General features: G+C 45.8%; 1 protein-coding gene and 1 long non-coding RNA gene across 2 annotated transcripts; one reads left to right on the forward strand and one right to left on the reverse strand.

Annotated features, from left to right (window-relative positions):
- Nucleotides 1-2683: 2683 nt before the first annotated feature.
- Nucleotides 2684-51181, reverse strand: smad9 (SMAD family member 9). Its single transcript, XM_070891328.1, is given in 10 exon segments — nucleotides 2684-2820; nucleotides 2823-2963; nucleotides 2966-2991; nucleotides 35223-35427; nucleotides 38991-39002; nucleotides 44146-44244; nucleotides 46136-46365; nucleotides 50759-50801; nucleotides 50804-50851; nucleotides 50854-51181. Coding segments are annotated over 10 exon segments (1269 nt in total).
- On the forward strand, nucleotides 3134-5568 carry LOC139275214 (uncharacterized). The gene is made up of 2 exons (XR_011595697.1): nucleotides 3134-3321; nucleotides 4227-5568. It is a non-coding gene; the product is annotated as an uncharacterized lncRNA (long non-coding RNA).
- Nucleotides 51182-72089: the final 20908 nt, after the last annotated feature.

Consider the following 72089-nt stretch of genomic DNA (forward strand, 5'->3'; position numbering starts at 1 on the left):
CCTTGCACCAGGGAGGCAACATACCATCCTGGAGTCTCGGTCGCGGCCGCAGAAACGCCTATCTATTCCCCTCACCATTGAATCCCCTATCACTATTGCTGTCCCACTCTTTTTCTTGCCCTCCTGTGCAGCAGAGCCAGCCACGGTGCCATGAACTTGGCTGCTGCTGCCCTCCCCTGATGAGTCATCCCCCTCAACAGTACTCAAAACAGTGTATCTGTTTTGCAGGGGGATGACCGCAGGGGACCCCTGCACTACCTTCCTTGCACTACTCTTCCTGCTGGTCTTCCATTCCCTAGCTGGCTGTGGACCCTTTCCCTGCAGTAAGACCAACTCACTACACGTGATACTCACGTCATTCTCAGCATCGTGGATGCTCCAGAGCGAATCCACCCTCAGCTCCAACTCCGCAACGCGGACAGTCAGGAGCTGGAGGTGGATACACATCCTGCACACGTAGTCGTCAGGGACACCGGAAGTGTCCCTGAGTTCCCACATGGTACAGGAGGAGCATAACACCCGACCGAGCTCTCCTGCCATGACTTAACCCTTAGATACACTTAAATTGGCAACAACAATGTTAAAAGTTACTGACTAATATAAGAAGAAAAAGAAAAACTACTCACCAATCACCAGCCAATCACTTACCCCCTAGGCTGTGACGTCACCTTTGTTTCTTTCTTTGCCTTCTCCCTGTAGCTGCACCGGTACGCCTCTCGCCGACCCCGTACTCGCGCTGCTCCGAGCTCCCGCCTCCTCGACTGACTGCTTGAACTGCTCGACTCCCGCTGGCCTTTATAGGCCTCTCGCCGACCCCGGACTCGCGCTGCTCCGAGCTCCCGCCTCCTCGACTGACTGCTCGAACTGCTCGACTCCCGCTGGCCTTTATAGGCCTCTCGCCGACCCCGGACTCGCGCTACTCCGAGCTCCCGCCTCCTCGACTGACTGCTCGAACTGCTCGACTCCCGCTGGCCTTTATAGGCCTCTCGCCGACCCCGGACTCACGCTGCTCCGAGCTCCCGCCTCCTCGACTGACTGCTCTCCATAATAACAAGAATTAGGAGCAGGAGTAGACCATACAACCCCTCGAGCCTGCTCTACCATTGAATAAGATCATGGCTGATCTTTGACCTCAATTCCACTTTCCTGCCCAACCTCCATATCCTTTGATTTCCCTAGAGTCCAAAAATCTATCTATCTCAACATTGAATATACTCAACAAATCCACAATCCTCTGGGGCAGAGAATTGCAAAGATTCACAACCCTCTGAATGAAGAAATTCCTCCTCATTTCAGTCTTAAATGGCCGGCCCTTATCCTGAAACTCTGACCTCTAGTTCCAGACTCTCCAGCCATGGCAAACAACCTCTCACCAGATCTGGCTTGACCACATCAAGAACTATCAGGTCCATCTCTCCTCTGACGAAACTGTTCAATACTCCAGGAGCATTCTGAATTGCAAAGATGATTCCTGCTGCTTTTCTCCACTATCAACCATCCCCTTAAATCCCTCTTCCCCTGCCTGTTTCACTCTCACCTCCAACAACAAGTGAAGAGTTCACTGATTTCTTTGTCACTGAGATTGAGACCATCTATTCAGCTGGTTCTGCCGCATCCTTCCCTTCCCCTTGCTCAGAAAGCCAAGGTTCCCTCCATACCCTAGCCCAGAACTTGCATCTTTCTCTCATTTCTCTCCTATCTCTCCTCATGCCCTCTCCGAGCTCATCTTGTCCACGAGATCTACCGCCTGCTCTCTCGACCCCATTCCCACTAAACTGCTGACCACCCAACTTCCTTTCCTGGCCCCCATGCTAGCTGATGTTGCAAACGGATCCCACGCCTTTTGCATCCACAAAAATGCTGCACCTTGCTGTGGGCCCCATCCTCAAAATCGGGATCTTGTGTGGGTGCCAGCCGATTCCTGCTCTCTCACAACCGACACGGCTGCAGCAGGCTGCCCACAGCTCACTAGCAGCGGTCAAATGAGGCCTGAACCCAAAATAGGTTTGGCCCTCCCAATGCCAACTTTAGGTGCTACTCCGACGATTGTATGGCCATTTTGGAGGGGATGGGAGGGAAATCCAAAAATTCACCCCCAAAAATTTGATTTATTAACATAAGTTTTCATTAAAATGTGTGGATCTAAACTCCTAAAGTGCAGAACGTTCCCATGATTGATACATTAAGTTTAAAAAGATCAATATAAGTTTACATTTTACATAACCACTAGCCAACTGGAAAGATTTGAAGTTCTGAGTTCCAAAGCACTATTCAGCTTCTACTCCCCAAGCATGTTAAACAATTTCTAAAATAGTCATCATTTTAAATAGTTGAGCAGGCAACAAGGAGCAAAAAATTATCTGGAAAATAAAAACATGGCATGAATGGAACAATTTTTATGTGGCAAGAATTCCATAGTGCATTAACATAGTAAGATTTTTTTCTTAGGCAGTCCCTCGAATCGAAGATGACTTGTTTCCACACAAAAAAGGGATGGGTTCAATGAGTTCACAAGTGTTTTAATGAAGGGCCTAATATTCCAGGTTCCGAACTACATGTTGAAGGGTGGACAATGCCTGTGCGTGGATTTTTTTAGTGCCTGGTGGCCGTTGCACACCAGCCACCACTCGGACTTGACAGAGCTTGATCTTGGTCCAGTGGCAAGTAGTAAGATATGCCTTTGTTAACACAACAAATGTCTTGGATAATGGATTTCATCAAATATGCATAGTATGAAGCCATATCTCCGTAGCCGAATTGTGCACATTTTTGTCAACTCATAGACCACTTCAAATCCATGATTTACAGATTGAGCAAGAGCTGCGTAAAGAGCTGATTATTGAATATCTTGAGGCTACAGCCACTGGGAATCTTGCAAACAGTGGTTGGGTGAAAGCCATGTTGATAGTTGCAGTTGCGACTCTGAACAAAGTTGCTGCTGTCACTCAAGCATTCAGCATAACCTTACCTCCAATATAGTATAGATGGACACTTGGAAGATTTTTCATGAAGAGTTTATTGTGCCTGCTTACCCAAAGAAGCTTTGTTTTAAAATAATGACATCAACATTATGAGACCTAAAGGATTTTTGTAACCATACATGATTAATTTTTTTTCAATTTATTCAGCTCTGTGAACTTTCAGCTAATCAAGATCTGGTGGAAGAAAAAACTTAATAATGAGCCCATCATGTCTGTCCACACATCACCTGCTGTTTTGAATACAGCTTGTCAGAAAACAGAACTAGCAACTCCAACTCCTTGAATGAAGTCTGGTGTAATGTGTGGGAGCACTATCACCACCAGGTCTGCGGCAGTTCAGGTAGAATACCCTCCACCATCTTCTCAGGGCAACTAGGCATGGGCAATAAATGTGGCTTTGCCAGCACTGCCCATATTCATCAGATGCAATTCTCAATTTTTGATGTAAACTAAAGTTGGAGCTGGAAAAACATACCTTTAATTTTATATGCTGGTTGTACATAGTTGTTTTTAGTCTTCCCTTAAGATTTCTCACTCTATACCATATCGTGACTGATCCCCAGTTCATCAACACATTGTACCACCTGACTGTCCCACTATATTTGCAGTTCTATCACGGTTATCTCGGAGAACGAGGGGCTAGACTTTCGACACATTATCGCACATTTAGCGCCCATTTAGCACCCATATAAGTGCTAAGATTCACTCTATTGCCCATTTTTGATGAAAAATGGAAACTCGTGCCCAATTATAGCCCATTTATCACCGGCGCAACTTTCGGCATCCAGGAATGAGCTGCATTGCCCGGCCTATTTAAAAAAAAAATATGACATCATCCTCGTGCAAGACCCAGAATACTGCTTATAATGGAAACTAGCGCCTGATTGTCGCCCAGATATCACCGAGCACTACTTTCGGCATTTCGCCTATAATTTGCCCAAATGATCACTGACCCAAAAAGATACTCAAGAAAAGTTGCACTCACCTGACCTTAACTTGGCACTATGGACGCTATTATGTAACTCGGAGGATCTTTAATCTTTAATCTTTAAAAGGCTGCTTGAAGTGGTTGGGAGGAGAAGCAATTTGTGAGTGACTTCAAGGGCATTTTTGAATCTTGCTAATCATCTAATCACATCGTGGGTAATTTCCAATTTATATTGTATTTGTTGAGGACAATTTAAGAAGACAGATTAGGGCATTTATAGTGATTTATAGTGATGGGGCCTGTAATTTCTCAACCAGAATTGATGACTACTCACATGCTGCAGAATAGAGATGGGAGAAAGTTCATTGAAGTGCATTATGTGCCCAAAGAGGTGGTAGACTGCTGAGGAGGAGGAGATGTTACACCCAAAGCATTTACAGGGATAAGCGATCATATCTGGACTTGTCCGATAACATGTGCATTAGAAGGCTGCGATTCCGAAAGGAGATCATCAGAGAGATATGCCAACTATTTAAGGAAGATCTGCAGCCTACCAGTACCATCAGGACCGCACTGCCCGTTGAGGTTAAGATTACTGCGGCACTTTCCTTCTATGCATCATGCTCTTTTCAGGCCTCAGCTGGCGACATTTGCGGTATCTCTCAGCACGCCACACATTGCTGCATTCAACAGGTGACTGAAGCCCTTTTCGCACGCAGGATGGACTTTATAAACTTTGCTATGACCAGGGAGGCACAGAGTGAGAGGGCTTTAGGGTTCTCAAGAATTGCAAACTTCCCTAAGGTGTAGGGAGCAATAGATTCTACGCACATCGCCCAGCGAGCACTTTTACAGGTTGCAGAGGTGTTACAGAATTGAAAGCGATTCCATTCCCTGAATGTGCAGCTCGTTGTTGATCACAAGCAAATAATCGGGCAGGAAATGCAAATTTTCCAGGGAGCATCCATGATGCGCATATCTTACATGAGAGCACTACCTCTGACCTGTTTAAGAGTCAGCCACAAGGTCACGGTTGGATGCTGGGGGATAAAGGATATGGCCTTGCCAGCTGGAGCATGACCCACCTGCGTAAGCCCCAGACAGAAGCCGAGAAGTGCTACAACGAAAGCCATATAGCCACACGCAATATCGTCAAAAAGACAATTGGAGTTAGGTGCCTGGACCACTCAGGAGACAACCTACAGTACCACCCTGAGCAGGTCGCTGAGTTCATTGTGGTGTGCTGCATGTTGCATAAACTAGCTATCAGGAGCAGACAACAATTGCCAAATGGGGCTGCCGGTCCACCTCAGGAGAGAGGGGAGGCGGAAGAGGAGGACAAGGAGGACGACGAGGACCTCAAGGAGGACAATCAGCCTGGTGATGAACCCATGTCCCCACGCCCCCCCACTCCACACACCACTGGAAAAGCCCCGTAGTAGTTACGCAGCTGCAAAACTCTTGTGTCAGCAGCTCATAAATAAACACTTTGCGTGAAAATACGTTGATGACAGTTACAGTTGTGTTACGTTTCATCCTTGCCTGGCCTGGCCTGGCCATAGCCATTGTTTGCAACACTTGTATTGATGTTTTACCGTACGTTATTAGAAGACACTTCACAACAATTGTAAAGTTAAATAAAATTTTTTAATAATTTAACAGCTGTTTTAAAATTTTTTCAACAAACATATATAACACCGCCCCCCCCACCAACGCCCAAAAGTGAACCATTTTTTTCCACAGCAATATTACAAGAATACCCTCCCACCATCCCCAACAGTCAACAATCAACAATTTTTTTTTAATAACAAAACAATAAAATACAGCCCCCTCCCTACCTGTGGCCATGCTTCCCTCCTCTAACTTGACCCCCCCCCCCTTGTTGTAACCCCCAGTTTCCCACGTAATCCCTTAGTAACAGGACCAAGATATCTTGCAGCAGAGTACTTCAAGGGCTCTGGGGAGGAAGGGGGGGGTGACGTTGGCAGAATGACCTCAGTGGATCGAGGAGAAGACGTTTGCGAAGAAACATCTTCTGAGTCAGAAGGAAGTTCTTCCTCCTGTCTCGCATCTGTCGTGCTGGTTGGTGGTACGGCACCTTGAGGGGCAATGCTGCATCCTGAGACTATCGCGTGCCGCAAGGCATCGACAGAGTCGGTCGTTCGCCCTATTGCCGCAACTATCTGCCCCATGCCCTCCGATATTCTGACAGTCAGTGTGGCAATGTTGCCGGTTAACCCAACAAGTGCCTGATGGAGCTCTCGACCTATGTCGATGCGCGCCCTCGACAGTGAAACCATGTCCTCATTAACATCTGTCCGTCTCAGCGCTTGCCTACTTTGCCGACTCAACCTCCGCGGGGTCAGCGTGGGCACTGGATGACTCAGAGTGGCCTGCTGCAAGCCGCTTGGCTCCGTTACTTCATCTGTTGAGGATGACGTGGCCGCAGGTACCACAGATGACAGATCGGGCTCATAATCCTCCTCCTCCTCCTCCTCCTCGGTTTGCTCTTCATCACCCGTGGTGAGCTTGAGCTGCAGCACCATGGGTGTTGCGCCAGGGGCCTCCCGTTGTGCCTGGGGAGCTGGAAAACATAATTGAGGTTAGTAGAAGAGAAGGGGAGACATGAGAATGCTTGCGCTGCGCAGGCATATGTACGAGCATATCTACTGCAATAAATGTGAATGAGAAACGTTACATATGATTAACATTGTAAGATTACTAATCTTCAGAAAACACAGACCATGAGCTAAAAATTGATTAATCCAAGCTTTTGGAATTTAACACAAGCTTTTGGAATTAAGTTGGGCAATTAAGGACATCCTGTGGTCAGGAACTAAAACTGACTTCATGCATAACAACAATGGAGTTATTACGTGAGGCCCTGAACTTGATTGACCAGGGTGGGGAAAACAGTCCACTGGAGACATCAAGTCTGTAAAAAGACTGGACAATAAAGGACCCTATGAAATGCAAATTTTTGGATAACAGCATTTAGCATAAGGAAATATCTTTTGCAATATCGACTCCGTGTGCAAATTAGTAACCATTCAAACAATTCTATCAAAAGAATTACAGGGACGGGAGTCAGGGTAAGTGAACAAACCAAGATGGAAAAGGGGGCTAATGAGTGATGTAGCTACAGCATTTAATACTGGGACATCACTGATAAATAGTGTGGACAACGCGCAGTTGCAAGACCAAGTGAATACCTTAAGGGACCAGTTAAAGAAAATACTGGAGGAGGTTCACGACATAGAGGGTAACAAATTACAGGAGGACCAGACAATGACAATTCATTTGAAAGAGATGGTAGCTGAGGTGGAAAAACACACTCAGAACATCAATGCTTTAATCAAGGAGGGTAGAAACGCATCAGATCAAGCTGCTCAGAATGACGTGTGTGTCATGTGAAGCTTGGTTGTTAAATGAAGATCGCAGTAATTTAGAGGATTTAAATCAAGGCCACGTACCATCGTGGGTCAGTAACAAGCATCTAAAAGCACTGAGTGTCTATAACAATCTCCGGAATTCGTGCCAGCTACGGTCAGCCTCCGAAACGTATCCAGTCCCGGTCAAAGTAAACAATCCATAATGGGGATAGTGCTTAGAATAGCAGTGTTGGATCAGTCACAATGACCCGTACCGGTATACAGGGTGGAAAACATTGGGGTAATTCGGAACGGGGTACATGTGAAACATCATAAAACCCCGCAGTATGTGGTAAAATTGGGAGACTCAATAACCGGTGCTAGTCTGGAGGGATGCCAGAGAGGGGGTACACATGTGATATTGTGCCCCTATCTAAACCCTTTTGACCAGCTGGTATGTGGGTTCAAGCATAGGGCAACCTATAAGCTGTATTATGAAAGTGACAGCTCACGACCATGTTCCCCACAGGTTGCGTATAAGGGAAACGGGTCATACTGTGTCACCACCAGCGAAAGTTGGTATAGAATACACCAGGACACTTGGTGCCCAGAGAGGGATTCTACCTCTCTAGAGACACAAGTAGCACAAGAAAGGATAATTCTTATTTCAGACCACAAACGCATAAATATCACAGTCAACGGTACTTTACCGAACCTCCAGGAATACATATTGCGTTTTGGATACAGTATCCCGCCGTTACCCGAACACTTTACTGAACTATTAAAGAACATCGAGCTGTCCCACAAACATTATTACACATTACACCAGGAGAATGATAAAGTAAGGGTATAAATCGAGGCAATGATGGCCCCTCCACGATGGGATCTGAGACTCAATATTGAAATCCCCCTCTGGGTTCGAATCGTATCACACTCATTAATAATTGTACAGTTGATAATAGTGTTATATCTACTTGTCCTGAACTGTAAACTAAAGAAAATGACGAGGGAAGGGAATCTGGATGGTTTATTAAAGTAAACCCAGGCCAAAGTGGTTGTAAAAAAGGTATAAACCAAAGTCAGATTAAGGAAAACATGGTTTTGTTGTAAGAAACACTGTTGTATTGGCTAGAATAGACTGGCGAACGATACTTAAAAGGCTGGCGGTGGATAGGCAATGACAAACATTTAAAGATCACATGGATGAACTTCAACAATTGTACATCCCTGTCTGGAATAAAAATAAAACGGGGAAGGTGGCTTAACCGTGGCTAACAAGGGAAATTAGGGATAGTGTTAAATCCAAGGAAGAGGCATATAAATTGGCCAGAAAAAGCAGCAAACCTGAGGACTGGGAGAAATTTAGAATTCAGCAGAGGAGGACAAAGGGTTTAATTAGGAGGGGGAAAATAGAGTTTGAGAGTAAGCTTGCTGGGAACATAAAAACTGACTGCAAAAGCTTCTATAGATATGTGAAGAGAAAAAGATTAGTGAAGACAAACGTAGGTCCCTTGCAGTCAGAATCAAGTGAATTTATAATGGGGAACAAGGAAATGGCAGACCAATTGAACAAATACTTTGGTTCTGTCTTCAAGTAGGAAGACACATATAACCTTCCGGAAATATTAAGGGACCGAGGGTCTAGCGAGAAGGAGGAACTGAAGGATATCCTTATTAATCAGGAAATTGTGTTAAGGAAATTGATGGGATTGAAGGCTGATAAATCCCCAGGGCTTGATAGTCTGTATCCCAGAGTACTTAAGGAAGTGGCCCTAGAAATAGTGGATGCATTGGTGATCAGTTTCCAACAGTCTATCAATTCCTATGGATTGGAGGGTAGCTAATGTAACACCTCTTTTTTAAAAAGGAGGGAGAGAGAAAACGGGGAATTATAGACCAGTTAGTCTGACATTAGTAGTGGGGAAAATGTTGGAACCAATTATTAAAGATGAAATAGCGTATTTGGAAAGCAGTGACAGGATCGGTCCAAGTCAGCATGGATTTATGAAAGGGAAATCAAGCTTGACAAATCTTTTAGAATTTTTTGAGGATGTAACTAGTAGAGTGGACAAGGTGTATTTGGACTTTCAAAAGGCTTTTGACAAGGTCCCATACAAAAGATTAGTGTGCAAAATTAAAGCACATGGTATTGAGGGTAATGTATTGATGTGGATAGAGAACTGGTTGGCATACAGGAAGCAGAGAGTAGGGATAAATGAGTCCTTCTCAGAATGGCAGGCAGTGGCTAGTGGGGTGCTGCAGGGCTCAGTGCTGGGACCCCAGTATTTACAATATACATCAATGATTTAGAGGAAGGAATTGAGTGTAATATCTCCAAGTTTGCAGATGACGCTAAGCTGGGTAGCGCTGTGAGCTGTGAGGAGGATACTAAGAGGCTGAAGGGCGACTTGGGCAGGTTAGGTGAGTGGGCAAATGCATGGCAGATGCAGTATAATGTGGATAAATGTGAGGTTATCCACTTTGGTGGCAAAAACACGAAGGCAGAATATTATCTGGCCGGCAGATTAGGAAAAGGGGAGGTGCAACGAGACCTGGGTGTCATGGTACATTAGTCATTGAAAGTTGGCATGCAGGTACAGCAGGCGGTGAAGAAGGCAAATGACATGTTGGCCTTCATAGCTAGGGGATTTATGAGCAGGGAGGTCTTACTGCAGTTGTACAGGGCCTTGGTGAGGCCTCACCTGGAATATTGTGTTCAGTTTTGGTCTCCTAATCTGAGGAAGGATGTTCTTGCTATTGAGGGAGTTCAGCAGACTGATTCCCGGGATGACAGGTCTGACATATGAGGAGAGATTGGATCGGCTGGGCTTGTACTCACTGGAATTTAGAAGAATGAGAGGGGATCTCATCGAAACATATAACATTCTGACGGGACTGGACAGGTTAGATGCAGGAAGAATGTTCCCGATGTTGGGGTAGTCCAGAACCAGGGGTCACAGTCTAAGCCTAAAGGGTAAGCCATTTAGGACCGAGATGAGGAAAAACCTCTTCACTCAGAGAGTTGTTAACCTGTGGAATTTTCTACCGTAGAGAGTTGTTGATGCCAGTTCATTAGATATATTCAAGAGGGAGTTAGATATAGCCCTGATGGCTAAAGGGATCAAGGGGTATGGAGAGAAAGCAGGAAAGGGGTACTGAGATGAATGATCAGCCATGATCTTATTGAATGGTGGTGCAGACTCGAAGGGCCGAATGGCCTACTCCTGCACCTATTTTCTATGTTTCTATGTATGGTAAAACCATTGGGTTTTGTGTGTAAAAAGAAACATAATGGGGAGATTTGACTGAAGGCTGCAATCCACCAAAACGCTCGTGGAAAAGAAGACACCACCCCGAATAATGTCTCTGAGTTTATTACAAGAGACATTAAAAGGAGAGAGTGTAAGGTAACTAATCTTCAGAAAAACACAGACCATGAACTAAAAATTGATTAATCCAAGCTTTTGGAATTTAATACAAACCTTTGGAATTAAGTCAGGCAATTAAGGATATCCTGTGGTCAGGAACTAAAACTGACTTCATGCAAAACAGCAATGGAGTTGTTATGTGAGGTCTTGAACTTGATTGACCAGGGTGGGGAAAACAGCCCACTGGAGACATCAAGTCTGTAAAAAGACCGGACAATAAAGGACCCTACGAAATGCAAATTTTTGGATAACAGCATTCAACATAAGGAAATATCTTTTGCAATATCGACTACATGTGCAAATTAGTTGCCATTCAAATTCATCACCACAGCCAGTTAAACAAATCACCACATCGATAATTGGACTTCGGCCCAGTGAGAAACTTATTCAAAACCTGGATATAAATATGTGAGCAAAAAGCAGCTCAGCAGAAGGTCAGGAAGGGAGGAGAAGGACAGGAAGACAGAAGAAGCAGGTCACGGAATCAACGATCACAAATCTCTGGTGATTGTATGTCTAAAGTCAAATTTCTCTCAGAAATCTAGTCCTGTAGTTTTAGACGGTTTCCGATGCGTAATAAAACTGACACTGGGTTAAGCCTAAATTGTGTGTCACGTGTTGTCCTTTTCCCACTATAAGTTGCGAGGTCTAAGAATCAGAGTAGAGTGTAAAACAACACCCTACAACATAAGAGTACAGAAGGTGCATGCATTTCATTACATCATTCATTTATTATAATCAAATGGCATTAAATTACTTTAAATTACCACTGGTTTACCACTGCTTTACACATTAGTCACGTGGTGAAACAACAGGATCTGCAGCACCACGGGTGGCAGAACGATTATGGCTGCCCACTAAGGCTGCAGCACGCTCCTCCAGATCAGTGAGAGAGTACAGCTCAGCAGGCCCTCCTCCATAGAAACATAGAAAATAGGAGCAGTAGTAGGCCATTCGGCCCTTCGAGTCTGCACCGCCATTCAATATGATCATGGCTGATCCTCTATCTCAACATTATATTCTCGCTTTTTCCCCATACCCCTTGATGCCTTTTGTTTCTAGAAATCTATCTATCTCCCTCTTAAATATATTCAGTGACTTGGCCTCCACAGCCTTCTGTGGTAGAGAATTCCACAGGTTCACCACCCTCTGAGTGAAAACATTTCTCCTCATCTCGATCCTAAATTTCCTACCCCGTATCCTGAGACTGTGACCCCTTGTTCTAGACTTCCCAGCCAGGGGAAACATCCTCCCCACATCCAGACTATCCAACTCAGTCAGAATTTTATACGTTTCAATGAGATCCCCTCCCATTCTTCTAAACTCGAGTGATACAGGTCTAGTCGACCCAATCTCTCCTCATACAACAGTCCTGCCATCCCAGGAATCAGTCTGGAGATCCTTCGCTGCACTCCCTCTATGGCAAATATATCCTTTTTTACGTAAGGAGACCAAAACTGCACCCAATAGTCCAGGTGAGGTCTCACCAAGGCCCTGTATAACTTTAGTAAGACATCCTTGCTCCTGTACTCAAATCCTCTTACAATGAAGGGCAATATACCATTTGCCTTCCTAACTGCTTGCTGCACCTGCATGTTTGTTTTCAGTGACTGGTGTACAAGGACACCCAAGTCCCTTTGTACATTGACACTTGCCAAGCCATCACCATTTTAATAATACTTTGTCCTTATGTTTTTCCTACCAAAGTGGATAACTTCACATTTATGCACGTTATACTGCATCTGCCATGTGTTTGCCCACTCACTCAATTTATCTAAATCACCTTGCAGCGTCTTTGCATCCTCCTCACAACTCACAATCCCAATTTTGTGTCGTCAGCAAACTTGGAAATATTACATTTGGTTCTCTCATCTAAATCATTTATATATTTGTGAATAGCTGGGGCCCAAGCACTGATCCTTGTGGTACCCCACTAGTCACTGCCGGCCACCCCGAAAAAGACCTGTTTATTCCTACTCTCTGTTTCCTGTCAGTTAACCAATTTTTAATCCATGTCAATACATTACCCCCAATTCTATGTGCTTTAATTTTGCACACTAACCTTTTATGTGGGATTTTATCAAAGACCTTCTGAAAATCCAAATACACTACATCCACTGGTTCTCCCTTATCTATTCTATCAGTTGCATCCTCAAAAAACTCCAGTAGGTTTGTCAAACATGATTTTCCTTTCATAAATCCATGTTGACTTTGTTTCATCCTGTTAATATTATCTAAATGTGCCTTTATAATAGACTCCAGCATTTTCCCTATTACTGATGTTAGGCCAACCAGTCTGTAGTTCCCTGTTTTCTCTCTCCCTCCTTTTTTTTAAATAGTGGGGTTACATTTGCCACCCTCCAATCTGCAGGAACTGTTCCATAATCTATAGAATTTTGGAAGATGACAACCAATGCATTAACATGGCTACCTCTTTTAGTACTCTGGGATGCAGATCATCAGATCTTGGGAATTTATCGGCCTTCAGTTCCATTAGTTTCTCCAGCACTATTTTCTTACTAATAATCATTTCCTTTAATTCCTCTTGCTCACTAGACCCTTGGTTCCCGAGCATTTCTGGGACGTTATTTGTGTCCTCTTCCTTGAAGACAGAACCGAAGTATTTATTTAATTGTTCTGCCATTTACTTGTTCCCCATTACAAATTCTCCCGTTTCTGTCTGTAAAGGTCCTACATTTGTCTTCATTAATCTTTTTCTTTTTACGTACTTTTAGAAACTTTTGCAGTCGGCTTTTATGTCCCTTGCAAGTTTACTCTCATACTCTATTTTTCCCCTCTTAATCAATCTCTTGGGGCTAGATTTTCCACTTTTGTGCTTATCGCCCAAAAACGGATGTTATTTCCGGCGTGGACCGTAAAAAAGGGTTTTCGGATCACCGGCTTCTCGCCCATTCCCAAAGAACCTAGTCTCCATTTTTGAAGATGGACGTTACCGCGAGCGATATGAAATGGGCGGTAGCGTTAAATTTTTTTGACCTTCTGCTGTAAAGTGTTGCCGTCATTAGCAATGGCATGGCAACGCTTGATTCCCACGATTCAGAAGGTCAAGGGTCATCATGACATGCGCAGAAGAGGAGACAGAGAGAGAGGGAGCTCAGAGGGACTGAAGGTGTGTGTGGCTGTGGTGTGTGCTTGTTTGGCTGTTGTGGGAGGCATGAGGGAGATTCACCAGCAGCAAAAAGCCTACTAATCACCAAGAACATAGCACCGAGTTTTTATCCAACAAATAAGATGTAACATGGAATGGATGGAGGAGGCCCTGGAGCTGGTAGCCAGGAACACTGGTGGCAGAGGGCTCCCAGTGGTCCCAGAGCATGGTACTGCTCCGCAAGGTGCCGCTCCCCTATTGCCAACCACATGAGAGCCAGCAGCAACATCTTGCTTCTGGCTCGGTGTACGTTCCCACCTCAGGACCATCCTTTCCCGTATCCGTCCAAGCAGCGGTTCAGCTGTCATGTCCCCCCCCCCCCCCCCCCCCGCAATGAAGCATCACCTGAGGAGCTCCTTGGCCATGTGGCTTGGAGTCAGTAGGAGAAGGGGAAGGGGTAGAGGTGGGGAGGAGAAATGGGGGGGGGAGGTGGGGGAAGGGTTGGTTTTTACAGAAATACTGATGATTTCAAACAAATGTTCAGTTTAAATGTTTTTTATTTAACAAAACCTTGTTGCGCATTGGCTCAGATAGCTGCACCGTTACACACTGGTGATTCCTTAACATCAAAGGGTATAATGATACTTAACTTCAATCAACTTAAACTTTAACTGTCACCAAGATGATGTCTACCATTGATGTATCATTGCCGCACCCAGCAATGTGTCTGCCTTGTAAATCACACCAACGTTCTTTCAGGCAAAGCTGTTATGTATGTAAACCTGTAAATACCATGTCTAACCACCAGAGGGCTTATCCCCTGTAGTCCCAAGGGATCCCACAATCCCTTGGGAGCACCTGTATATAAGGAGGCCTCACAGGCCGCAGAGTCATTCTGAGATCTGTAATAAAGGATTACAATCACACCTTACTTTGAGCTTGCTGTATCTAATCTGACTCTTTATTCAAGACATAACAACTGTCAACGAAATACAGATGACGAACCCCACTGCAACAATGCAGAGAACCGTGGGCATCCTGGAGAAATTTTCGGAGGGAGATGATTGGGAAACCTTCGTGGAGCGACTTGACCAATACTTCGTGGCCAACGAGTTGGAAGGAGAAGGGAACGCTGCCAAACAAAGGGTGATCCTCCTCACCGTTTGCAGGGCACCAACGTATGGCCTCATGAAAAACCTGCTCGCTCCAGCGAAACCCACAGACAAGTCATACAATAAGTTGTGCACACTGGCCCGGGAGCATCTAAACCCGAAGGAAAGCGTTCTGATGGCGAGGTATGGGTTCTACTAGAGGTCTGAAGACCAGGAAGTGGCTACGTCGCCGAGTTAAGGTGCCTTGCAGGACATTGCGACTTTGAAGGACACTTGGAGCGTATGCTCAGGGACTTCTTTGTATTAGGCATTGACCATAAAGTAATACTTCGCAAACTTTTGAGTGTAGAGACCCCAACCTTGAGTAAAGTCATAGCGATAGCCCAGGCGTTTATCGCCACCAATGACAATTCCAAACAAATTTCTCAGCACACAAAGGCTGCTGCAAGTACTGTGAATAAAGTAATGTTGTTTTTGAATCGAAATGTACAGGGCAGGACTTACACGCCTGCAGCTGCACGTCCGCAGATGACTCAGTCCACCATCGAGGCTTGTTGGCGTTGCCGGGGTGATCATCATTTTCATTCATGCCGCTTCAAAGGATACGTTTGCAAGGGCTGTGGAACAATGGGACACCTCCAATGTATGTGCAGGTGAGCTGCAAACCCTGCTAATCCAGCAAATCACCATGTTACAGAGGAGGACCGATCCACAGTGGATCACAACGAACCAGAGCCTCAGACCCAGGAGGCAGAGGTATATGAGGTGCACACATTTACCACAAAGTGTCCCCGATAATGCTGAAGGTTGAATTAAATGGACTCCCGGTGTCCATGGAGCTGGACACAGGTGCAAGCCAATCCATAATGAGCAAAAAGACTTTCTATAAATTGTGGTGCAGCAAGGCTTCAAGGCCAGTCCTGACTCCCATTCGTACTAAACTGAGATTGTATACAAAGGAACTGATTCCCGTAATCCGCAGTGCTACCGTAAAGGTCTCCTATAATGGAGCGGTGCATAAGTTACCACTCTGGGTGGTACCGGTCGATGGTCCCACGCTGTTCAACAGGAGCTGGCTGAGAAAGATATGCTGGAACTGGGACGACGTCCGAGCGCTTTCGTCCGTCGACGACACCTCATGCGCCCAGGTCCTAAGCAAGTTCCCCTCGGTGTTCGAACCAGGCATCGGGAAGTTCCAAGGAGCAAAAGTGCAGATCCATTTGATTCCAGGGGTGTAACCTATCCATCACAAGGCGAGAGCGGTACCTTACATGATGAGAGAGAGGGTGGAGATCTAGCTGGACAGGCTGCAATGAGAGGGCATCATTTCGCCAATCGAATTCAATGAGTGGGCCAGTCCAATTGTTCCAGTCCTCAAGGGAGATGGCACCATCAGAATCTGTGATGATTACAAAGTAACTATCAATTGTTTCTCACTGCAGGATCAATACCCACTACCAAAGGCAGACGACCTATTTGCAATGCTGGCGGGAGGGAAAACGTTCACGAAGCTGGACTTGACCTCGGCCCACATGATGCAGGAGCTGAAGGAATCATCAAAAGGCCTCACCTGCATCAAAACGCACAAAGGTCTCTTCATTTACAACAGATGCCAGTTTGGGATTCGATCGGCCGCAGCGATATTTCAGAGCAACATGGAAAGCTTTCTGAAGTCGGTCCCACGTACCATGGTCTTCTAGGACGACATCTTGGTTCCAGGTCGGAACACTGTCGAGCACCTGCAGAATCTGAAGGAGGTTCTTAGTCAGCTTAATCATGTGGGGCTCAGGCTAAAACGCTCGAAGTGCGTTTTCCTGGCACCTGAAGTGGAGTTCCTGGGGAGAAGAATCGCGGCGGACGGTATCAGGCCCACCGATTCAAAGACAGAGGCAATTAAGAACGCACCGAGACCACAGAACGTGACAGAGCTGCGGTTGTTTCTAGGACTCCTGAACTTCTTACCAGGTCTTAGCACATTGTTAGAACCCCTGCACTCTTTACTGCGTAAAGGAGATGAATGGGTATGGGGTAAAAGCCAAGAAAATGCCTTTGAGAAAGCAAGGAAGCTGTTATGTTCAAACAAATTACTTGTGTTATACGATCCATGTAAGCGTTTGGTACTAGCATTTGATGCATTGTCGTACGGGATTGGGTGTGTATTGCAACAAGCTAATGAATTTGGGAAATTGCAACCGGTTGCTTATGCATCCAGAAATCTCTCTAAGGCTGAGAGGGCCTATAGTATGATCGAAAAAGAAGCGTTAGCTGGTGTTTACGGGGTAAAGAAAATGCATCAATATCTGTTTGGGCTCAAATTTGAATTGGAAACCGACCATAAGCCGCTTATATCCCTCTTTTCTGAAAGTAAGGGGATAAATACGAATGCATCAGCCTGCATCCAGAGATGGGCACTCACTTTGTCCGCATACAACTACATCATCCGCCACAGGCCAGGCACAAAAAACTGTGCTGATGCTCTCAGTAGGCTGCCATTGCCCACCGCAGGGGTGGAGATGACACAGCCCGCAGATTTAGTTATGGTAATGGAAGCATTCGAGAGTGAGCAATCACCTGTTACCGTCCGACAGATTAGAACCTGGACGAGCCAGGACCCCTTACTGTCCTTAGTAAAAAAAACTGTGTGCTCCATGGGAGTTGGTCTAGTGTCCCGTTAGAGATGCAGGAAGAAATAAAGCCGTACCAGTGGTGCAAAGATGAAATGTCCATACAGGCAGACTGCCTCCTGTGGGGTAATCGGGTAGTGGTGCCAAAAAAGGGCAGGGACACCTTCATTCGTGGTCTCCACATTGTAATAATGAAAGCGTGAGCCAGATCCCACGTATGGTGGCCCAGTATCGATGCAGACTTAGAGTCCTGCGTGCACAAATGTAACACATGTTCCCAGTTAAGCAATGCACCCAGGAAAGTGCCACTAAGTTTATGGTCCTGGCCCTCCAAACCATGGTCTAGAGTCCATGTCGATTATGCAGGCCCGTTCTTGGGAAAAATGTTCTTAGTGGTTGTAGATGCGTACACCAAATGGATTGAATGTGCGATAATGTCAGCAAGCACGTCAGCTGCCACCATTGAAAGCCTACGGGCCATGTTTGCCACGCATGGCCTGCCTGATGTCCTTGTAAGTGACAATGGGCCGTGCTTTACCAGTGCCGAGTTCAAGGAGTTCATGACCCGCAATGGGATCAAACGCGTCACATCTGCCCCATTTAAACCAGCGTCCAATGGTCAGGCAGAACGAGCAGTTCAAACAATCAAGCAGAGCTTGAAAAGGGTAACTGAAGGCTCACTGCAGACTCGCTTATCTCGAATCTTGCTTAGTTACCGCACAAGACCCCACTCGCTCATTGGGGTTCCTCCCGCTGAACTGCTCCTGAAAAGGGCATTTAAGACAAGGCTCTCGTTAGTCCATCCTGATCTACACGAACAAGTAGAGAGCAGACGGCTTCAACAGAATACATATCATTATCGCGCAAATGTGTCACGTGAAATTGAGATAAATGATCCTGTATTTGTGTTGAACTATGGACAAGGTCCCAAGTGGCTTCCTGGCACTGTCGTGGCCAAAGAGGGGAGTAGGGTGTTTGTGGTCAAACTCTCAAATGGACTCACCTGCAGGAAACACTCGGACCAAACTAAACTCAGATTTACGGACTATCCAGAACAACCCACAAAAGACTCTACCTTTTTCGACTCTCCAACACACACACAAGTGGCAACCGACCCAGTGGTTGACCACGAAGCAGAACCCATCACCCGCAGCAGCCCAGCAAGGCGAGCTCCGCAGCAGCCCAGAGAGGGCCCAACAAACGATTTACCAAAACTATAATTTGCACTGAGACGATCAACCAGGAAAAGGAAGACACCAGATCGACCTGGGGGGGGGGGGGGGGGGGGGGGAGTGTTGTTATGTATGTAAACCTGTAAATACCATGTCTAACCACCAGAGGGCTTATCCCCTGGAGTCCTAAAGGATCCCACAATCCTTTGGGAGCACCTGTATATAAGGAGGCCTCACAGGCTGGAGAGGCAGTCTGAGATCTGTAATAAAGGACTACGGTGACACCTTACTTTGAGCTTGTAGTATCTAGTCTGACTCTTTATTCAAGACATAACAAAAGTGATCATTGATGAGCTCCTGACATAAGGCTCTTGCAGCTATCATGCCACCATGCGCCCTTTGATGAGGTCTACAGGGGGGCGGGGCATGGCTTCAGCGTCAGCCTAATTGTCTGTGCCGAGGCTGACGCTGAAGCCATGCCCCCTCATCCTCCTCTTCCTCTCTCTGGTGAGGTGGACTCTCAGTCTCATCAGGCAATTCTTGTCCCCTCCTGATAGCCAAGTTGTGCATCATGGAGCACACCACCACGAATTGAGCTACCTGCTCAGGGTGGTATTGGAGCTCGCCTCCTGACTGGTCTTGACATCTAAAGAGCTGCTTCAGCAAGCCAATGGTTTTCTCCACGATATTGCGAGTTGCGCAGTGGCTCTTGTTGTATTGCCTCTTGGCCGTGGTGTGGGTGTCACGCAGGGGGGTCATCAGCGAGGCCATATTCTTTATCACCAAGCATCCAGCATTGACCTTGTGGCTGATTGTTAAACAAGTCAGATACAGTGCTCTCACACAGGATGTGAGTATCATGGATGCCGCCTGGAAATTGAGCATTCACTACCAGTATAATTTGCTGGTGGTCGACAATGAGTTGGACAATCCGGGAGTGGAATTCCTTGTGGTTCCTGAAAATCTCAACATCCTGAAAAGGTGCCCGCATCGCAATGTGCATACAGCCTATTGCTCCCTGCACCTTGGGGAAGTTTGCAATTCTGGAGAATCCTAGAGCCCTCTCACTCTGTGCCTCCCTGGTCATAGGGAAGCTGATCATGTCCCTCCTGCATGCATACAGGGCTTCAGTGACCTGTCTAATGCAGCAATATGTGGCATGCTTAAAAAGTCCGCAAATGTCTCCAACTGTGGCCTGAAAAGAACCCAAGGCATAGAACGACAGTGCCGCGGTGACTTTGACCTCGACGGACAGTGCAGTACTGATGGGGCTGGCAGGCTGCAGATCTCCCCTTATCAGCTGGCATACCTCAGTGATAACCTCTTTGTGGAAGCGCAGCCTCCGAAGGCAGGTGGTATCGGGCAAGTTGAGGTAAGAATGCTTTTCCTTGTACTTGCGGGGGGTTGTAACATCTGGTCCTCCTCATCAGTCTGGCACGTCTTACATTGGGCAAATAATGCTGTGGAGCGTACCTTCGGCAATCTCGAGTCTGCTGCATGTAATTGGTCACCAAGAGAGGGTGAGAAAGGACAGGCCCCATTCCAATAGCTATCTGTTTTCCACCGATTGGTCAAAAAGAATGAATGTCCCAACGAAGACACCTATTCAATTTCAATTGGTCACAGTATGGTCAAGATGTTTGTAGAGATGTTCATATCAACTCCAACGACCTCCAGAGTATATCCGAACTCCCCCAAGGTTGAAGCACAGCAGCCTTTTAAAGGATGCGACATGTGATGTAGAACATGGCGTCCATAACGCTGTGATTAGTTCCGGTTAGTTCCACTTTTTCTGGGTGGTTTTTTGGGCGAGCGATATTAGAAACATAGAAACATAGAAAATAGGTGTAGGAGTAGGCCATTCGGCCCTTCTAGCCTGCACCGCCATTCAATGAGTTCATGGCTGAACATTCAACTTCAGTACCCCATTCCTGCTTTCTCGCCATACCCCTTGATCCCCCAAGTAGTAACGACTTCATCTAACTCCTTTTTGAATATATTTAATGAATTGGCCTCAACAACTTTCTGTGGTAGAGAATTCCACAGGTTCACCACTCTCTGGGTGAAGAAGTTCCTCCGCATCTCGGTCCTAAATGGCTTACCCCTTATCCTTAGACTGTGACCTCTGGTTCTGGACTTCCCCAACATTGGGAACATTCTTCCTGCATCTAACCTGTCTAAACCCGTCAGAATTTTAAACGTTTCTATGAGGTCCCCTCTCATTCTTCTGAACTCCAGTGAATACAAGCCCAGTTGATCCAGTCTTTCTTGATAGGTCAGTCCCGCCATCCCGGGAATCAGTCTGGTGAACCTTCGCTACACTCCCTCAATAGCAAGAATGTCCTTCCTCAGGTTAGGAGACCAAAACTGTACACAATACTCCAGGTGTGGCCTCACCAATGGCCTGTACAACTGTAGCAACACCTCCCTGCCCCTGTACTCAAATCCCCTTGCTATGAAGGCCAACATGCCATTTGCTTTCTTAACCGCCTGCTGTACCTGCATGCCAACCTTCAATGACTGATGTACCACGACACCCAGGTCTCTTTGCACCTCCCCTTTTCCTAATCTGTCACCATTCAGATAATAGTCTGTCTCTCTGTTTTTACCACCAAAGTGGATAACCTCACATTTATCCACATTATACTTCATCTGCCATGCATTTGCCCACTCACCTAACCAAGTCGCTCTGCAGCCTCACAGCATCCTCCTCGCAGCTCACACTGCCACCCAACTTAGTGTCATCCGCAAATTTGGAGATACTACATTTAATCCCCTCATCTAAATCATTAATGTACAGTGTAAACAGCTGGGGCCCCAGCACAGAACCTTGCGGTACCCCACTAGTCACTGCCTGCCATTCTGAAAAGTACCCATTTACTCCTACTCTTTGCTTCCTGTCTGACAACCAGTTCTCAATCCATGTCAGTACACTACCCCCAATCCCATGTGCTCTAACTTTGCACATCAATCTCTTGTGTGGGACCTTGTCGAACGCCTTCTGAAAGTCCAAATATACCACATCAACTGGTTCTCCCTTGTCCACTCTACTGGAAACATCCTCAAAAAATTCCAGAAGATTTGTCAAGCATGATTTCCCTTTCATAAATCCATGCTGACTTGGACCTATCATGTCACCTCTTTCCAAATGCACTGCTATGACATCCTTAATAATTGATTCCATCATTTTACCCACTACCGATGTCAGGCCGATATTGTGGCCGATATGTGTGCGACGTGGTAAAAGTGACGCTGGGCGATCTCATGACTGTTAGTTTTGGTAAATATGCTCTTTTCGACAAAAAAAATCTCAGCGTTAAATCAGTGCGGAAATTATCGCTGGGCGATATTATGGGCGTTGATTTCGCCCATTCTGATGAATCCGCCCAAAAACTGTGGGCGGGCAGTATTATTTTTTCCCGGCGTTAAGCACATGGGGAAAGTAACGCTCGGCGATCAGTGTCTGAGAAATGCCTGTCAGTTTCCATTTTGTGGCTAAATGGGTGATATATGGGCGCTATACGTCATTTCAGCGGTAAAATGGGCGTTAAGTGGGCGTTAAGCATGCAAAAAAAGTGGAGGTTCTAGCCCTTGGTCTTTTTTTGCTGAATTCTAAACTGCTCCCAATCCTCAGGCTTGCTACTTTTTCTGGCAACTTTGTATAACTCCTCTTTGGATCTAATACTATCCTTAATTTCTTTTGTTAGCCATGGTTGGACCACTTTTCCTTTTGTGTTTTTACGCCAGAAAGGAATGTATAACTGTTGCATTTCTTGCAGTCGTTCTTTAAATATTAGCCATTAACTATCCACTGTCATGCCTTTTAATGAATCTTCCCAATCTATCATAGTTAATTCATTCCTCATACCTTCGTAGTTTCCTTTGTTTAGATTTAGGACCCTAAACAATTCAATGATGTAATGGTCACTTTTTCCTAAAGGATCCCACACAACAAGACTGTGAATTAACCCCTTCTCATTACACAATGCCCAATCTAGGATAGCCTGTTCCCTAGTAGTCTCCTCAACATACTGGTCTAAAAATCCTTCTCGTACACACTCCAGGAATTCATCTGCCACAGTATTATTACTAATTTGGTTTGACCAGTCTATATGTAGATTAAAATCACCTACGATTACTGTAGAACCCTTGATACATGCATCTCTAATTTCCTGCTTGATGCCATCTCCTACACTACCACTACTGTTTGAAGGCCTATAGACAACTCCCACCAATGTTTAAAAAAGGATGGAGAGAGAAAACAAGGAATTATAGACCGGTTAGCCTGACATCGGTGGTCGAAAAATGCTGGAATCAATTATTAAAGATGTAATAGCAGCTCATTTGGAAAGCAGTGACAGCATCGGTCCAAGTCAGCATGGATTTATGAAAGGGAAATAATGCTTGACAAATCTTCCAGAGTTTTTTGAGGATATAACTAGTAGAGTGGATAAGGGAGAACCAGTGGATGTGGTGTATTTGGACTTTCAAAAGGCTTTTGACAAGGTCCCACACAAGAGATTAGTGTGCAAAATTAAGGCACATGGGATTGGGGGTAATGTATTGACATGGATAGAAAACTGGTTGGCAGACAGGAAGTAAAGAGTGGAAATAAACGGGTCCTTTTCAGAATGGCAGGCAGTGACGAGTGGAGTACAACAAGGTTCAGTGCTGGGACCCCAGCTATTTACAATATACATTAATGATTTAGACAAAGGAATTGAATGTAATATCTCCAAGTTTGCAGATGACACTAAGCTGGGTGGCAGTGCGAGCTGCGAGGAGGATGCTAAGAGGCGCAGGGGGACTTGGACAAGTTAAATGAATGGGCAAATGCATGGCAGATGCAATATAATGTGGATAAATGTGAGGTTATCCACCTTGGTGGCAAAAACAGGAAGGCAGATTATTATCTGAATGGTGACAGATTAGTAAAAGGGGAGGTGCAACGAGACCTGGGTGTCATAGTACATCAGTAATTGAAGGTAGGCATACAGGTACAGCAGACAGTAAAAAAAACGAATGGTATGCTGGCCTTCATAGCGAGGGAATTTGTGTATAGGAGCAGGGAGGTCTTACTGCAGTTGTACAGGGCCTTGGTGAGACCACACCTTGAGTATTGTGTTCAGTTTTGGTTTCCTAATCTGAGGAAGGACGTGCTTGCTATTGAGGGAGTGCAGCGAAGGTTCACCAGACTGATTGCCGGGATGGCAGGACTGACAAATGAGGAGGGATTGAATTGGCTGGGCTTATATTCACTGGAATTTAGAAGAATGAGAGGGGATCTCACAGAAACATAAAATTCTGACGGGACTGGACAGGTTAGATGCAGGAAGGATGTTTCCGATATTGGGGAAGTCCAGAACCGGGGTCACAGTCTAAGGATAAGGGGTAAGCCATATAGGACCGAGATGAAGAGAAACTTTTTCACCCAGAGAGTTGTGAACCTGTGGAATTCTCTGCCACAGAAAGTTGTTGAGTCCAGTTCGTTGGACATATTCAAAAGGGAGTTATATGTGGCCCTTACGGCTAAAGGAATCAGGGGGTAAGGAGAGAAGGCTGGGGTGGGATACTGAGGTTGTATGATCAGCCATGATCATATTGAATGGTGGTGCAGGCTCGAAGGGCCGAATGGCCAGATCCTGCACCTATTTTATATGTTTGTATGCTTTCTGCCCGTTGGTGGTCCTTAGCTCCACCCAGACTGATACTACATCTTGATTTTCTGAGCCAATATCCTTTCTCACTATTGCTCTGATGTCATCCTTTACTAACAACCCCACACCACCCCCTCTTCCTTTTTGCCTGTCCTTCCTAAATATCGAATATCCTTGGATATTCAGTTCCAAACCCTGGTCACCCTGCAACCATGTTTCCGTAATTGCAACTATATCATATCTGTTTACATCTATTTCCACTGTTAATTCATCTACCTTATTACAGATGCTTCATGCAATCAGATACAATGCTTTTAAATGTCTTTTTAACATTTTAGACATCTGAACATTATTTTGTACTGTAGCCCTATTTGTCTTGTCGCTATTTTTTCTTACCTGGACCCTATTTGTTAATGTACTGTTTTGTTTGAATGCTCTGTCCCTTTCTGACATAATCTGGTTATCCTTACCACAATCACTTTCCTGCATTGCTTCCTTTTCTTTTCTCTTTAGCATTCTTGATTGCTCTCTACTGTGACCGTCCTCCACCCCCCTACCCCCCACCCCCACACCCTTATTTAGTTTAAAGCCCGACCTCCCTAGTTATTCGGTTCGCTAGAACTCTGGTCCCAGCATAGTTCAGGTGTAGTCCGTCCCCACAGAACAGCTCTCTCTTTCCCGAGTATTGGTGCCAGTGCCCCACGAATCGAAACCCACTTTCCTGCACCAACCTCTGAGCCACGCATTCATCTCCCTGATTCTATTGACCCTATGCCATTTTGCTCGGGGCTCAGGTAATAATGCAGAGATTTTTACCTTTGTGGTTCTGCTTTTCAATTTAGTCCATAGCTGTTCAAACTCTCAGCAGGACCTCTTTCTTAGTCCTACTCTTTCATTGGTACCGATGTGTACCACGTCAACTGGATCCTCCCCCTCCCACTCCAAGTTCTTCTCCAGCCCGGAGGAGATGTCGTTCACCCTGGCACCAGGTAGGCAACACAGCCTTCGGGACCCACATTCTCGGCTGCATTGAACCCTATCTATCCCCCTAACTATACTGTCCCCTACTACAAACACCTGCCTCTTTACTCCCCCCACTTGAATGGCTTTCCGCACCACAGTGCCTTGGTCAGTCTGCTCATCCACCCCGCAGTCTGCACACTTGTTCTCAAGGGTTGCAAGTACCTCGAATCTATTGAACAAGTGCAGGGACTGAGGCTCCTGCAATAATACCTCCTGGATCCCCTTACCTGCTTCTCTCACAGTCACACCCTCCTGTCCCTTACCACATGTCAATTCTAAAGTATTTAATCTAGAGGGTGTGGCTGCCTCCGAGAGCAAAAGGTCCAAGTAACTTTCTCCCTCCCTGATGTCTTGCAATGTCTGTAACTCGGACTCCAGCTCCTCAACTCGGAGCCGAAGTTCGTCGAGCCGCAGACACTTACCGCAGTAGTTGTTGCCCTGGACCAAAACATCCAGAAGCTCCAACATATTGCAGCAGCAACACATCATCTGTTTTCCCATTATTTTATTTAATTAATTAGTTCAGCATTAATTAAGTATTTACCCAATATAGTTCATTAAATTAGTTAAACAAATAAAGGTTAGTTTTTAGTATTTAGTTATTTGCTATATGTTAAGGTAAAAGAAAAACTTAACCCACAATCACTACCGATCATTATCTCCCTTACCTGTGATGTCACACAGCAGAGTTCTCCTTACCCGGAGCCGTGCGATCTCCTGGGAGAGGCAAAACAACAAATAAAAACCCAGGCCAATTGGGGAAAAAATCTGGGAAAATTCCTCTCTGACCCAACCAGGCGATCGAAACTAGTCCAGGAGATCACACTGGCCGTATGCTGTGGCTTTTATCCCCACTCTCAGGTCTCTGTCTGCTCCCACTCGCGTTCGCCATCATTCAAACTCTTGTTTCCTCACTCTGAGCTGATGCACTCCTGCAGTCTGCCTCCGCTCCGCCTGATTCTTAGATATCCTCCTCTGCAAACTTGACAAAAGCATGGCATAAGCTAATTTCCTAGGTACTATTACGGAAACATAACAGATATTGTAATCCACAATTAGTCACCCCACATGCTATTCATCGTTAATGTTAACGTTATATGCTAATACGGTTTGTATCCAATGGATGCATGATTGCAACATCTATGTTCAGAGAAAATATTTAATAAGATCGTGTTTATGAACTAATGCTTGACAACAAATATCTCGCGCACAATCTCCAGGAAAGGCCCCATCTACGGGCCGTGCCATTCGGCGCCTGAGGGGAGGGAGGCGGTTTATTGGAATCGATGGAGGTCCCCGGGGGGGGGGGGGGGGAGGGGGGAAATCAGCAGCACTGGTGAGCTCGGCAATGACAGGACCATAATGGGAGGGGCACCGTGTCCCTGGGTTGTGCTCGGAGACCTCTGTGTGGCCGGAGCTAATGTCCCAAAATGTCCCAGGGCAGACAGTGAGCCAGAGCAGCTCTCCCCCAGTCCAGGCTGGGTCACTGTGTGACTAACAGCAACTGGAGAGACTCACACAGTCTGGGTAAAGCTGACCGGACCCCTCGGTGCTCAGTCGTGCCCCCATCCACCAACCTAACCAAAAAGGGGGCGGTGCCCAAGTTAAAGAGTTGCTCACAGCACACAAGCAATGATATAATTTAATAATTCTCCTTCTAAACTAAAGTGGTAGAAATGCCGAGTGTTTGCGGTCTATCTGTTTCCGGTCATTCCTTTGGCCCCAATTTTCGATCAAAGCGTTTACATAATAATTAATACTGTCGATTAAATTTAAGGCATCTCAGCAACATTAGAGTTAAAGGGCACAGGTTCCGACCCCAGTCCAAATCTTAACAGGGAAGCTACCCAAGATTACACAACTTAATTACAATCCAGCAGATTTTCATTCTAATTAATGAGCCAGTGCATCATTACAATTTTAAATTTAATAATTTAATACTTATTCTTGCCGATGCGACAAGACTGTTCCAGCGCTTGCAGCACTGGTCTGCCTTACGCATATCATGGGCCACCGATGAAACAAGAGCAACGATATCTGACCATATTTTTTGATAAATCCAGGGTGGAGGTTAATTGGCCCCACCGAGTCTACCTTGTTGACTAAGGCCTCATTAGCCTCATCTGAGAAAGCTTTCACCCTCCTTCTCCCTGCAACCTCCTGCAGACTCCTCCTGAATCCTCCTGGGACATCATCATGTTACGTTCAGCTTCAAAATCCATCCTCGTTGAAAAGCTTCCTCTCTGTCTCCCTCCCTTTACCTTCTGAGCATGCGCAGATGACCCCTGACCTCCCGAATTGCGGGAAAAGTTATTTGCCTGAAACAAAAACGCGCATGCGCAGAATGGTCGTTGCTATGGACACCAGCCTTGCACGACTGAATACATCGCTAAGGCCCGTTTCACATCACTAAGGCTATCGCCCAAATGAAAAAGGCAAAACTAGCGGTTTTTAAAATGGGCGATATTCCAGCGATGCTGAAAAATAAAAAAAGCACTAAGGCCAGAAATATCGTCCATTTTTGGGTGATAACGATCATAGTGGAAAGTTTAGCCCAATATTTCATTGTAAGTATCCAATCTCTTTAATTAAAACTTCATTTTTTATACTGCATTATTGCAGTTACATAGAAACATAGAAAATAGGTGCAGAAGTTGGCCATTCGGCCCTTCGAGCCTGCACCGTCATTCAATAAGATCATGGCTGATCATTCACCTCAGTACCCCTTTCCCGCTTTCTCTCCATACCCCTTGATCCCTTTAGCCATAAGGGCCATATCTAACTCCCTCTTGAATATATCCAATGAACTGACATCAACAACTCTCTGCGGTACAGAATTCCACAGGTTAACAACTCTCTGAGTGAAGAAGTTTCTCCTCATCTCGGTCTTAAATGGCTTACCCCTTATCCTTAGACTGTGTCCCCTGGTTCTAGACTTCCCCAACATCGGGAACATTCTTCCTGCATCTAACCTGTCCAGTCCTGTCAGAATTGTATATGTTTCTATGAGATCCCCTCTCATCCTTTTATATGTTTCTATGAGATCCCCTCCCATCCTCTCACCAGTTGATCCAGTCTCTCCTCATATGTCAGTCCTGCCATCCCGGGAATCAGTCTGGTGAACCTTCGCTGCAGTCCCTCAATAGCAAGAACGTCCTTCCTCAGATTAGGAGACCAAAACTGAACACAATATTCCAGGTGAGGCCTCACCAAGGCCCTATACAACTGCAGTAAGACCTCCCTGCTCCTATATTCAAATCCCCTAGCTATGAAGGCCAACATACCATTTGCCTTCTTCTCCGCCTGCTGTACCTGCATGCCAACTTTCAATGACTGATGTACCATGACACACAGGTCTCATTGCACCTCCCCTTTTCCTAATCTGCTGCCATCCTGCTCAACAGTCCCAATAAAGGATGCATACGAGAGGTTAAACTGTTCAGGTGGATATTAAAGATCCCATGGCTTTACTTGAAGAAGAACAGAAAATTCTCCAGCGTCCTCCCTCAATCACCACTATCAAACAGATTATGGTTTGTGAGGTGTGGTTGTGTGCAAAATGAGTGCTGTGTTCACTTCCATGGCAACAGTGACTGCATTTTAGAGTAATTAATTGTATGTGAAGGGTTTTGGTACAGCCTGAAAAACCACTTATAACGGCTCTGTTTAATATATTGCATTCTTGTATATTATCCAAGGCACACATTATCACATTCTGTTAATATTAAGTTTGGCTGCAGCCCCCTTAATGTTATCTTTCTCAGCTTCTCTGTATTTCTCATCCCCTTGCCCACCTTGTCTGACCCAACTCCCCACTGCACTGAGTTCTTGATCTCAGCATGTTGTTGTGGGAAGATGTCAAGTATTTTCTTAGACATTTCAAGGGAAAAACATGAAAAGACTAAGAAAATTCTGAGAATAAATAACAAATAAGCTTTTAAAGAAAAAGTGCATTTATTTATAGATCTGGGGCTAGATTGTACACTTTTTTGCATGCATAACACCCACTTAACATCCATTTTACCGCTGAAATGAGGTATAATGCACAGATATCGCCCATTTAGCCACAAAGTGGAAACTGACGCCCATTTTTTGGATACTTATTGTTGAGCGTTACTTTCCCCATATACGTATTGCCGGGAAAAAATAATACCGGCCACCCACCTTTTTGGGGCGGAATCATCAGAATGGGCGAAACCAACACCCATAATATCGCCCAGCCTTACTTTCCACGTATAATTAACGCCGAAATTCAATAATACCGACTGCCCACTTTACTTTGTCATGAAGATCACATTTGCCGAAACTAACACCAAGGAGATCGCCCAGCGTCACTTTCACCACCTCGCACACACCTCGCCCACAATATCCCTCGCCCAAAAAACCGTCGGAAAAAGTGGAACTAACTGGAACTACTCACAGTGGTATGGACGCCATGTTCTAAATCACATGTCACATCATTTAAAAGGCTGCTCTGCTTCAACCTCGGGGGAGTTCGGATGTACTCTGGAGGTCTTTGGAGGTGATGTGAACATCTGAACAAACATCTTTATCATACTATGGACAACTGGAATTTAATAGGTTAAAAAACAAGCCTGAAGGCTCTGAGTCTCAATGCGAGGAGCATTCATAATTAGCTGCGCAGATAGCTGTTAACGGATATGATGTAATTGGGATTATGGAGACATGGCTCCAGGGTGACCAAGACTGGGAACTCAACATCCAGGGGTATTCAATATTCATGAAGGATAGACAGAAAGGAAAAGGAGGTGGGATAGCGTTACTGGTTAAAGAGGAGATTAACGCGATAGTAAGGAAGGACATTAGCTTGGATGATGTGGAATCTGTATGGGTAGAGCTGCGAAACACCAAAGGACAGAAAACGCTAGTGGGAGTTGTGTACAGTAGTAGTGAGGTTGGGGATGGCATCAAACAAGAAATTAGGGATGCGTGCAATAAAGGTACAGCAGTTAACATGGCCGACTTTAATCTATATATAGATTGGGCTAACCAAACTGATAGCAATACTGTGGATGAGGATTTCCTGGAGTGTATAAGGGATGGTTTTCTAGACCAATATGTCGAGGAACCAACTAGAGAGCTGGCCATCCTAGACTGGGTGATGTGTAATGAAAGAGGATTGATTAGCAATCTTGTCGTGCAAGGCCCCATGGGGAAGTGTGACCATAATATGGTAGAATTCTTCATTAAGATGGAGAGTGACACAGTTAATTCAGAGACTAGGGTCCTGAATTTAAAGAAAGGTAACTTCGATGGTATGAGACATGAATTAACTAGGATAGACTGGCAAATGATACTTAAAGGGTTGACGGTGGATAGGCAATGACAGACATTTAAAGATCACATGGATTAACTACAACAATTGTACATCCCTGTCTGGTGTAAAAATAAAACGGGGAAGGTGGCTCAACCGTGGCTAACAAGGGAAATTAGGGCTAGTGTTAAATCCAAGGAAGAGGCATATAAATTGGCCAGAAAAAGCAACAAATCAGAAGATTGGGAGAAATTTAGAATTCAGCAGAGGAGGACTAAGGTTTTAATTAGGAGGGGAAAATAGAGTATGAGTGTAAGCTTGCAGTGAACATAAAAACTGACTGCAAAAGCTTCTATAGATATGTGAAGAGAAAAAGATTAGTGAAGACTAATGTAGGTCCCTTACGGTCAGAATCAGGTGAATTCATAATGGGAAACAAGGAAATGGCAGACCAATTGAACAAATACTTTGGTTCTGTCTTCACTAAGGAAGACACAAATAACCTCCCGAAAATACTAGGGGACCGAGGAACTAGCGAGAAGGAGAAACTGAGGGAACTCCTTATTAGTCAGGAAATGGTGTTAGGGAAATTGATGGGATTGAAGGCTGATAAATCCCCAGGGCCTGATCGTCTGCATCCCAGAGTACTTAAAGAAATGGCCTAGAAATAGTAGATGCATTGGTGGTCATTTTCCAACATTTCATAAACTCTGGATCATTTCCTATGGATTGGAGGGTAGATAATGTAACCCCACTTTTTAAAAAAGGAGGGAAAGAAAAAACAGGTGATTATAGACCGGTTAGCCTGACATCGGCAGTGGGGAAAATGCTCGACTCAATTATTAAAGATGCATTTGGAAAGCAGTGACAGGATCGGTCCAAGTCAGCATGGATTTATGAAAGGGAAATAATGCTTGACAAATCTTCTGGAATTTTTTGAGGATGTAACTAGTAGAGTGGATAAGGGAAAACTGGTGGATGTGGTGTATTTGGACTTTCAAAAGGCTTTTGACAAGGTCCCACACAAGAGATTAGTGTGCAAAATTAAGGCACATGGGATTGGGGGCAATATATTGACGTGGATAGAGAACTGGTTGGCAGACAGGAAACAAAGAGTGGGAATAAACGGGTCCTTTTCCGAATGGCAGGCAGTGACTAGTGGGGTACCGCAAGGTTCAGTGCTGGGACCCCAGCTATTTACAATATATTAATGATTTAGACGAAGAAATTGAATGTAATATCTCCAAGTTTGCAGATGACACGCAGCTGGGTGGCAGTGTGAGCTGTGAGGAGAATGCTAAGAGGCTGCAGGTTGACGTGGACAGGTTAGGTGAGTGGGCAAATGCATGGCAGATGCAGTATAATGTGGATAAGTGTGAGGTTATCCACTTTGGTGGCAAAAACAAGCAGGCAGATTATTATCTGAATGGTGACAGATTAGTAAAAGGGGCGGTGCAACGAGACCAGGGTGTCATGGTACATCAGCCATTGAAAATAGGCATGCAGATACAGCAGGCAGTTAAGAAAGCAAATGGCATGTTGGCCTTCATAGCAAGGGGATTTGAGTAGAGGAGCAGGGAGGTCTTGCTGCAATTATATAGGGCCTTGATGAGACCACACCTTCAGTATTATGTGCAGTTTTGATCTCCTAATCTGAGGAAGGACATTCTTGCTATTGAGGGAGTGCAGCGAAGGTTCACCAGACTGATTCCCAGGATTGCAGGACTGACCTATGAAGAAAGACTGGATCGACTAAGCTTATATTCACTGGAATTTAGATGAATGAGAGGGGATCTCATAGAAGCATATAAAATTCTGACGGGATGGACAGGTTAGATGCAGGAAGAATGTTCCCGATGTTGGGGAAGTCCAGAACCTAGGGTCACCGTCTAAGGATAAGGGGTAAGCCATCTAGGACCGAGATGAGGAGAAACATTTTCACCCAGAGAATTGTGAACCTATTGAATTCTCTGCGACATAAAGTTGTTGAGTCCTGTTCGTTGGATATATTCAGAAGGGGGTTAGATGTGGCCCTTACAGCTAAAGGGATCAGGGAGTATGGAGAGAAAGCAGGAGTGGGGTACTGAAACATAGAAACATAGAAAATAGGTGCAGGAGTAGGCCATTCGGCCCTTCTAGCCTGCACCGCCATTCAATGAGTTCATGGCTGAACATGCAACTTCAGTACCCCATTCCTGCTTTCTCACCATACCCCTTGATTCCCCTTGAAGATGCATGATCAGCCATGATCATATTGAATGGTGGTGCAGGCTCGAAAGGCCGAATGGCCTGCTCCTGCACTTATTTTCTATGTTTTTTTGTTTCGTGGGGACATTCGTTCTTTGTGACAAATCTATGGAAAACAGCTATTGGAATTGGACCTGTCCTTTCTCACCCTCTCTTGATGACCACTTACATGCTGTAGACTCGAGATGGCAGAAGGTACGCTCGACAGCATCATGTGGCCAATGTAAGACATGACAGACTGATGAGGAGGATCAGACATTACACCCCCCGCAAGTACAGGGAGAAGCAGTATTACCTCAATTTGCCCGACACCACTTGCCTTCGGAGACTGCGCTTCCACAAAGAGGTTATCACTGAGATATGCCAGCTCATAAGGGGAGATCTGCTGCCTGCCAGCACTATCAGTACTGCACTATCAGTCGAGGTCAAAGTCACCACGGCACTGTCGTTCTACACCTCGGATTCTTTTCAGGCCACAACTGGCGAGATTTGCGGACTTTCTCAGCATGCCATACATTACTGTATTAGTCAGGTTATCTGAAGCACTGTACGCAGGAGGGACTTGATCAGCTTCCCTATGACCAGGGATGCACAGAGTGAGAGGGCTCTAGGATTCTCCAGAATTACAAACTTCCCAAGGTACAGGGTGCAATAGACTGTATGCACATCAGGATGCTGAGGTAACCACAAGAGATTCCACTCCCTGAATGTCCAACTGGTTGTCGACCACCAGCAAATTATACTGGCAGTGAATGCTCAATTTCCGGGCAGCATCCATGATGCTCACATCCTGTGTGAGAGCACTGTATCTGACTTGTTTAACAATCAACCACAAGGTCAATGCTGGATGCTTGATGACAAGGGATATGGCCTCGCCACCTGGCTGATGATACCCTTCCTGACACCCACACCGAAGCCGAGAGGCGACACAACGAAAGCCACAGAGCAACTCGCAATATCGTGGAGAAAACCATTGGAGTGCTGAAGCAGCGCTTTAGATGCCTGGACCACTTAGGAGGCGAGCTCCAATACCACCCTGAGAGGGTAGTTCAATTCATGGTGTGTGCTCCATGCTGGTTATCAGGAGGGGACAATAATTGGCAGAAGTGTGTGATGGTCCACCTCAGGAGAGAGAGGAAGAGGAGGATGAGGAGGTGGATGCTGACCTCAGGCCACACAATCAAGCCATGCCCCCATCCCCCTGTAGACTGCATGAAAGGGCCCGTGGTGGCATCATAGCTGCAAGATTCTTATGTCAGGAGCTCATAAATGAGCGATTTGCCTGAAAGAACGTTGTTTGTATTTACATGGCTGACACACTGCTGGGTGTGCAGGTCATATATCAATGGTGGTCATCACCTTGGTGACAGTTAAAGTTTAAGTTGATTGAAGTTAAGTGTAATTATACCCTTTGATGTTAAGGAATCACCAGTGTGTAACGGTGCAGCTATCTGAGCCAATGCGCAACAAGGTTATATTAAATAAAAAACATTTAAACTGAACATTTGTCTGAAATCATAAGTATATCTGTAAAAACCAACCCTTCCCCAACCTCTAGCCCTTTCCCTTCCCCTCCTGACTCCAAGCCTCCTGGCCAAGGAGTTCCTCAGGCGCTGCTTCATTGGGTGGGGGGTATGACGGCCGAACCACTGCTATGACGGATACGGGACAGGACGGTCCCGAGGTGGGAACCTGCTCCAAGCCAGAAGCAAGATCTTCCTCCTGGCTCTCGTGTCGTTGGCAATGGGGGTACCTTGGGGTGCAGTGCCGCGCTCCGGGACCACTGGGAGCCCTCTGCCACCAGTGTTCCTGGCTAACAGCTCCAGAGCCTCCTCCATCCCTTCCATGTTATATCTTATTTGTTGGACAAAAACTCGGTGCCAACTATGTTCTGGGTGCCTAGAAGGCTTTTTGCTGCTGGTGAATCGCCCTCGTACCTCCCACAGCAGCCAAACAAGCACACACCACACCCACATATGCTTTCAGCCCCTCTCTGCTCCCTCTCTCTCTGTCTCCTCTTCTGCGCATGTAATGATGACCCCTGACCTCCTGAATCGCGGGAAACGAGCGTTGCCATGCCATTGCTAAGGACGGCGACACTTTACGGCAGAAGGTCAGAGAGATTTAACGCTAACGCCCATTTCATATCACTCGTGGCAACGCCCAATTTTTAAACTGGAGACGAGGGGCCTTGACAATGGGCGACGAGCCAGCAATCTGAAAACCCATTTTTACCTCCCACGCCATAAATACCGTCCATTTTTGGGCACAAAAGTGTAAAATCTAGCCCCTGACCTTTTCCAATGTGCCGTCCAGTTTCCAATCGTAGAATTTCGATTTACATTAGAAAGGAGCCCAAGGCAGAACCTGTTCCTATTGGAGAGATTTGTAAATCAATCAACGAGCAAACTTGTTGATGATGCGTGAAAAGCTTTTCCAACTCTATTGTTTAGTTCATAATAGGCGATAGAGCATCAGTGATCTGGCTCTTCATAGCAGACTGTAAATCTGCAAGGAAATCAATTGACAAGGTTTGACACATCGCGAGTAAAATCTCATCCATACTGTCGAATATTGCAGCAACAAAAATCATGTTCAAACAAAAATAAACGTTTCACATCTATGACTGTAAGTATAAACTATTATAGCGAGAGACATTCGAACTTGCAATTTTGTTGCATCAGGTTTGCACTTCTATTTAAATAATTTGACAGGATTCTGCTGTTGTCTCTAACCCATTTATTTGATGCTGTTGTGCCCACCTGTGAACAATAATCTGGAAGAAGTTATCGGGTGGCATAGTCATCATCTGTTGCATGTTCAATTTACACTGTCACACCAGTCAGACGTACCCTCCAATTTTCCCCCTCCTTTCCTCAAGACACTGATTAATATGGCTACACCATGGAAACAGCCTTGTTCAAGTGGCCACTCTTCGTGTGTAACCCTAGACAATGGCTGGGGAGGCACAAAAGGCATCACAATCCAACTGATGTCCACAAGTGCACTTTTCAGTAAGATTCGCTGAATAGTGATGAGGAGCTGAAACCCGAGTTGACCTTTCCCTTTTCCTATAAGCCTGGGAGGCTGACATCAATTGTATTGCTTAACTGCTAACCTGGCTAAGAGTAGTGATGGCAGCACAGATCAATTGTCAAAACTGTGTCCTTCTTGGTCTGCACAGCTCTATATTTAAGCTAAGGGTTTAATTAGGAGGGGGAAAATAGAGTTTGAGAGGAAGCTTCCTGGGAACATAAAAATTGACTGCAAAAGTTTCTATAGATAGGTGAAGAGAAAAAGATTAATGAAGACAAACGTAGGTGCCTTGCAGTCAGAATCAGGCGAATTTATAATGGGGAACAAAGAAATGGCAGACCAATTGAACTAATACTTTGGTTAAGGAAGGAAGACACAAATAATCTTTCGGAAATACTAGAGGACCGAGGGTCTAGCGAGAAGGAGGAACTGAAGGAAATCTTTATTAGTCAGGAAATTGTGTTAGGGAAATTGATGGGATTGAAGGCCGATAAATCCACAGGGCCTGCTAGTCTGCATCCCAGAGTACTTAAGGAAGTGGCCCTAGAAATAGTGGATGCATTGGTGATCATTTTCCAACAGTCTATCGACTCTGGATCAGTTCCTATGGACTGGAGGGCAGCTAATGTAACCCCACTTTTTAAAAAAGGAGGGAGAGAGAAAACAGGCAATTATAGACCGGTTAGCCTGATATCAGTAGTGGGGAAAATGTTGGAATTAATTATTAAAGATGAAATAGCAGTGCATTTGGAAAGCAGTGACAGAATCGGTCGGTCCAAGTCAGCATGGATTTAAGAAAGGGAAATCATGCTTGACAAACCTAGAATTTTTTGAGGATGTAACTAGTAGAATGGACAAGTTGATGTGGTGTATTTGGACTTTCAAAAGGCTTTTGACAAGGTCCCACACAAGAGATTGGTGTGAAAAATTAAAGCACATGGTATTGGGGGCAATGTATTGATGTGGCTAGAGAACTGGTTGGCAGACAGGAAGCAGAGAGTCGGGATAAACGGGTCCTTTTCAGAATGGCAGGCAGTGACTAGTGGGGTGCTGCAGGGCTCAGTGCTGGAACCCCAGCTATTTACAATTGCATCAATGATTTAGAAAAGGAATTGAGTGTTATATCTCCAAGTTTGCAGATGACACTAAGCTGGATGGTGGTGTGAGCTGTGAGGAGGATGCTAAGAGGCTGCCGGGTGACTTGGACAGGTTAGGTGAATGGGCAAATGCATGGCAGCTGCAGTATAATGCGGATAAATGTGAGGTTATCCACTTTGGTGGCAAAAACATCAAGGCAGAATATTATCTGAATGGCGGCAGATTAGGAAAAGGGGAGGTGCAATGAGATCTGGGTGTCATGGTACATCAGTCATTGAAAGTTGGCATGCAGGTACAGCAGGCAGTAAAGAAGGCAAATGGCATGTTGGCCTTCATAGCTAGGCAATTTGAGTATAGGTGCAGGGAGGTCTTACTGCATTTGTACAGGGCCTTGGTGAGGCCTCACCTGGAATACTGTGTTCAGTTTTGGTCTCCTAATCTGAGGAAGGATGTTTTTGCTATTGAGGGAGTGCAGCGAAGGTTCACCAGACTGGTTCCCGGGATGGCAGGCTTGACATATGTGGAGAGACTGGATCAACTGGGCCTGTATTCACTGGAGTGTAGAAAGATGGGAGGGAATCTCATAGAAACATGTAAAATTCTGACAGGACTGGACAGGTTACATAGAAACATAGAAAATAGGTGCAGGAGTAGGCTATTCGGCCCTTCGAGCCTGCACCACCATTCGATAAGATCATGGCTGATCATTCCCTCAGTACCCCTTTCCTGCTTTATCTCCATACACCTTGATCCCTTTAGCTGTAAGGGCCACATCTAACTCCCTCTTGAATATATCCAATGAACTGGCATTAACAACTCTCTGCGGTAGGGAATTCCACAGGTTAACAACTCTCCGAGTGAAGAAGTTTCTCCTCATCTCAGTCCTAAATGGCCTACCCCTTATCCTAAGACTGTGTCCCCTGGTCCTGGACTTCCCCAACATCAGGAACAATCTATCCGCATCTAACCTGTCCCGTCCCATCAGAATCTTGTATGTTTCTATGAGATCCCCTCTCGTCCTTCTAAACTCCAATGCATAAAGGCCCAGTTGATTCAGTCTCTCCTCAGATGCAGGAAGAATGTTCCCGATGTTGGGAAGTCCAGAACCAGGGGTCACAGTCAAAGGATAAGTGGTAAGCCATTTAGGACCGAGATGAGGAGAATCTTCTTCACTCAGAGTTGTTAATCTGTGGAATTCTCTACTGCAGAGAGTTATTGATGCCAGTTCGTTAGATATATTCAAGAGGGAGTTAGATATGGCCCTTACGGCTAAAGGGATCAAGGGGTATGGAGAGAAAGCAGGAAAGGAGTACTGAGGTTATTGTGTTCCTAACACAGATGGGACTGCATACAGGGAGGTTAAAGTAACAGTGACCTCAGTCTTTATTAAGACACTCCAGAGTGAGGAACAGGCCTTACGGGCCGGCTTATATACAGTGCTCGCGAGGGATACTGGGATCCCTTGGGACTTCAGGGAATGCACTCCCTGGTGGCGGATCATGGGAGTGCATGCTTTACAGATACACATCACTCCTCCTCAAAGTCAAAGTGAAAACTATTTACAAGGTGAAGCGGTCAGGAGCCTTTCTTTCCCTGGTGGACCGCCTCGGTACAAATGTCTGTTCTGGTGTGTTGGCTGTGCCTTCACTGGGCTGGCGTGTTGTTGGCCCTGCAGGGCTGCTGGGTGAGCCTGGCCTTGCTGAGCTGTTGGGTGTAATAGATTTGATTTCCTGGTCCGGGGTGGTGTCGTTGATCCTTTGGGTGTGTGTTGTGGGCTCGATAAAGGTGGTGTCTGCTGTGGGTTGTTCAGGGCAGTCTGTGAACCGCAGCCTCATTTGATCCAGGTGCTTTTTGCAAATTTGGCCATTGTCTACTTTGACTACAAACATCCTACTCCCTTCTTTAGCTATCGCCGTGCCCGCAATCCACTTGGGACCATGTCTATAGTTTAGCACATACACAGAGTCATTCAGATCAATTTCCCGTGACACAGTGGCGCGACCATCGTTTACATTTTGTTGCTGCCGCCTGCTCTCTACCTGATCATGCAGGTTGGGGTGAACCAGTGAGAGTCTGGTTTTAAGTGTCCTTTTCATGAGTAGCTCAGCCGGGGGTACCCCTGTGAGCGAGTGGGGTCTCATGCGGTAGCTGAGCAGTACTTGGGACAGGCGGGTTTGGAGTGAGCCTTCTGTGACTCGTTTAAGGCTCTGTTTGATGGTTTGTACTGCCCGCTCTGCCTGCCCATTGGAGGTTGGTTTAAACGGGGCCAAGGTGACATGTTTGATCCCATTGTGGGTCATGAATTCTTTAAATTCGGCACTGGTGATACATGGCCCGTTGTCACTGACCAGTATGTCAGGCAGGCCGTGGGTGGCAAACATGGCCCTCGGGCTTTCAATGGTGGCGGTGGCGGTGCTTCCCAACATTATTTCACATTCAATCCATTTTGAAAAAGCATCCACCACCACCAGGAACATTTTACCGAGAAACAGGCCCGCATAACCAACATGGATCCTTGACCATGGTCTGGAAGGCCAGGACCTCAAACTTAGTGGTGCCTCTCTGGGCACGTTGCTCAACTGAGCACACACGCTGCATTGCCGTACACAGGACTCTAAGTCAGAGTTGATACCGGGCCACCACACGTGGGATCTGGCTATTGCTTTCATCATTACTATATCCGGGTGTGTGCTGTGGAGATCCGAGATGAACGTCTCCCTGCCCTTCTTTGGTAGCACTACGCGGTTACCCCACAACAGGCAGTCTGCCTGAATGGACAGCTCGTCCTTTCGCTGCTGGAACGGCTTGATTGGCTCTTGCATTTCAACGGGGATGCTGGCCCAGCTCCCATGCAGTACACAGTTTTTTACTAGGGACAGCAGAGGATCTTGGCTGGTCCAAGTCCTAATCTGGCGGGCCGTGACAGGTGATTTATCATTTTCAAACGCTTCCATGACCATCAACAAGTCTGCGGGCTGCGCCACCATCAACAAGTTTGCAGGCTGTGCCATTTCCACCCCAGTGGTGGGCAATGGTAGCCGACTGAGAGCATCCGCACAGTTCTCAGTGCCTGGCCTGTGGCGAATGGTATAGTTATACGTTGATAGCGCGAGTACCCACCTTTGTATGCGGGCTGAGGCATTAGTATTTATCCCTTTGTTTTCAGCGAACAGGGATGTGAGGGGCTTGTGATCGGTTTCCAGCTCAAATTTGAGGCCAAACAGGTGCTGATGCATTTTCTTTATCACAAACACACACGCTAATGCCTCTTTCTCAATCATGCTGTAGGCTCTATCGGCCTTAGATAAGCTCCGAGAGGCATAGGCGACAGGTTGCAACTTCCCCGCAACGTTAGCTTGTTGTAATACACACCCGACTCCGTACGACGACGCATTACATGCTAGCACAAGTCTTTTACACGGGTTATACAATACAAGCAGCTTGTTGAAGCATAAAATGTTTCTGGCTTTCTTAAAAGCAATTACTTGTTTTTTTTCCCATACCCAGTTCTTACCTTTACACAATAACACATGTAGACGCTCTAAGAGGATGCTTAACCCCGGTAGGAAGTTACCAAAATAGTTGAGGAGTCCCAGGAACGAACGCAGCTCCATGACGTTGTGTGGCCTGGGCGTATTCCTGATAGCCTCTGTCTTGGCGTCTGTGAGCTGAATGCTATCTGCCGCGATCTTTTTCCCCAAAAACTCCACTTCTGTTGCTATGAAGACATATTTCGACCTCTTCAGCCGCAGCCCTACGCGATACAGTCGCTGGAGGACCTCCTCCAGGTTTTGTAGGTGCTCGACGGTGTCCCAACCCGTGACCAATATGTTGTCCTGAAAAACCACCATGTGTGGTACCAACTTAAGTAGGCTCTCCATGTTTCTCTGGAAGATTGCTGCAGCCGACCGAATTCCAAACGGGCATTTGTTGTCGATGAACAGTCCCTTGTGCGTGTTAATGCAAGTGAGGCCCTTCGAAGACTCCTCCAGTTCCTGAAGTAGGTCGAGCTTGGTGAATGTCTTGCCTCCAGCCAGCATCGCAAATAGGTCGTCTGCCTTAGGTTGCAGGTATTGGTCCTGCAGCGAGAAACGATTAATCGTTACTTAAAATCGCCGCAAATCCTGACCGTGCCATCACTTTTGAGTACTGGAACAATCGGGCTGGCCCACTCGTTGAATTCCACTGGGGAGATGATGCCCTCATGTTGTAGCCTGTCCAGCTCGATTTCCACTCTCTCCCTCATCATGTGAGGTACTGCTCGTGCCTTGTGGTGAATGGGTCGTGCCTCTGGGACCAAGTGAATCCACACCTTCGCCCCGGAAAAGTTTCCAATACCTGGCTCCAAAAGGGAAGGAAATTTGTTGAGAACCTGGGTACATGAGGCCTCATGTGATAGTGTTCGGATGTCATCCCAGTTCCAGCGGATTTTGCCCAGCCAGCTCCCTCCAAGCAGTGTGGGGCCATCGCCCGGGACAATCCAGAGTGGCAGTTCATGCACCGTGCCCTCGTAGATGACCTTGACCATGGCGCTGCCCAGGACAGTGATAAGCTCTTTGATGTACGTTCTCAGTTTCGCGTGGATAGGGCTCAGGGCTAGTCTGAGTGCCTTGTTGCACCACAGTCTCTCATATATCTTTTTACTCATGATGGATTGGCTAACGCCAATGTCCAGTTCCATGGCTACGGGTAAGCCATTCAATTTTACAGTTAGCACTATAGGTGGGCATTTCATTGAAAATGTGTGCATCCCATGTACTTCAGCATCTGCCTCATCTCTCTGAGGTTCGAAATTGCTTTGATCCATCTTCCTCTGCCATGTGGTGGTTAGCAGGTTTTGCAGAGCTTGCAGCTCATCTGCAAGCACGTTGGAGGTGCCCCATTGTTCCACAGCTCTTGCAAACATACCCGTTGAAGCAGCACGAATAGGCTGAATGGAAGTCTCCACACTGCCAACAAGGTGTGAATTGCCTTGCATTCATCCTTTGTTGCGGACTCTGAGTCATCTCTGAGTGACTCTGGGTCACCTGAGGCCTGCTGGCAGTTGCACACTCGTGGGCTCTGCCCTGTACATTTCTGCTCGCAAACACAGTTCCAGTTAATTTATGAACGTTGCTGGCACTTTTGTGCTGAGAGATTTTTTTGGTGTTATCACTGGTGTACATAAACACCTGTGCTATCCGAATGGGTCGGTGTCTCTACAGTGAAAAGTTTTCGTAGGATGGTCTCGTGGCCAATGCCCAGTACAAAAACGTCTCTGAGCATTTGCTCCAGGTAGCCATCAAACTCACATTGTCCTGCAAGTCGCCTTAGCTCGGCGACGTAGCTCGCCACTTCCTGACCTTCAGATTGCTGGCACGTGTAGAACCGATACCTCGCCATCAGCACGCTCTCCCTCGGGTTAAGATGTTCCTGAAGCAGTGTACACAGCTCCTCACACGACTTATCTGTGAATTTCACCAGAGCCAGAAGATTGTTCATGAGGCTGTAGGTCGGTGCCCCACAGACTGTGAGGAGGACCGCTCTCCTTTTTGCAGCACTTCCTTCTCCGTCCAGCTCGTTGTCTACAAAGTACTGGTCTAGCCATTCGACATAGGCTTCCCAGTCCTCACCCTCCGAGAACTTCTCCAGGATGCCCATAGTTTGCTGCATCTTTGCGTTGGATTCGTATACTCGTCGCCAGTTATTGTGTTCCTAACACAGATTAGACTGCACACAGGGAGGTTAAAGTAACAGTGACCTCAGTCTTTATTAAGACACTCCAGAGTGAGGAACAGGCCTTAGGGGCCGGCTTATATACAGTGCTCCCAAGGGATGCAGGGATCCCTTGGGACTTCAGGAGATGCACTCCCTGGTGGCGGAACATGGGAGTGCATGCTTTGCAGATACACAACAGAGGTGAATGATCAGCCATGATCTTATTGAATGGTGGTGCAGGCTCGAAGGGCCGAATGGCCTACTCCTGCACCTATTTTCTATGTTTCTACAGCATAGGTTTATGATGTACTATAAATAGTTCATAGCAATTTTGTTCCACAACATGAGGAAGAAACTGTTAACCACAGTGCAAATCAGTCCAGGCCGTTCCCCTCAGTTATTAACCTTTAATATCACAGCATTTGTGCCAAATATCATCATCATCATAGGCGGTCCCTCGAACAAGGATGACTTGCTTCCACAAGAGTTCACAGATGTTTCAATGAAGGACCCGATGTTCCAGTCCTGAACTCCAGTTGACGGGGTGGAAGATGCCTGCGTGTGGATTTTGTAACGTGTGGTGACCGTTGCACATCAGACATCACACGGGCTTGACAGAGCTAGGCCTTTATCCAGTGGCAAGGGTTAACCAGTATGACTGGAGACCTGCTCTGCACACACATAACGCAGTGTGGGCAGGCATGTGCTGCCCCTGGGCCCTCGGCTCTTCTGGGCCCCGTAACCTCATTCGCCGCACCTTCGCCCACGATGCTCCAGGGCCCGGCGCTCTAGCTCTATTTATAGTCCCAACCTGCGGTGGTGTTCTCACACAGGTCGGGGCAGCCCACGATATTCCAGGGCCAACTTGGCTATAAAAAAATGTATCAACCATATGAGATTCTTGGCTATTATGCATTGCTAATGTTGATAACTAATTAATAAATATTTATTTCTCCAACAAAGAGAAAGGCATAAATAAGGCATCACAAGAACTAAGAAATAGCATGAAAGCACTTAAAAGTTGAATATAACCAAGAAATACTGGAAAAATTCAGGACACCACCATTAAAAAATAAACTAAAGCAAACCAGTGAAGAAAATAACAGGCATGATAACATACTGTATTCCAAAAGGAAGGAAATTGTTGTCTAAACTTACTGTAAAATTATTTAGTGTATATGGCACAATTGTCCTGTCTGAATTTTGCAACTACCTATATAATTAAAGTAAATGCATATCCCAAATCGGTCATGTTTGACATTCAGACAATGTGGCTCCAACTGCAGAATTATTGGCTGACCAATACCAATCTGTGCATCTGTAGACAGATTTACTGCTGCTGTAACTTTAATAATCAACGTGCCACAAAACTGCTGTGTCAGCTCACCTTTACTATCAGCCCAATCTGGCACTAATGAGGAGTCGCTTGAGATATCCCGGATCACCTGTTTCTTTGTGGGTTCGTACGGAGGGGGTGGTGTCTTGGCTGCAAACAGACACGGCTGATATCAGCTGTGGAGAAGTTGCCACTAATGTTACTTGTTCAATCAGGTAAAGCACACACACACACAATTATTCTAAATTGATCCTTTAAAAAATATACCCGTTCTATAAATATAACAGTCAAACATAGTTAGAGCAAACATAGGAACATAGGAAATGCTGGACGAGAAAGGACCAAGGTCCATCTAGTGTACCTTCCACCATTCTGGTAGATGATACAATGATAATAAGGTTCTGAGCTAACCATAAAAGTCAATTAGTCTACAACAGATCCAGACATGATGTGAGGAACATTCCCAGTGGTGGAGAGCTTTGGGAACCATAGGTCCAAAGTCACCCGTTCCTCACAAACAGAAACTTACCACAGGTCACGGTTCACATTACTCATTCTGTATGCCAAAATGTTATTTTATTAAAGAAATATGTCTAATTTGAATGAAATAACTACTTCCATCATCTCCCAAGGGAGCATAGATAGACCATTTGCTCACTGAAATATTGTTTCCGCAGATTATTTTTAATTTACCCCATTCAAGCACAGGCTGTGTCCTCTGGTTCTCCTGTTCTGAACCAGGTGAAATAGCTGGTCATGGTCTACATTATCTAGTCCCTTTAGAATCCTAAAAACAGCACTTATGTCATCCCTCAACCTTCTCTTTTCCAGTGAGAACAAACCCTATTTATATAATCGCTCCTCATAATCCACCCCCTTCAATCATTGTGGTTACTCTCATCTGTCTCCTTTCAATAGTTGCAATATCCATTTCGTACTGTGGCGGCCAGAACTGTACACAGTACTTTAGTGCGGCCGCACCAATGATTTATAAGGTGACAGGATTACTTCACTATTTCGGCTCAATATTGAACTTCTAATACATTCCAACCTATGGTTTGCTACACTCATTGCCACCGAGCAGTGTTACGATAGCTTCAATTTTTTTGTCAGGACCCCTAATCTCTTTCATTTTTCATGCACATTATTTTCTTTCCATTTAAGTACTAGTGCCTTCTTGGATTTTTTTGTCCCCATGTGAAGTACTTTGCATTTCTCAACATTGAAATTCATCCGGCACCTGTCTGCCCAATTCCCAAGTATATTCACTCCTCCTGTAGATTATTCTGTTCAGCTATGGAGTCTACCACCTTCATTAGTTTTGTAATATCTGCACATTTAGCCACTATGCATGTGACTCATAGATCATTTATAAAGTTTTTAAACGACCCCTTTGGGACTGCGCTGGTAACATTCACCCAGGCTGATGACAATTCCTGTATAGTACCACTATCCTCTGGGTTCTATTAGACAACCAATTATGTATCCATTGTAAATTATTTCCACTGATTGCCAGTTTATTTATTTTCAGTACCAGCCTTTCCAGAGGAATTGTATCAAAGGTCTTACTGAAATCCAAGTACACCACACATCCACTGCCTTACCCCCATCAAGCTCCTTTGTCACACCTTCAAAGAAAGTCAGTAAATTAATTTGGAAATGTCTCCCATTGGCTATCTTTTCTAATTTTATTTCTATCCGAATGCTCCATGATCTTATCTTTAATAAGGGTTTCCATAACTTTACCCACAATTCACCTACAAACTCATTAGTCTGTAGTTTCTTCAGTCACTTTTGCTACTTAAAAAAAATAAATAACATCGGCATTTGTCTAGTCCTCAGGCACCTCTCCAGTATTCAGTGAATTCTGAAAGATTTATGCTGGAGTTCCTGCAATTTCATCCCTTTTTTCCTTAATTATCCTCGGAGGCATCTTATCTTCAAAAGTAGTTCATTTGCAATAAAGTGCTTTGAGACATCCTGAGGTCGTGAAAGGCGCTATACAAATGGGTGTTTCCTTTTATATTAATTGAAATGTTACCTGTGAGTTGGTATGGGCTCCTTGAACCAGAGCTGCCAAGAGAACTTGGATAGTTGATGTTGCTTGGAGACGGGGGGAAAGTGTTGTTAGGTGACGGAGGGTAAGGGGAGTCTATTTGTTGATGAAAAGAGTTCGGGAAGGTAGCATTGCGTGGCATCAAAGGTTCATTCTGATGTGGCAGAGGCACATTGCGAAACTTGACAAGTAGGCTGTGTTGTGGGTTGAACACACTGACATGGCACAAGCACAGGTAGCAGCACTGTAAGAGAACACAAGGTCAGGTGTTGAGCAGAGTCCATGGGGTCGATTTTCATTAAGGCCTCCACCCACCCAAGTGCCGCCCGAAGGTTGCCAAGGTACCGGATGGGATATTCATGGCCGAGGTCACTCGAAGGTCGGCAGCTGGCAAATCAATGTCGTACGCCACCAACCTGGATGGCAGCGGGCGGGAGGTCTCATTCTCGACAGCAGAGACGCTTGCTGCCCAAGTGCTACCAAGGATGGAGTCGGGCCCATAAAGGGTCGAAGAGCTGAAAAATAAAATCAATACTAAAAAATAAAAAACTATCCGAAGACCTTCAGACGACCCCATACAGGTAAGTCGCTGTTGAAATTTTTTTTTTTAAATGTTCACTTAGCGTTTGTTCAGGTGCTTCCTACTTACCATCGAGGACAGACCAGCCTCCAGCCAGCAGTCCATCCCCGTTCTGTCGTTGACTCCCGTCGATTCCCACCCGCAGGAATCTGGGAGCTCGGCGGGCGGGAGCTCAGTTGCGCCACTCGGCCGTCCGCTGAAGTCAGCGGGCGGTTCCTGGCGGCTCTCCCCTCCCGCCCACTCCAGGCCAAATGGAAAGTGGCACTGGGCAGATCAAGGAGAGCAATGTCGGCGGCAGTGGGTGGCAATCAGTGGCAGTAGGCGGTGAGTGATGAAGTTCGGCCCACATAACTTTTTGTATCACAACAAAATCGCTTAAAATTAATCACAACTAGTAACAGATTACTAATAATTCTTAGTTTTAATTCTCTACCTATGCTTTAACAAAATACAGCAATTTGTAACATTTAAAAATTGTGGCAGATTTAAAAACTATATCAGAATTTTAATTGTAGCATTTGTTCTCTTTGCCTCCCCCGCGTCCCCAGCCCCTCCTTCAAATACTGGGCACAAATACGCCTAATTCCCCGAAGCAGAAGAGCTAAATAGTAATTCCTTCTTTTAATTCTTAGCCTGCTGGCAGTTTCGGGGAACCTCCCTGGGTCAATCCAACCTGTAAGTTTTTAGTTCAAGCAGTGACACTGAAAATAGGATGGCCATATTTTCATCGGCCAAGTTGTGTTTGTTATAAGCTGCCCCCCAATTGTGGGTGATTGCTCTAACAGGCTTGTTTTCCTGCTTGCTCCCATGTCGATTTCTGAGTAACTCTTTTTCGATAATTTTTGTACAGCCTTGCTCATTCTTTTACCTCTCCAATTTCCTCCCCTCCTTTCGTACCCTGAACTGGGGCCAGTTCAACAGGCAATGAGCAATTATTCATTTTCAAGCTGGTTGTGATAGCAGGGTATCCAACTGTGGAAGACATCACCACCGGGGTCAGTCATTCTTCACCTGATACACTTCCAGTGTATCGAGCAGATCTTTCTGCTTTCCTATTTCAGGGGTGCGGTGGTGAATTGTAGATGAACCTAAAAGATAAATTCTGGGTGATTCTACATACATTAGGACTTCTGACAAAGTGCTTCTTTAGTAAAGAAAGACAAATAAGGTTAAAAGATTGACAACTTGTACAAGATAATACAGAAAATGAATCAAAATCATCCGAGGGTATTAAGTACAACTGTTCTTCTGTCTCAGCAGTCTTGTGCATTAGGCGCCCATTTACAAAATTTACATTTTCCTGTGACATGCTCAATACTTATCAGTTTTAATTTTGCACACTTTCATTACTTCAGTACACATGATGCCATTTCTGACCATAAGTACTGCATATAAATTCCAATACAAGAGAGATTGAAATTATCTCTTAAAAGAACAACTTATTTATTATTCTAACTGCACAGAATGACTATCTGTTTATCAGAGAAAGAATTAATCATTTGAAGACTGAACGTCCTTTGAAGTTTTTCAAACTGTAAGCATATCAGCCACACTGCATCTGCAAAGATTTCTGTAACATTTCGAAAGCATAAAATTGAATTAAGAATATTCTTTCTTAGCAATCTCAGCAAACAAGTAAGGTCTGCCCAGAAATTCTGCCACATATAACATTAATGCAGAAGTGCTATAATAATCCTCAACGGCAATACCGTAACTTTAACAATAATTCCTGCATATCTCCAAATGATGAGCTCCCAATCTCAGTTGCGCTATCATGGGTATGTACGCTAATTACTCCCCGCTGGTACAGAGAGAGAGGAAGAATATCGAGTCATCCCAACCTGCTCCAGATCATCTTCCATTGGTAGGTTACAAAGCAGTATCGATGAAGCCCTGAGAACATTTCACCTGCCAGTGCTTTCAATCAGAAGATGAATGGCAGCACAAAGCAACCATATTCAAAATATCCCAAGCCGATAGGCCCCTGATTACTTAGCAATAGCATTATGAGCTGGGGAGTTCCTCATACATTGTCAGTTACAGAGGATTGTTAGTGCTAAGCACAGAATGATTTACCTGGAACATCTTGCCCCTCCCAGCTGAAAATAGTCCATGAGAATAACCTACCTTTTGTGGGGGTGGAAATGATTGAAAAAAAGTCATGGGTGTCCTCTGATCCAGATTTTGGCCTGGTAATCAGCCGCATTTTAAATGGTACGTGAAAAATCTTGTTTTCAAGAGGCTATGGAAAGCAAGGAAGTAGTTCTCAGGAAATATTTTCTCTGTGTCTGCTTGACATTGGTCGAAGTGGCTGTGTCTCAGAACGTCTCTGCTAATTGAAGGCTTGAAACCAATACTGCAAGTTTATTGAAACTTTTTTTTTTAAAAAGCTGAGCACATGCAATTTCACCCCCCCAAAAAAAAAATCAAATGACTGCAAGACTTAACTGATTTTCATGGAATTCAATCCCCACCCACACTTACTGTCAACCATCTCAACACCCACACTATGTACAGTTTGACCACTCTGAAGAAGTTGGAACCAAAACTGTCCACAACATGTAGCAAATTGCTGGGACAATGTCCACCGCCATTGGTTAGACTTGGTTTGTCCCATTTCTGTAGACAAGAAAATTAAGGATGCAAAAATTAAAAGGCAATAGGTTTCATTTAATTACTACTACGAACCACGAAATAAGCAAGAGCAATTCGAACGTTTTGCAGCCAAATGTGCCTCGAATCTTATGTTAAACCTGGCAACCTTTGCTTGTGTTCTTACTGCTTAAAAGTACCTTTAAAAAAAACATTTAAAAAGAATTACATTAAATGGTCTATTGCTGTTGCAAGAAATTATTAAATACACTACCAAGCTTAAAATAAATTAGACAGACAAGATCTGAGTCAGAAGGTTGTGGGTTCAGGTCCCACTCCAGGGACTCAAGCTCATAAATTTAGGCTGACACTCCAGTGCAGTGCTGAGGGAGTGTTGCACTGTCGAAGGTGCCATCTTTCAGATGACGCGTTAAACTGAGGTCTCTTCTACTTTCTCAGGTAGATGTAAAATAACCCATGGCACTACTTCGAAGAAGAGCATGAGAGTTATCCCCAGTGTCCTGGCCAATATTTATCTCTCAATCAACATAACAAAACAGATTATCCGGTCATTATCACATTGCTGTTTGTGGGAGCTTGCTGTGTGCAAATTGGCTACCACGTTTCCCACATTACAACAGTGAGTACACTCCAAAAGTACTTCATTGGCTGTAAAGCACTTTGAGATGTCCGGTGATCGTGAAAGGCGCTATATAAATGCAAGTCTTTCTTTTAAGATTTGTGTTAATAGCCTACCCAGCACATTTTTCCAGAAAGGTTCTCCTCATATACAGATATCAAAATTATTGTTTCATAATAGAATAACTCCAGTACACATGAAATTACAAGTCCGGATACTATTCATTAAATACAATAAATGTTGTTGTGCAAAATAATAACAACATGGCACAACTAATAGAATATATTGCCGACTGCATTTAACAGCAACATGATTTAAAATTTAATTATCATTCCTTGCACCAAAATTAGTCTAGTATGGTCACTCTTGGGATTGGCTAGATGGTCTTTGGAGACAAGTCATCATAGGTTCAAGACAGATTCATTAATCTTTGATTGCAAATGTTATTAACTGGGATACCTAGCTGGTGATATTTAATTTTAATCATAAGGCTTTCTGTTGCGGCCTCTTACTACCTGCAGGTATTTAAAATAAGCATACATTTGTTTTAGGGAATCAAACAATCGCACAACTAATCCCACCAGCCTCTGCGTGAACCCTAGATCAGCTTGGAAACACTCAGCTGCAACTCCAAGATGGCAGGCCTGATAAAAAGATAGACCAGTACTCAATGAATAAGTTTTTAAGAAGGACATGGTTTTTCTTACATTAGGTTATGGGCTTGCAATATTATCATGCAATCGTTAAGACAGGTTTCATAGTACTCAGATTTAAATCTCCAGGGCAGTAGGGGAACCGGATTGAAGGAATGACCACGAAAGACATACCTGGCATTTCCACCTTCTGTAATGATACGGCTCAATGCATACTTCTTTCTGCTTTGAACCAATGGGAACTCACAACACGCGAGAGGTTTTAATTCGTGGTGGGACTGTAAATCTGGCCATTGCCATACTCTGCAATAAGTAACATGTGGTAAACCTTTGCGGTGAGACACTTGTAATCTCCCATCCAAAGATCTTGTAATGGTGACACATTTGCTGAGTTGCCCTGGTGAGCTGAGGGCTTTCTCCAGTTCCTCCATTGCCCCTTTCTTTTTCTTCAGTTTTCTCACTCGCGATTCTGCAGCCTCTTCAGCCCATGCTTCCTCCTCGCCTCCTTGTTTCCACCCTAGAAGTCTTTTCACTGCAGGACTTGTGAAAGAAAACAAGTAAGCCATCATTGAAAGTACAGAAGAGGTGCTTTTTTTTTTTATAAAACAGTTGGGAAATATTTTACAAATGTCTCCAAAGCCTGTGCAGTTTGATAACTATCCAGGATAAAGTTCTAGTCATATTTGGAGGTTGGCCACTGCAAATCTCTTCAGTGTTCTGAATGAATAGATGGCCACGGGAAAATCGGAGAAACTGCCTTTCTTCTGTAGTCAGATGCCAGCTGCTATTCATTTAAACTGTTAGAATAAAAATATAACCAAGTTCAAGGTCAGATAGCTAAAGACGATCCCATTAGAAAGCATATCATTTTAATTTAGTGTACACTTTAATGCTGCAATAATTGTTATGAAATGCAAAGCAATCCCTTTTGTTGTGGAACTATGCTACAATTATATTACATATCTAACTTCCAACATCCCATCCTGGCTCCCATGTCAGCTGATATTGTTAACAATTCTCTCTCCTCAGGTACTGTCCCCACTCCTTCCAATCTGCCGTCATCACCCCTCTCCTCAAAATAACAATCCTGGAAAATTTTCCCGCTAAGCTATGTGGCCGCGTGGTCATCTGCAAGGTCCCGCGCAGGCCGCTCACTGGCTTTACCATTGTAGATACCACACATGCACAAACATTTGAATGGGCTGCAAATTGGGGGAGGCATTGGAATAGTAAATGGCTCACCACCACCTTCTCAAGGACAATTAGAGATGGGCAATAAACGCTGACCTTGCCAGCGATGCCGACATCCCGTGAATTAATTTTATTTTAAAGCCTGAGTCAGTGGCTGGGGAGGAGGATAGATTCATTGGTGAGGGAACATAATTTGTGGTAGGGGCCGAAGACGATGGCTTTGGTCTTCCCAAAGTTTAACTGAAGGAAGTTGGTGCTCATCCAAGACTGGTTATCAGACAAGCCATCTGACAACACAGACAGTGGAAGGGGTCAAGAAAGGTCATGGAGAGCTAGAGCTGAGATCCATCAGTGTATATATGGTAGCTTACCCCATGTTGGTGGATGATGTTCCCAAGAGGCAGAGGTAGATGAGGACGAGGAGAGGGCCAAGGATGGATCCTTAGAGGACTACCGAGATGATGGTGCTGAGGTGGGACGAGAAGCCATTAGAAGAGATGCTCTGGATACAATCAGATAAGGAAGGATACACTTGCATTGTGGGCTGTTCAGAGAAAGTTCACGAGGTCGATTCCAGAGATGAGGGTGTTGACTTATGAAGATAAGTTGAGTAGGTTGGGCCTATACTCATTGGAGTTCAGAAGAATGAGAGGTGATCTTATCGAAACATACAAGATAATGAGGGGGCTCCACAAGGTGGATGCAGAGAGGATATTTTCACTCTTAGGGGAAACTAAAACTAGGGGACATAGTCTCAGAATAAGGGGCCGCCCATTTAAAACTGAGATGAGGAGGAATTTCTTCTTTCAAAGGGTTGTAAATCTGTGGAATTCTCTGCCCCAGAAGGCTGTGGAGGCTGGGTCATTGAATATATTTAAGGCAGAGATAGACAGGTTTTTGAGCGATAAGGGAATAAAGGGTTATGGGGAGTGGGCAGGGAGGTGGAGCTGAGTCCATGATCAGATCAGTCATGATCTTATTAAATGGTGGAGCAGGCTCGAGAGGCCAAATGGCTTACTCCTGCTCCTATTTCGTATAAGAATGGAACCAATCAAGCCCAGTCCCACCAAGCTGGACAACAGAGGAGCCGTTTTGAAGAGGACGGTGGGGTTGACTGTGTTAAAGATTGAGGTGGATGAGCACCCAAAATAGTCCAGGCTGTTTCTTTACTGCAAGAGGGATGGACTCCTGCTTGGAGGAATTCAAACAGGGTATTGCAGGAGAAATGGGCATGGATTTGTGAGGCGACAACACGTTCAAGGGCTCTGAAGTGGAAAGGGAGGCAGGAATTGAGTTGATAATTAAGGGAGATGGTTATGGGGAAGTTTGAGGAGGGAGATGATCACAACGGCTTTGGAATCTCAACTGAGCCTGAGGAGATGGAACCATTTACAATGTCAAATTTGGGAATAACTGAAAATATTACACAGGCATGTAATATAGTGTCACAAAAAGGATATAAGAGCAATAGAGTTAGGACTATTGTGTATTGAATTCTAGGTATTTTCAACAGTTTTATCATTTTAATCCAGTCAAAGAGGAAAGGTCATTTCACAAAATAAAGTCATCTACTCCACCCCCATTTAAAAACCAATCATGTAATAAAATTGCATGATGAATTTTATTCTAATTGAAAAAAATCAAAGTGATTTTTAGTACATGACTGTTTTTAGTACAATTATATATTGCGTACCCCAACCTGCACGAGGACACCACCGCAGATTTGGAGGATAAAAGAGCTGGAGCGCAGGCCCTTCAACATCGTGGGCATACCACTACAGCTTCCAGTGCGAGCCGTTCCAAGTATGAAACATCTTCGAGGTGGGCGACTGGGTGACGTCATCAAGGCCCAGTTCACCATTTGGAGCGTGGGCAGGAACATCGGCAGGGCCCAGGCACAGCGGAGGAGAGAGAAGGTCGGGGCGGATGAGCGGCGAGAGATCGTGGCGGAGGTGCGGCAATGTTTGGTGTGGAGGAGCAGTGAGAAATCGTGGCAGAAGTGCGCCGAATGATTGAGGTGGAGGAGCGGTGAGAGATCGTTGAAACATAGAAACATAGAAAATAGGTGCAGGAGTAGGCCATTCGGCCCTTCGAGCCTGCACCGCCATTCAATGAGTTCATGGCTAAACATGCAACCTCAGAGCCTGCTTTCTCGCCATACCCCTTGATCCCCCTAGTAGTAAGGACTTCATCAACTCCTTTTTGAATATATTTAGTGAATTGGCCTCATCAACTTTGTGGTAGAGAATTCCACAGGTTCACCACTCTCTGGGTGAAGAAGTATCTCCTCATCTCGGTCCTCAATGGCTTACCCCTTATCCTTAGACTGTGACCCCTGGTTCTGGACTTCCCCAACATCGTGACTGAGTTGTGACAAGAGATGAGTGGTGGGAGATCGTGGCAGAAGTGTGGCGAATGCTTGTGGCGGAGGAGCGGTGAGAGATCGTGGCAGAGGAGCGGTGAAAGAACAGCGGCGAGAGATCGTGGCGGAGGTGCGGAAAATGAGGGTGCGGGGCCCAGAAGAGCTGAGGGCCATGGGGCAGCACGGGCCTGCCCACACTGCGATATGTCCGTGCAGCAGAGCAGGTCTCCAGTCGTCCTGGTTTACCCTTGTCACTGGATAAAGGCCGAGCTCTGTCAAGCCCGTGTGGTGGCTGATGTGCAACTGTCACCACACGTTAAAAATATCCATGCACAGGCATCGTCCACCCCTGGAGTTCAGGACTGGGATATCGGGTCCTCCATTGAAACATCAGTGAACGCATCCCTTTTGGTGTGGAAGCAGGTCATCCTCGTTCGAGGGACCGCCTATGATGATGATGATATTGCGCACTGTAGTGCTTAAAACGTTTCCCAGTAACCTGCCAAAACCTATCTTTATATAGTACCAGTCAGATAATAACATATTAGTAAATTCCAGGTTACTACCATCATTGTTACTGTTTCATCAAAGCCACACTATCTATTATGCTCAGCATTCCCACAGGCAAATGGTAAGCAAAATTAAATTAACTTACAACAACTTATATTTATATAAGGGGTTGGTGTCGAACTGGCCAAAGGGACTCCGGGGTCGGCATCGAATGCACTCAATTTTTTAAAAACTTTTAATCAACTTTTAAACTTCTTAAACAATTCAGGAAAACTTAAAAATTTTTAATCTACAACACTAACTTTTAAACAACCTGATTTACATTTTAGAGATGTTTTAATCAACTCTTAATCTATTTATTAAACCTTTAATCAACCTGTTATGTATGTAACCCTTGGCAACTTGTATCATACCACCACCAGAGGGCCTACCTGTTGGAGTTCCAAGGGATCCCAGCATCCCTTGGGAGCACTGTATATAAGCAGGTCTCCCATGCTGTACCAGCACTCGAGTTTAATTAAAGGAGCTAAGGTTGCACTTACTCATTGCATACAGTACTCAGTTGTATCACATTATTATGAGCATAACAATTGGCGACGAGATAACGAACAACCACGCAAAAATGCAAAGAACTGTTGGTATCCTGGAGAAATTCTCAGAAGGGGACGATTGGGAGGCCTTCGTGGAGCAACTTGACCAATACGTCGTGGCCAACAAGCTGGAAGGGGACGGGAACGCTGCCGAACGAAGGGTAATCCTCCTTGCCATCTGTGGGGCAACAACCTATGGCCTCATGAAGAATCTTCTAGCTCCGGTGAAACCAACAACCAAATCCTATGAAGAACTATGTACGCTGGTCCAGGAGCACCTAAGTCCGAAGGAAAGCATTTTGATTGCAAGGTATTGGTTCTACACGTGTCAATGGTCTGAAGGCCAGGAAGTGGCGACCTATGTCGCTGGACTAAGGCACCTTGCAGGACATTGCGAATTCGATGGATTCCTTGAGCAAATGCTAAGAGACTTTTTTGTGCTTGGCATTGGCCATGAGGTTATCCTTCGCAAACTATTGACTGTTGAAACACCGAATGTGAGCAAAGTCATAACGATAGCCCAGGCATATATGTCCACCAGTGATAACACCAAACAAATTTCGCAGCATAAAGAGATTTTGGCTAGTACTGTACACAAAGTAACGTCGTTTTCAGGCAGGATTGCATATGGCAGAACATACACACTAGCAGCTGCACGACCTCAGATGACCCAGAGTCCGCCATCAATCGTTAATGCGAGGCAGTTGACACCTTGCTAGCGCTGTGGAGATGATCATCGAGCCCATCAATGCCGCTTCAAACACTATGCGTGCAAAGGCTTTGGAACAATGGGACACGTCCAGCGAATGTGCAGACGAGTTGCAAACCCTGCAAACCACCACGTTGCAGAGGAAGATAGATCCATGGTGGATCAGGCTGAACTAGAGACTCGAACCGAGGAGGCATGAGTGTACGGGGTACACATCTTCACCACGAAATGTCCACTGATCATGTTAAAAGTTGAACTGAACGGAATTCCAGTATCCATGGAACTGGACACGGGTGCGAGTCAGTCTATCATGAGCAAAAAGGCCTTCAACAGGCTGTGGTGCAACAAGGCACACAGGCCCAAGCTTAGCCCCATTCACACCAAGCTAAGGACTTACACTAAAGAGCTGATCCCTGTTATTGACAGCGCAGAAGTAAAAGTCTCCTATGATGGAGCAATGCACAAACTCCCACTATGGATTGTGCCAGGAGATGGCCCCACACTGTTCGGCAGAAGCTGGCTGGGAAAAATCCGCTGGAACTGGGATGACATCCGAGCGCTTTCGTCCACCAACGACGCCTCATGTGCCCAGGTTCTGAGCAGGTACTCATTGTTGTTTAAGTCAGGCATTGGAAGTTTCTCGGGGGTGAAGGTGCAGATCCACTTGGTTTCCGGTACACGGCCCATCCACCACAAGGTATGGGCGGTGCCATATATGATGCGAGAAAAAGTGGAGATCGAGCTGGACAGGCTGCAGCGAGAAGGCATCATCGCGCCGGTGGAGTTCAATGAGTGGGCCAGTCCGATTGTTCCGGTTCTCAAAGGCGACGGCCCAGTCAGAATTTGTGGGGACTATAAAGTAACAATTAACCGTTTTTTGCTACAGGACCAGTACCCGCTACCCAAGGCAGACAACGTATTTGTGACCCTGGCTGGAGGAAAGACGTTCACCAAGTTGGACCTGACATCGGCCTACATGTCGCAGGAGCTGGAGGAATCTTCAAAAGACCTCATCTGCATCAACACGCACAAAGGTCTGTTCATCTTCAACAGATGCCCGTTTGGGATTCGTTCGGCCGCGGCAATTTTCCAACGGTACATGGAGATCCTGCTAAAGTCACACCGTGGTCTTCCAGGACGACATACTGGTCACAGGTGGGGACACCATCGAACACTTGCAGAACCTGGAAGAGGTTCTAAGTCGGCTAGATCGCGTAGGCCTCAGGTTGAAACGCTTGTAGTGTGTTTTCCTGGCGCCAGAGGTCAAGTTCTTAGGAAGAAGAATCGCGACATACAGCATCAGACCCACCGACGCCAAGACGGAGGCCATCAAGAACGCGCCGAGACCACAGAACGTGACGGAGCTGCGGTCATTCCTGGGACTCCTCAACTATTTTGGCAATTTCCTACCTGGGTTAAGCACCTTGCTAGAACCCCTACATATGCTACTGTGCAAGGGAGATGACTGGGTATGGTGGGAAATCACAAGAGGCTGCTTTTGAGAAAGCCAGAAATCTGTTATGTTCCAACAAACTGCTTGTTCTGTATGACCCATGCAAACGCTTAGTGCTAGCTTGTGATGCGCTGTCATACAGGGTCGGGTGTGTGTTACAACAGGCTAACGAATCGGGAACATTGCAACCGGTTGGCTATGTGTCCAGGAATTTGTCCAAGACCGAAAGGGCCTACAGCATGATTGAAAAAGAAGCTCAGACGTGCATTTACATGGTGAAAAAAAAATGCACGTATCTGTTTGGTCTCAAGTTTGAGCTAGAAACTGACCATGAGCCACTCATATCGCTATTCTCAGAGAGCAAAGGGATTAACACCAATGCCTCTGTCCGCATCCAAAGATGGGCGCTCACGCTGTCGGCATACAACTATGTAATCCGCCACAGACCAGGCACAGAGAACTGCGCAGATGCTCTCAGTCGGCTACCATTGCCCACCACCGGGGTGGAAATGGCACAGCCTGCATACTTGCTCTTGGTGATGGATGCATTCGAAAATGAAAAGTCATCCGTTACGTCCCGCCAGATCAGGACCTGGACCAGCCAGGATCCTTTACTGGCCCTGGTAAAAAACTGAGTCCTCCATGGGAGCTGGTCCAGCGTCCCAGCGGAGATGCATGAAGAGATCAAGCTGTTCCAGCGGCGCAAAGGTGAAATGTCCATACAGGCAGATTGTCTTTTGTGGGGTAATCATGTGGTTTTGCCTAAGAAAGGCAGGGAAACGTTCATACGTGACCTACACCGTACCCACCCAGGTATAGTAATGATGAAAGCTATAGCCAGATCCCATGTGTGGTGGCCCGGCATTGACTCAGACTTAGAGTCTGTGTGCGCCAAGGCAACACTTGCTCTCAACTGAGCAATGCACCCAGAGAGGCACCGCTAAGTTTGTGGTCATAGCCCTCCAAACCGTGGTCTAGGATCCACACTGACATTGCGGGCCCATTCCTAGGCAAAATGTTCTTGGTTGTTGTGGATGCTTATTTAAAATGGATTGAATGTGTAATAATGTCTGTAAGCACATCCACTGCCACCATCAAAAGCCTACGAGCCATGTTTGCCACACACGGCTGCCTGATGTCCTTGTCAGCGACAATGGGCCGCGCTTCACTAGAGCTGAATTCAAGGAATTCATGACCCGCAATGGGATCAAACACGTCACATCTGCCCTGTTCAAGCCTGCATCCAACGGTCATGTAGAACGGGCAGTCCAAACCATCAAGCAAAGCTTGAAACATGTGTCGGAAGGCTCCCTGCAGACCTGCCTATCCCGAGTCTTGCTCAGCTACCGCATCAGACCCCACTCACTCACCGGGGTTCCCCCAGCCGAGCTGCTCATGAAAAGTGTGCTCAAAACAAGACTCTCTCTTGTACACCCTGATCTCCATGATCACATCGTGGGCAAGCGGCATCAACAAAGCATGTACCATGATCGCGCAAACTTGTCACGCGATATTGAAGTCAATGACCCTATATTTGTACTCAACTTTGATCATGGTCCCAAATGGCTTGCTGGCACAGTCATAGCCAAAGAAGGGAGTAGGGTGTTTCAGGTCAAACTGGCCAATGGACTAACGTGCAGAAAGCATTTGGACCAAACTAAGTTGCGATTCACAAACAGCCACGAGCAACCCAAAGAGGACACCACCATCTTCGACCCTCCAATACACACACAAGTGGCAACCGACATCACAGTTGACCACGAAGCTGAACTCACCATCCACAGCAGCCCGGCAAGGCCAGCTGCCCAGCAGCCCAGCGAAGAGCCAACTAACTCACCCACACCTGCATTTGTACCGAGACGATCGACAAGGGAAGAAAAAGCCCCAGATCGTCTCACCCTATAAATTGACTTTGGGAGGGAGTGATGTTATGTATGTAACCCTTGGCAACCTGTATCACACTACCAGAGGGGCCTATCTGTTGGAGTCCCAAGGGATCCCAGCATCCCTTGGGAGCACTGTATATAAGCAGGTCTCCCATGCTGTACCAGCACTCTGGAGTTTAATTAAAGGAGCTAAGGTCACATTTACTCATTGCATACAGTATTCAGTTGCATCATTTTATTATGAGCGTAACAAAACCTGTGTAACTTTTTAAAATATTTTGGAATACTTTTAAACTCTTAAACTTTTAAAACAACTTGGAAATCTCTGGGGAAAGTTTTAACCTTGGAAGAAACTTTCCAAAACATCCCTCGGAACCCCAGCGGACAGCTGACCTCCATAATACCTGCCCCCCAACCAAGCCTCGGGCCATCTACCATCAATGGCGCTACCCGGCACCGAGCTTGCGGCCAACACCTCGTCGTAGGCAATTAGGCTTATACAGCAGTGCCTGGTCTCCAGTCGTCTTGGAACCCCTTGCCACTGGACCAAGACCTTGCTCAGCTAAGCCTGTGTGGTTGTCGGTGTGCAGCGGCCACCCCATGTTAAAAGAACTCACGCACAGGAATCTTTTACTTAATTAATATGAAGTTCGGGACCTGGAACATCAGGACCCTCATGAACAATTCCAACAGCAACAGGCCGGAACGCTGCACCGCCATAGTTGCCCGGGAACTTAAGACGTTTTGACATCGACATCGCCGCCCTAAGTGAGACCCGGCGGGCAGGGAAGGCCAAGCTCAAGGAACATGGTGGAGGTTATACCTTTTTCTGGAAAGGAAAACCAGAGGAAGAACGCCGCCTTCATGGAGTCAGCTTCGCCATCAAAAATGAGCTGGTCGACCGCCTCAAAGACTCCCCCTTTGGGGTTGATGAACGCCTCATGACGCTTCGCCTTACCCTGTCCCGGAACCAATGCGCCACAGTCATCAGTGTGTACGCCCCAACACTCGATACAACGGATGAGGCTAAAGAGGGTTTTTATTCCAACTGCGAGACATCCCTGTCCCACATCCCCATGGGCGACAAATTGATCCTCCTAGGTGACTTTAATGCCAGGGTCGGCAAAGACACAGCCCTCTGGGGAGGCGTTATTGGCAGAGAGAGGGTAGGGAAAGCCAACTCCAGCGGCACCCTACTCCTGACAAAATGTCTAAAACACAAACTCCTCATCACCAACACCCTGTTCCACCAGAGAGACAAATACAAGACATCGTGGCAACACCCTCGCTCCAAACACTGGCACCTGCTCAACTATGTCATCGTCCGAGCCAGAGATCACAAGGATGTGCACATCACTTGCGCAATGACAGGAGCTGACGACTGCTGGACAGACCATCGCCTAATCCAATCCATCATCGATATTAACATAGCCCCAAAGCAGAGGGGACAGCAGAAGCAGTGCCACAAAAAAGTTAATGCCGGGGCACTTAAAGGCCCAGCTAAGAGAGCCCTATACAGCCAGCGCCTCACAGCCAATCTGGCATGCCTTGATGACCCTGAGATGCTCAGCGCTTGGTCTGCCCTCTAGGCCTCCATAACCAGTGCCTGTGAAGAGACACTTGGTTACTCAACCAGAAAACACCAGGACTGGTTTGATGAAAATGATCAGTGTTGTGTATGGAGAAAGAGTCAGACTGAACACAGTGAGCTCAAAGTAAAGTGTGACCTTAGTCTTTTATTGCAGGTCCAGAGTGCCTCTCCAACCTGTGAAGCCTCCTTAAATACCTGTGCTCCCAAGGGATTATGGGATCCCTTAGGACTCCAGGGGATGAGCCCTCTGGTAGCTGTACAGAGTGAATACAAGTCCACATATATAACAACACTCCGCCCCAAAGTCAATACTGTAACTATTTACAATGTGAGTCGATCTGGGGCCATTCTTGCCCTGGTTGATCGTCTCGGTGTGAAAGAAGGTGTTGTTGAATCATTTGTTGGGCCCTCGCTGGGCTGCTGTGCAACTGGTCTTGCTGGGCTGCCTGGTGGGTTGGGCCCTGCTGGGCTGCTATGGATGAGGGTTCTGCTTCATGGTCAACCGTGGTGTCAGTTGCCACTGGTGTGTGTGTTGGGGGATCAAAAAAGGTAGGGTCTAAGGTGGGTTGCTCAGGATAGTCCGTGAATCTAAATTTGATTTGGTCCAAGTGTTTCTGGTGAATGAGTCCATTTGAAAGTTTGACCCGAAACACCCTGCTCCCTCTTCTTGTTCATAATTTAATACAAATACGGGATCATTGATTTCAATCTCGTGAGACACATTTGCACTATCATGGTATGCACTTTGTTGAAGCCGCCTGCTCTCTATTGTTCATGTAGATCTTGGTGAACTAACGAGAGCCTTGTCTTAAGTGCTCTTTTCATGAGCAGTTCAGCAGATGGGATCCCAGTGAGTGAGTGGGGTCTCGTGTGGTAGCTAAGCAGGACTCGTGATAGGCGAGTCTGCAGTGAGCCTTCAGTTACCCTCTTCAAGCCTGGCTTCACGGTTTGCAACGCTCTCTCTGCCTGACCATTGGATGCTGGTTTAAATGGGGCAGATGTGACATGTTTGATCCCGTTACGGGTCATGAATTCTTTGAACTCAGCACTGGTAAAACATGGCCCGTTGTCGCTCACCAGGACATCGGGTAATCAGTGAGTGGCAAACATGGCCCGCAGGCTTTCAGTAGTGGCAGCAGACGTGCTAGCTGACATTATCTCACATTCAATCCACTTAGAGTACGCGTCTACAATCACAAGGAACATTTTACCCAAGAACGGGCCTGCATAGTCGATGTGTACCCTAGACCATGGTTTGGAGGACCAAGACCATAAACTTAGCGGCGCCTCCCTGGATACATTGTTTAACTGAGAGCATGTATTACATCTGTGAACGCAGGCCGCATCGATACCAGGCCACCATACGTGGGATCTGGCTATCGCTTTCATCATTACGATACCTGGGTGGGTACTGTGGAGGTAATTGATGAAGGTGTCTCTGCCCTTCTTGGGGACCACTACTCGATTGCCCCATAGAAGGCAGTCTGCCTGTATAATCATTTCATCTTTGCGCCGCTGGAATGGCTTTATCTCTTCATGCATTTCCACTGGGACACTGGACCAGCTCCTGTGAAGCACACAGCTTTTGACTAGAGATAATAAGGGGTCCTTGCTTGTTCAGGTTTTGATCTACCGGGCAGTGACAGGTGATTGCTCACTCTCAAATGATTCCATAACCATGGCTAGATCTGCGGGCCCTTGCAAACGTACTCTTTGAATTGGCATGAATGGAAACGATCATCACCACCGCAGCGCCAACAAGGTGTTAATGGCTTTGAATTCATCACCCTTGATGGTGGACTTTGAGTCATCTGCGGACGTGCAGCTGCAGGTATGTGTGACCTGCCCTGTACGTTACGATTCAAAGACAACATCACTTTGTTCACAGTACTTGTAGCAGCACTTGTGTGCTGAGAGATTTGCTTCATATTGTCACTGGTGACAATGAACGCCTGGTGACAATGAACGCCTGGGCTATCGCTATGGCCTTACTCAAGGTTGGGGTCTCTGCAGTCAAAAGTTTGCGAAGTATTGTTTCGTGGCCAATGCCAAGTATGAAAAAGTCTCTGAGCATGTGCTCCAAATGTCCTTCAAATTCGCAATGTCCTGCAAGGCGTCTTAGCTCGGCGACATAACTCGCCACTTGCTGGCCTTCAGACCTTTTGTAGGTGTAGAACCGGTACCTCGCCTTCGGGTTCAAATACTCTGGGATCAGTGTGCACAAATTGGCATACGATTTCTCCATGGGTTTCGCTGGAGTGAGCAGATTCTTCATGAGGCCATACGTTGGTGTCCCACAGACGGCGAGGAGGATCACCCTTCGTTTGGCAGCGCTCTCTTCCCCATCTAGCTCGTTGGCCACGAAGTATTGGTCGAGTCGCTCCACAAAAGTTTCCCAATCATCTCCCTCCAAAAATTTCTCCAGGATGCCCACTGTTCTCTGCATCTTTGGGTTCGCTATCTGTATCTCGTCGCCAGTTGTTGTGTATGGAGAAGGAGTCAGACCGAACACTGTGAGCACAAAGTAAAGTGTGACCTTAGTCTTTTATTGCAGGCCTCCAGAGTGCCTCTCCAACCTGTGAAGCCTCCTTAAATACCTGCGCTCCCAAGGGATTATGGGATCCCTTGGGACGCCAGGGAAAGAGCCCTCTGGTGGCTGTATAGAGTAAATACAAGTCCACATATATAACAATCAGGAGAGCCAAGAACTAATAGATCATAAGCGCAGAGCATTTCTGAGCCTCAAGCAACAACCCAACTCAGGAGCTGCAAAGCAATGTTACAGACGGCTCAAGGCTGAGGTCCAACAAAAAACCCGGGACAGCTCAAGAATAACAAGGCTACAGGCGCGGATGGAATTCCTGCTGAGGCACTTAAAGTATGGTAAAGAGAGGCGCTGTTGGCGCGGATACATGACCTCAGCTCTCTCATTTGGAGGGAGGAGAGCATGCCGGGAGATCTCAGAGGTGCAGTGATTATGGCCATTTTTAAAAAGGGGAACAGGTCCGACTGCGACAACTACAGGGGAATCTCCCCGCTATCAGCCACTGGGAAGGTTGTCGTTAGAGTTCTCCTCAACCGTCTTCTCCCAGAATCACAGTGCGGATTTTGTCCCCTACAGAGCACAACGGACATGATCTTTGCAGCACAACAGCTGCAGGAAAAATGCAGGGAGCAGCGCCAGCCCTTATACATGGCCTTTTTCGATCTTACAAAGGCCTTTGACACTGTCAACCGTGAGGGCTTATGGAGCGTCCTCCTCCATTTTGGATGCCCCCAAAAGTTTGTCAACGTCCTTCGCCTGCTCCACGACGACATGCAGGCCACGATTCTTACCAGCGGATCCATTACAGACACATTCCACATCCGGACTGGGGTCAAACAGGACTGCGTCATCGCTTCAACCCTCCTCTCAATCTTCCTCGCTGCCATGCTCCACCTCACAGTCAACAAGCTCCCCGCTGTAGTGGAACTAAACTACAGAACCAGTGGGAAGCTGTTTAACCTACACCGTCTCCAGGTCCAAGATCACCCCAACCTCTGTCGTTGAGCTGCAGTATATGGACGACGCCTGCGTCTGTGCACATTCTGAGGCTGAACTCCAGGATATAGTCAATATATTCACCGATCATATGAAAGAATGGACCTTACGCTTAACATCCGTAAGACAAAGGTCCTCCACCAGCCTGTCCTCACCGCACAGCACTGCCCCCCAGTCATCAAGATTCACGGCGTGGCCCTCGACAACGTGGACCATTTCCCATACCTCGGGAGCCTCTTATCAACAAAGGCAGACATTGATGCCGAGATTCAACATCACCTCCAGTGCGCCAGTGCAGCCTTCGGCCGCCTGAGGAAAAGAATGTTTGAAGACAAGGCCCTCAAACCTACCACCAAGCTCATGGTCTACAGAGCTGTAGTAATACCCGCCCTCCTGTATGGATCAGAGAAAAGGACGATGTACAGGAGACACATCAAGTCGCTGGAGATATATCACCAACGATGTCTCTGCAAGATCCTGCAAATCCCCTGGGAGGACAGGCGCACCAACATCAGTGTCCTCCTCCAGGCTAACATCCCCAGTATTGAAACACTGACCACACTCGATCAGCTTTGCTGGGCAGGCCACATAGTTCACATGCCAGACACGAGACTCCCTAAGCAATTGCTCTATGCGGAGCTCCTTCACGGCAAATGAGCCAAAGGTGGGCAGCGGAAACGTAGAAACATAGAAAACAGGTGCAGGAGGAAGCCATACGGCCCTTCGAGCCTGCACAATTCAATATGATCATGGATGATCATGCAACTTTAGTACCCCATTCCTGCTTTCTCTCCATACCTTTTGACCCCTTTAGCCGTAAAGGCCATATCTAACTCCCCTTTGAATATATCTAACGAACTGGCCTCAACAACTTTCTGTGGTAGAGAATTCCACAGATTTACAATTCTCTGAGTGAAGAAGTTTCTCCTCATCTCGCTCCTAAATGGCTTACCACTTATCCTTAGACTGTGACCCCTGGTTCTGGACTTCCCCAACATCGGGAACATTCTTCCTGCATCCAACGTTACAAGGACACCCTCAAAGCCTCCCTGGTGAAGTGCGACATCACCACTGACACCTGGGAAACCCTGGCCGAAGACCGCCCGAGGTGGAGAAAGTGCATCCGGGAGGGCGTTTTGCTCTTCGAATCTCAATGCTGCGATTGTGAAGAGGTCAAGCGCAGGCAGCGGAAGAAGCGTGCGGCAAATCAGTCCCAAACCCTTCTTCCCCCGACGAATGTCTGTCCCACCTGTGACAGAGTCTGTGGGTCTTGTCTTCGACTGTTCAGCCAATAAAGAACTCACCTGAGGAGTGGAAGCAAGTCTTCCTCGATTCCGAGGGACTGCCTATGATGATGATTTATATAGCTCCTCATGAAACAGCCATCTCAGACTTCTTTACTGGTGATAGGAAAAGAGGGTTTGGGGTGTGAAACTACAGTTGAAAAGAAGGGTTTTTAGAAGTCAGGGAGGGAGGCGATAAGGCAAAAATTCAGCAGAACGGAGTTCAAGAGTACAGAGATATAGAGCTGAATTTTAACCAACAACAGGTGGGTTGGGGTTAGGTCAGCTGTTAAAATGTTTTAAGTCTCAAACCTGACCCCAACCCACTTACTTCTGGGTTTAACAGATACGGGACAAGGGCGGGCAGCTAATCCGCTCCCAGGAGGCGGGTTGGTAATTTCAATATTTTAATGAGGTGGTAGCCTCTGATTTAACCTTGCAGGTTAACCCGACAGCCGGAGGGAAGCGAGGACAACTTCGGGGAGAAGGTAAGTGCCTTTACAGCTGTGCTTGTGAGATAGTAGGAGCAGGAGTGCTCTCCCCCGGCCCCCAAGCTCTACCCCCCATTTAGACCCCCTCCCCATACAAAGACCCCCCCCCCCGGGGTCGAGGATCGGACCCTCCATCTGGATCGGACTCCCTGCACCCCTCTCCCCCCCGGGAGTTGAGGATCTATCCTACCTGCTCTTGCGGCCTGCAGTTGTCTTCCCCGCTGACTGGAAGCCAAGCCTGTCAAGCAGGCTGACTTCCGGGCAGGGAACCTGTCAAGGAGAAAAGATGCATGCAGGGAAACCCGGGTTTCCCATCTGAAACTCCGACCACACCCCCAGCCCCACACAGCTCACCCCTGTTAATATCCAGGCCATAGTGGCTGAAGCAGAAATTGTTAATGGTGGAGCAATCAGAGCAGGGAAATAAGGAAAGAAAAAAGAACAACTTGCATGTATAGAGCATCTTTCATGACTTCAGGACGTCTCAAAGTGCTTGACAGCCAGTGAAGTACTTTTGAAATGTAGTCACTGTTGTAATGTAGGAAACACAGCAGGGCAATTTGCACACACCAAGCCCCCATAAACAGCAATATGATAATAACCAGATATTGTGCTTTTAGTGATGTTGATAAGAACGTAAAAAATAGGAGCAGGAGTACGCTATTTGGCTCCTCGAGCTGCTCCGCCACTCAATATCATGGCAAATTTTTTACCTCAACGCTACCTTCCCGCACTCTCATATCCCTTGATTCCCTTAAAATCCAAAAATCTATCAATCTCTGTCTTGAATATACTCAACGACTGAGCTTCCACAGCCCTATTGAGCAGAGAATTCCAAAGATTCATAACTTCTTGAATGAAGAAATTTCTTCTCACCTCAGTCCTAAATGGCCAACCCCTTATTCTGAGACTGTGATCCCTAATTCTAAACTTCACAGCTAGGGGTAACATCCTCCCTGCATCTACCCTGACAAGCCCTGTAAAAATTTAATGGACTAGAAATTCATTATAGCCCAGGAATGGGTGGTGTCAGTAGAAAAGTTGGAGAATTAGCACCAGGCGCTAATGCTTTAGACTGCATGCAAAATTCGTGCTTACTGCTCAAAAAAATGATTGGAGTCCTAATTCAAGTACTAAGCCCAAGCTCATTGGTGTTACACCCAAAGGGTAGACCAATATTAGGTGCAGTCTAATCGCAAGACATAAGAACATAAGAAATAGGAGCAGAAGTAGGCCTTTTAGCCCCTCGAGCCTGCTCCGCCATTCAATAAGATCATGGCTGATCTGATCATGGGCTCAGCTTCACTTCTCTGCCCATTCCCCATAACCCTTTACTCCCTTATCACTCAAAAATCTGTCTATCTCAGCCTTAAACATATTCAATGACCCAGCCTCCACAGCTCTCTGGGGCAGAGAATTCCACAGATTTACAACCCTCAGAGAAGACATTTCTTCTCATCTCAGTTTTAAATGGGTGGCCCCTTATTCTGTGACTATGTTCCCTAGTTTTACTTTCCCCTATGAGTGGAAATATCTTCTCTGCATCCACCTTGTCGAGCCCCCTCATTATCTTATGTTTCAATAAGATCACCTCTCATTCTTCTGAACTCCAATGTGTATCGGCTCAACCTACTCAACCTATTCTCATAAGTCAACCCCCTCATCTCCGGAATGAACCTAGTGAACCTTCTCTGAACAGCCTCCAATGCAAGTATATCCTTCCTTAAATACAGAGACCAAAACTGCATGCAGTACTCTAGGTGTGGCCTCACCAATACCCTGTACAATTGTAGCAGGGCTTCTCTACTTTTATACTCTATCCCCCCTTGCAATAAAGGCCAACATTCCATTTGCCTTCCTGATTACTTGCTGTACCTACATACTAACATTTTGTGTTTCATGCACAAGGACCCCCAGGTCTCTCTGTACTGTGGCACTTTGCAATGTTGATCCATTTAAATTATAATTTGCTTTTCTATTTTTTCTGCCAAAGTGGATAACCTCACATTTTCCCATATTATACTGCATCTGAAAATGTTTCCCCACTCACTTAGCCTGTCTATATATCTTTGCAGACTTTTGTGTCCTCCTCACAATTTGCTTTCCCACCTATCTTTGTATTATCAGCAAACTTGGCTACATTACACTCAGTCCCTTCATCTAAGTCATTAATATAGATTGTAAATAGTTGAGGACTCAGCATCGATCCTTGCGGCACCCCACTAGTCACTGTTTGCCAACCGGAAAATGACCCATTTATCCCCAACTTTCTGTTTTCTGTTAGTTAGCCAATCTTCTATCCATGCTAATATATTATCCCCAACCCCGTGAGCTTTTATCTTGTGCCAGTAACCTCTTATGTGGCACCTTATCAAATGCCTTCTGGAAATTCAAATACACCACATCGACTGGTTCCCCCTTATCCACTTTGCTTGTTACATCCTCAAAGAACAGCAAATTTGTTAAACATGATTTCCCTTTCATAAAACCATGCTGAATCTGCTTAATTGAACCATGCTTTTCCAAATGTCCCGTTACTGCTTCCTTAATAATGGACTCCAGCATTTTCACAACGACAGATGTTAGGCTAACTGGTCTGTACTTTCCTACTTTTTTTCTGCCTCCTTTTTTAAATATGGGTGTTACATTTGCGTTTTTCCAATCTGTTGGGACCGCCCCAGAATCCAGAGAATTTTGGTAGATTACAACCAATGCATCCACTATATCTGCAGCCACTTCTCTTAAGACCCGAGGATTAAGCCATCAGGTCCAGGGGACTTGTCCGCCTTTAGTCCCATTATTTTACCTAGTACTACTTCATTAGTGATAGTGATTGCATTAAGTTCCTCCCTACCTATAGCCCCTTAATTATCCACTATTGGGATGTTTTGATTGTCTTCTACCGTGAAGACCGATACAAAATATTTGTTCAAAGTCTCTGCCATTTCCCTGTTCTCCATTATTAATTCCCAAGTCATATCCTCCAGGGGACCAACATTTACTTTAGCCACTCTTTTCCTGTAGAAACTCTTACTATCTATTTTTATATTTCGTGCTAGTTTACTTTCATAATCTATCTTCCCTTCCTTGATCATTTTTTTAGTCGTTCTCTGCTGGCTTTTAAAAATTTCCCAATCCTCTGGTCTCCCACTAGTCTTGGTCGCATTGTATGCCTTTGTTTTCAATTTGATACCCCCCCTTATTTCTCTAGTTAGCCACAGATGGTTATCCCTTCTCTTACAGTCTTTCCTTCTCATTGGGATATTTTTTGTTGCGAGTTATGAAATATCTCCTTAAATGTCTGCCACTGCTCATCAACCGTCCCATAATTTAATCTATTTTCCCAGTCCACTTTGTCCAACTCTACCCTCATACCTTTGTAGTCTCCTTTATTTAAGCTTAGGATCCTGGTTTGAGAACCAACTTTTTCACCTTCCAACTGAATTTGAAATTCAACCATATTATGGTCACTCATTCCTCGAGGATCTTTTACTACGAGATCATTTATTAATCCTGCCTCATTACACAGTACTAGATCTAAGATAGCCTGCTCCCTGGCTGGTTCCACAATGTACTGTACAAGGAAATTATCCGAATACACTCTATGAGCTCCTCCTCAAGGCTACCCTGACCAATTTGTTTTATCCAATCAATTTGAAGGTTAAAATTACCCATGATTATTGCCGTTCCTTTATTACAAGCCTCCATTATTTCTTGATTTATACTCCGTCCAACAGTATAGCTACTGTTGGGGAGCCTATAGACTACGCCCACGTTACTTCTTTCCCTTATTATTCCTTATCTCCACCCAAACTGATTCAACATCTTGACCCTCTGAGCCAACATCATTTCCCACTAACGTACTGATCTCATCCAGAGCTACCCCACAAACTTTTCTTTTCTGTCTGTCCTTCCAAATTGTTAAATACCCCTGAATATTTAGTTCCCAGTCCTGGTCACCTTGTAGCCACGTCTCTATAATGGCTATCAGATCATACGCATTTGTATCTGTTTATGCCGGCAACTCATCTAATTTGTTACGAATGCTACGTGCATTTAGACAAAGAGCTTTTAAATTTGTTTTTTTACCCTTTTATCCTGCTTGTTTCCTCTGTTCTTCAAACTCACTTTCTACATTTTTGCTTTCTAATGCTTACTCCCCTCCCTACTGAATCTATTCTCAGGTTCCCAACCCCCTGCCAAGCTAGTTTAAACCCTCCCCAACAGCACTAGCAAACCTCCCTGCGAGGATATTGGTCCCGGCTCTGTTGAGGTGCAACCCGTTCGGCTTGTACAGGTCCCACCTCCCCCAGAAGCGGTCCCAATGCCTCAGGAAAGTAAAGCCTTATACCGTCCCTACTCTGTGAATCTGGCACCAGTGCAGCACTGACATAGTCATCATGCCAGGGTCAAAAGTGCAGTATTCTACTGCTGGTACCGTGCCCAGTCTCATCTGTAATATAAGAGACAGAAGCTTAGAGACATTGTCTCAAATAGATTTTAGTTGTGAAAACTACTTTTCACTATGAGTATGATGAGATGGCCTTCAATCAGTTGAAAGCTCGCCAACAGTACAAGAAGCATGGAAAGTACATGTTTAAGTGTGAATGTATGTGTGCACACTCTGCCCCGTCACAGTGGTGTGACTGGCCAGTATAACGATACACTTCCCACAAATCTGTTGTGCAAATACTACTGGTGCCAAACCAGTACTGCCGGTATAACAATGATATTAATATCGGTCAGTCAGTCAGGGACAGATTCGGACTAAATTGCACCTGAGTGGTGTGAGAACATTAGTGATGTAAGTGGGCAGGTGCTATATATTATGTTTGCACTGTTCTCTCGGGGAAGTACAATTGCACACATGCATACATCAAAGTGAGCTAGAGCTATGTTCATTGACCTCCAATTGCTAGTGAAACTTCCAAAGTTAGAATAAAGCAAACTTTCTGGTCAACTCTTTTCTATCAGATTATCTTAGCTATTTTTAAACTTGTTAATTCATCTGTGGACTGATTATTTTGGTGAACACTGCAACTTGACTTTTATGTGGTCTTATTAGCAATGCCAAACTAACAATGTTTGTGAAATCAAAAGGATTATCTATACTGCACATGTGGCAAAAACCTTAGCAATCGTTGAACCACTGCATCTTGATCTCCTCCATGCTCTTCAATACAACAATGAAAATCTTGCTTTTTAAAACCAGTTCTTCAAAAGCAGTTTCTTCCTGTCTTTTGCAAGTCTAACCGTCCTATCCAGCATTGATCCTTAATTTGTTATCTTTCTTGTACTCACTATCTCCTCTGACCCCAAATGAAGCCCCAAACCTCCTTCGTTGCTAATGCTGATCCCAAAAAGCTTGGTTTCCTGTTTGGTGCCAAATACTCATTCTCATAGAATCATAGACCAGTACAGTACAGAAGGAGGCCATTCGGCCCATTGAGTCTGCACTGGCTCTTTCAAAGAGCAATCCAGTTAATCCCACTCCCCTGCTCTTTCTCCATATCCCTGCGATTCTATTCTCCTTCAAGTGTTTATCCAATTCCCTTTTGAAGGCTACTATTGAATCAGTATCCACCACCCTCTCAGGAAGTGCATTCCAAATCCTGACCAATCGTTGCGTAAAAAAGATTTTACCTAACGTCACCTCTGATTCTGTTACCAATCTCCTTAAATTTTGCCCTTAACTCTTAATAAAGGCCAAGTTCAACTAAGACTTGAATGCTGCTCCCATATCTTCTTTGTAAATCAGGATTTAATGATTGGAGAACACCAAGCTTGACTTGCTGAAATATCTGAGGAGGCCCTTCTAGCTTCTCTTTTGCAATCCTGGGCAGTATACAAGAAGTCTCATGTTGTCA

This window comes from Pristiophorus japonicus, chromosome 10, assembly GCF_044704955.1.
Source record: "Pristiophorus japonicus isolate sPriJap1 chromosome 10, sPriJap1.hap1, whole genome shotgun sequence".
Classification (NCBI taxonomy): domain Eukaryota; kingdom Metazoa; phylum Chordata; class Chondrichthyes; family Pristiophoridae; genus Pristiophorus; species Pristiophorus japonicus.